Source organism: Mesocricetus auratus, unplaced genomic scaffold (assembly GCF_017639785.1).
Source record: "Mesocricetus auratus isolate SY011 unplaced genomic scaffold, BCM_Maur_2.0 Super-Scaffold_100676, whole genome shotgun sequence".
In the NCBI taxonomy this organism is placed as follows: domain Eukaryota; kingdom Metazoa; phylum Chordata; class Mammalia; order Rodentia; family Cricetidae; genus Mesocricetus; species Mesocricetus auratus.
In genome coordinates, this window is record NW_024429266.1 from 148,029,078 (window position 1) to 148,100,392 (window position 71,315).

The 71,315-nt window shown below is 45.2% G+C and overlaps 1 protein-coding gene and 2 long non-coding RNA genes across 17 annotated transcripts in view; 1 reads left to right on the forward strand and 2 right to left on the reverse strand.

Annotated features, from left to right (window-relative positions):
* The window catches only part of LOC121137213, a 5,424-nt gene extending 3,479 nt beyond the window's left edge, over window positions 1-1,945 (reverse strand). Inside the window, exon 1 of the long non-coding RNA XR_005874445.1 lies at window positions 1,371-1,945. This is a non-coding gene — a long non-coding RNA (uncharacterized LOC121137213). The remainder of the gene's footprint in view (window positions 1-1,370) is intronic.
* Window positions 1,946-22,654: 20,709 nt separating this feature from the next.
* On the reverse strand, window positions 22,655-24,220 carry Pcbp1 (poly(rC) binding protein 1). The gene has a single exon (XM_005071106.4). The coding sequence runs from the start codon at window positions 24,072-24,074 to the stop codon at window positions 23,004-23,006; it is 1,071 nt and encodes a 356-aa protein (XP_005071163.1). The 5' UTR covers window positions 24,075-24,220; the 3' UTR covers window positions 22,655-23,003.
* Window positions 24,221-24,434: 214 nt separating this feature from the next.
* LOC106022832 lies at window positions 24,435-57,330 on the forward strand. 15 transcript variants are annotated; one of them, XR_005873564.1, is made up of 6 exons: window positions 24,435-24,745; window positions 26,073-26,159; window positions 29,636-29,816; window positions 29,908-30,022; window positions 56,164-56,257; window positions 57,171-57,330. It is a non-coding gene; the product is annotated as an uncharacterized LOC106022832 (long non-coding RNA). The 15 variants fall into 15 exon arrangements; XR_005873560.1 differs by having other exon boundaries at window positions 24,435-24,734; XR_005873568.1 differs by having other exon boundaries at window positions 24,435-24,706.
* Window positions 57,331-71,315: the final 13,985 nt, after the last annotated feature.

The following is a 71,315-nucleotide window of genomic DNA, read 5'->3' on the forward strand; positions in this document are numbered from 1 at the left end:
TCCAGGACAGCCTCCAAAGCCACAGAGAAACCCTGTCAAAAAAACAAAACAAAACAAAAACCCACAAAGGCTTCATTAAATTGGACTAAGCCACTTTCTTATCTGAATTATTCATGACCATTCACCCAGTGTCATGGTGGGAATGTGAACTTGAGCTAAGTCTCACCTTTTCTCTTTACATGCACTCCTAGGATCGAACTAGGGTTCTCAGGCTTGTGCCTTCACCCAATTATTTATTTTCCATATTGGCAATTAAACCTAGGACCCCTGCTCTTATCACTCAACCATCTTTTTACTTTTTTGTTTGCCTTTTGAGGCAGGGTCTCATTGTAGCTGGTGCTGGCCTCCAAATTCCAGAGCAGGAATTTTTAACTCCAGACCTGCCCTCCCAAATGCTGGGATTCCCAGCCTGTATGCAACATCAGGTTTGCCACTGTGTGTGTGTGGGGGGGGGGTTGTTTTGTTTTTTGTTTTTTAAAGACAGGGTTTCTCTGCGTAGCTTTGTAGACCAGGCTGGCGTTGAACTCAGAGATCCGCCTAGCGTTGAACTCAGAGATCCGCCTGACTCGGCTTCCCTAGTGCTGGGTTTAAAGGCGTACACCACCACTGCCCAGCGCCACAGTATATTTTTTAAGAAAGTGTCTTATCAAATGTTACAACGTAGCTGAAACATTGAACTAAGTAAAATGAGCCTGAACAAGGGCAAGTATTGCAAGCTCCCACGTACACACGCTGTGCAGATAGTGCAAATTCCTAATAGTAGAAGCAAGAGCAAGGAAGTGGGTAACAAATGCTACGGAGGAGAGGAGGGGCTCAAGGCTCGGGGCGGGACCGGGAGGGCACAGCGCAGGCGCAGAGTGTCTGTATGCTCACAGGCGGAGTTTCTGCGTCCTGTGCTGCACCCAACATGTAGGTCTGGCTCTGTACCACCCAGTTTACTTCGGGAGCGTTGAGGATCCCACGGGCTCTTCCTCAGCCTCAACGGTCCTCCTGTGAGCACTCAGAGGACCTCACAGTAAACACGCAATGTCTGCACGGCCACACGACAGAATACACACAGAAACACTGTGTACAGAGCTAACCACACAACACATACAGCTACAACACCACCCAGTCTCATGCACCACACACATCACGAACACATGGTGTTATGCTTTAGTTTGCACTCTCAAGCAGGCATTCTGCCCCCTGCCTTTTGCTCTAAACTCTTACCAAGCAACCTGGTGAGCACAGGAGGCCCCTTTGTTTCCTGGTCTTGCATCACAGGTCTGCAAGATGTCTGCCTCCAACCCCCAGCACCCCGTAGTGCTACTTGGCCAGACAGGCTTCCTGGCAAGCTCTGGCCTCATTCATCCCGTCGTTCTCCTTACCCGAGCACCTGGACCACTTGCTGACCTGCTGAAGCCCTAACCCCAGTTCCTGCAGGTCCTTGATTAACTGAACCCTTCCCTCACACTTCCAATTTCATCCTCTTGAAGGTGCCCTGTGAGGAAAGAAGGCTCTCTGCGCTTCTCTTCCATCTGCTGCACAGTTTGACAATCCTTTGTAATTGCTTGGTTACTGTGTGCCCATACAAAGGGTTAGCCAGGAGGCCTGCCTGCTAGCAACCGGTTTCCCTCCCCAGGGACAGCCGCAGAAGAGCTACAGCTTGCTTGGCTGTGACTACAGCTTCTCAAAGGCACCTGCTCCCTCTGGCTGTCCTCTGCAGGCTCTGCCACCAAGCCACCTTGCCTAAGGGATCCTTGGGGCTCACTTGTCACCTTGTCAGGTCACAGCAGCATCCTGACTGTCCCTCAGAAGATCTTATATACCCCTTATCACACCAGTGGTTGTTGAGCCAGTCTTCACATAGCAAACAGCATTCCAGGGAGGGGCCCCTGAATCCAGGAGGTGGACTTGGTCTATTGCTCTGACCTAGGGGACTGGACCCTGCCCACGGTTTGTTTCTGGGTTTTCTGTTTTGTTTTGTTTCCATTTTTCCATCCTTCTATGTCTTGTTTGTTTGTTGTTGTTTGTTCTTTTTTTTTTTCAGACAGGGTTTCTTTGTGTAGCCTTGGTTGTCCTGGAACTCACTTTGTAGACCAGGCTAGCCTCAAACTCACAGACATCCACCTGCGTCTGCCTCCCAGCACTCGGGAGGCAGAGGCAGGTGGATGTCTCTGAGTTCGAGGCCGGGCTGGACCGACAGCCTCCAAAACAATACAGAGAAACCCTGTCTCTTAAAAACCAAAAAAAAAAAAAAAAAAAAAAAAAAAAACATGCACCACCACCACCTGGCTTCTCTCTCTTAAGATTCAAGACTTTTCCCACGTGCCCGGTTTGGCATTAAGCCCATAACGGCTCCCTCTATTAAGGTATCCCTTTCCTTGCTCTGCTTCTCTGTTCTTCCCCCAACTGGACCTTCCTGATCCCTCATATTCTCCTCCCGGCTCCCATTCCACACTCCTCTTTCTCTTCCCTCCATCCCCCCTCCTCCCATGCTCACAATTTACTCAGGAGATCTTGTCCCTCTCCCCTTCTTGGGGGGGGGTCCCAGGATGACCCCAACTAAGAATCTAAGCAATAGTGGAAGAGGCTGCCTTAAATACCCTTCCCTATAATACAATTAATGACTACCTTAAATGCCATCATAGAGCCTTCACCCAGTAGCTGATGGAAGCAGAAGCAGAGATTCACAGCTAAGTACTGAGCCAAACTCCTGGAATCCCGTTGTAGAGAGGGAGAAGTGATGAGCAAAGGGGTCAAGGCCATGCTGGGGAAACCCACAGAAACATCTGACCTGAGCAAGTGGTTGCTCACGGACCCCAATCTGGGAACCTGCATAGGACTGAACCAGGCCCCCTGAGCATGGGTGTCAGTTGGGAGGCTTGGCAGTCTATTGAGCCCACTGGCAGTGGAATCAGTATTTATCCCTAGTGCATGAATGAGCTTTTGGAGCCCATTCCCCATAGAGGGCTACTCTCTCAGCCTAGACACATGTGGGAGGGCCTAGGTCCTGCCCCAAATGATGTGACAGACTTTGATGATCCCCCATGGAAGGTCTCACCCTCTGGGTGGAGTAGATTGGGAGGGGGATGGGGAGACAGTGTGGGGCAATGGAAGGATGGGAGGGAGAAGAAACTGAGATTGGTATGTAAAATAAGATTGTTTTTAATTTAAACTAAAAAAATAATAAAAAAAAAAGATTCCAGCACTCCAGTGGATTTGTGAGTTCAAAACCAGCCTGGTCTACAGAGTGAGTTCCAGGACAGGCAAGGCTACACAGAGAAACCCTGTCTCAAAATAGAAGCTGGGCATTGGTGACACATGCCTTTAATCCCAGCACTTGGGAGGCAGAGGCAGGCGGATCTCTGTGAGTTCGAGGCCAGCTTGGTCTACAGAGTGAGTTCCAGGACAGCCTCCAAAACAATACAGAAAAACCCTGTCTCGAAAAAACCAGAAAAAAAAAGTTGTTGAGCTATTGGCTAGTAAATTTAGATAGTGTTGTGTGCCTGTGCTTTAACTCTACATAGACCCTTAGAGAAAAAAAATTCTGAGAGTCTTAAAAAAGCTTCCAAAACAACAAAACAAAACAAAAAGCTGGGCAGTGGTGGCGCATGCCTTTAGTCTCAACTTTTGGGAAGCAGAGGCAGGCGAATCTCTGTGAGTTCAAAGCCAGCCTGGGCTACAGAGTGAGCTTCAGACAGGCTCCAGAGAAATCCTGTCTGAAAAACCAAAAGTAAAGTAAAATAAAAATAGGTTTCTGAGCATCTGCCAACACCTCTGCTTTTTGCTCATTAGGACTGTCCCCATACATGTACAGTGAGATGTAAGACTTAACTCCACCAGGTCTAATGGTTTTGTTGTTTTGAATTGCATTCATTAGTTTGTGTGTATGGGAAATGGAAGGGTGTGCAGAACACTAAGTTGCAAGAGTTGGTTCTAATCCACTCCCTGAGTCCCAGGAATGAATCTGAGGTCCCTCAGGTTTTTGGCAAGCACCTTTACTCCCTAAGCTATCTCATTGATTCCCTGGAAACCCGGCAAGAGGTGCAAGCCCAGTCCTGAGCCTAACCTTGTCACTGGACCACGAGGGACACAATGTGATAGGCATTGCAGATTGGTCCGCCTTTTTTTTTTTTTTTTTTTTTTTTTGGTTTTTTTTCGAGACAGGGTTTCTCTGTGGCTTTGGAGGCTGTCCTGGAACTCGCTCGGTAGACCAGGCTGGTCTCGAACTCACAGAGATCCGCCTGTCTCTGCCTCCCGAGTGCTGGAATTAAAGGCATGCGCCACCAACGCCCGGCTTTGGTCCGCCTTTTGTAACTGCTGACCGTGATGAAACCGAATGGAACACCCTGAAGGCCAGGCTGAATTTATAGCTATGGCACTTCCATGCTCCTGAGTGACCGGGCACGCCTGATGACTTTTCCTTCCTTCTGCCGGAAAGTATCCCTACGGGGGGGAATGCCTTGCCCACAAAGGACTTCCCTTCAAAGTCTCAGGAGAGCACAGAGATCTGGACTGGGGGTGCAGCTCAGTGGTACAGTGCTTGCCCGGCCGGCCTGGCTTGCTTAGTTACACAGAAACTATGCTTAATGGGGCATGTCCGCCACCTCAGCTCCAGGCAGGTAGCGGTAGGAGGATCACAAGTTCATAAGTTAGAATGGCTAGAGGGAGGGAGGGAGAGACAGAAGGAGAGATAGAAGGGGGGGGGGGGGGGCAGGAGAGACAGGGTTGCAGACACCTGATCCAGGCGGACAACTCAGATTCTCACAGGAATTTGAAACCTGCCTGGGCCTGGCGGCCAGCGTAGCAACAGCTTCGGAGCCATGGTGTTTTGTAAAGGTCTGGGCTGCCCTGGATCCTGCCTGTCTGCCGCACTAGCTCTTCCTTCCGTCCTCGGTACCACCCCAGTGTCCTTCCAATAAGCTGCAGTTGGTCTTGGTGGGCCGAATCGTTTCCCAGTCCTGAAAATTAAACAAAACACCAAGCCCCAAACAAAGCAAGCCCGGTGAAACCACTCCAAATGTGCCTGGGAGGCGTGGCGTGGAGGAAGAAGGAACTTCGGACTTCTGGTTTTGTTTTAACTCTTTTCATACCCAAAGTAGTGTTTTCCATGGCTTGATTTTAGTTTTCTTTTTTGACTCAAGAGTCTGGCTTTATAACCCAGGCTGGCCCCTAGGTCGTGAGTGCAGGTCTTTCAGACACCATCCCCTCTCTGGAGAGCACCCACTCTCCCCCCCCCCACCCTCTCTCTCTCTCTCTCTCTCTCTCTCTCTCTCTCTCTCTCTCTCTCTCTCTCTCTCTCTCTGTCTCTGTCTCTCTGTCTCTGTCTCTGTCTCTCTGTCTCTGTCTCTCTCTCTGTCTCTCTGTCTCTCTCTGTCTCTCTGTCTCTCTCTGTCTCTCTGTCTCTCTCTGTCTCTCTGTCTCTCTGTCTCTCTGTCTCTCTCTCTCTCTCTCTCTCTCTCTCTCTCTCTCTCTCTCTCTCTCTCTTTCTGACAGGGACTCATGTAGCCCAGGCTGGGTGTGAACTGTGTAGGCAAAGATGACTTCGATTACACACACTCATGCACACACATGCACACACACACACACACACACACACACACTCATGCACACCTGTCCTGCTTCTACCTCCCATGGACTAGGATTCCAGGCATGGTCCACCATGCCTGCCCTCTTGGTTTTTTTTTGTTTTGTTTTGGTTTGGTTTTGTTTTTTTTGAGACAGGGTTTCTGTGAAACGTTGGCTGTCCTGGAACTCACTCTGTAGACCATGCTGTCGGTGAACTTGCAGAGATCCACCTGCATATTTTATTTATTTTTTTAAATACAGGGTCTCATGTAGGCCAAGCTGACCAAGAACTCCTTATGTAGCTAAGGCTGGCCTTGAACTCTTAACCCTCCTGCTTCCAACTGCTGGATGTTGCGCTGGGGTTACCAGGGTGCACCTCCATGGCAGGTGCCAAAGAAGTTTTAAATCATTGTTTTCAACTGCAAACTGTGTAAGTTTAGAAAAATTCTGCCATGAAATCTTAATTTCTTCAACTTTAACATGGGCGTTATTTGTGTTGTGTAACATGAAGTTGATTTGTGTTGGTTGTGTCTCAGTGGTTTTTTATTTGGTTTTGGTTTATTTTTGGCTGTGCTAGGGATGGAACTTATGGTCTTGGTAATATTAAGCCAGGTTTCACTATATTCTAGGTTACAACTCACTATGTAGCCCAGGCTGGCCTGAAACACATGCCAATCCTCCTGCCTCGGCCTCTAGAGTGTTGGGATAACAAGAATGAGCCACCATGCTGGGCTTCTTAGCTTTTTTCTTTTTTGTTTGGTTTTTTTTTTTTTTTCGGGAGGGTCTTACTTTGTAGACCAGACTGGCCTCAAATTCATAGACACCTACCTACCTCTGCCTCCTGAGTGCAGGGATTAAAGGCCTACACCACCACCCCTGACTTATTAATTAATTAATGCATTTATGCATTCAGTGCTATGGACAGAACCCAGGGCCTTATTGCTAGACAAATACTTTATCTCTAAGCATACCCTCAGGCCCTGTCAGAGATTTATTTAGGGCTGGAAAGATGACTCAGTGTTTAAGAACACTTGTTGCAGGCCTACATGGTGGTGCACACCTTTAGTCCTAGTGCTCAGGAGGATGAGGCAGTGGATCTCTAAGTTGAGGCTAGCCTGATCTACAGAGGAGTTCCAGGACAACCAGAGCTTCATAGAGAAACCCTGTCTCAAAGAAGAAACAAACAAACAAACAAAAAACCAGTTTGTTTTTTGTCAGTCTCATATATTCCCAGTTGTTCATGAACTCTGTAATCAAGGGTGACCTTGAGCTTCTGATCCTCCGACCTCTAAATCCTCAGTGCTGGAATTGCAGGTCTGAGGAAGAACCCAGGCGTCTAACTAGCTGCATCCGCAGCCCTAGGGTCCTTTTTCACTCACACAGTGAGGAAGGAGTAAGTGCCTGGCCCATTCCAGGCCTTTTCTAGGGTGGATGTTTCCAAACTCTGTCTTCTAGTCCCTTCCAAAGACCCCCTCCCTCCTGTTCATGCTCTTGCAGTTTCCGCTGCAGCCTTCCTGTGGGGAAGGCCCCACTTAGAAGACATGGCAGGAATGAAACTGCTAAAAAAATGTGAAGCATTCCTGAGCATGAGTTCACACCCCTCGGGCTTCACAGGCCTACCTTCCTGCCTTCCAGATAAAGAGATCAAAGTTCCCCAAGATCTGATTCCCCAGACTGGCTTATGTGAGGAGAGGAGAGGGGAGGAGGAAGGTAGGATGACCCACTGAGAGGATGGGATGGGAACTTCTGCCCACGAAGGCTGAGCCTCCATCCCAGCTAGCAGCCAAGGCTCTGCATTAGCAAAGAAGCTCATCTTTCTCTCCTGCAGAGTCAAATACAAGACCCAGACCAGTCCCATCCAAATCCTGTAGTGCCCAGCCTGCAAGGATTCCGAGGTAGGAGCTCTGCTGTGTGAATGGGAGACTAAGTCTAGAGACTGAGACTGTACAGTCCACAGTCTCTTGCTCTTTCACTGAGAGGGTGTGAGGGTGTGTGTGTGTGTGTGTGTGTGTGTGTGTGTGTGTGTGTGTTTATAAACAAGGAAAGTGGGAGAGGATTGTGATGAGCCAAGGGAGGTGATACCTCCAGTTTTCTGGTAATGTCTTCCCTGATGCTAAGAAGATACACTTGTAATTGGGTCCACAGCCCAAGATCACCAGCCCTGACTGCCGGCCTTGTCTGATGTCTTTGGCCCACACCATGAGTTCTAGACCAAACTGGCCAATTTTGCAAGACCTGTTTCAAAAATTAAAAAAGCTGGCTTCAAACTTAGAGAGATCCTCCTGCTTCTGCCTCCCAAGAGCTGGGATTAAAATCCCTTACCACAACATTGGGCCTTCTGTGCATTGTTTGAGATGTTTCTATTTTTCTTACTTTATCTTTTCTGTAGTTAGATGGTACTGGGACCTCAAAGTGTTAGGTGTGAGTGTGGCACCACCAAGCAGGATGCCCACCATGTGTGTGTTTGTCCAACTTTTTGTTGTTTTTGAGACAGGGTCTCTCTATGTAGACCAGGTTGACCTGGAACTCACAGAGATCGGTCTCCCAAGTGCTGGGATTAAAGGCTTTCGGAACAACATTTATTTACTCACTTTTGAGAGAGGGTGTCTGAAAGCCAAACTGGCCTCCAACTTGCAATGTAGCTGAGGACATCCGGCTTCTGCGATTGCTGGGATTATAGAGATGGCTGACACAGCTAGGGCTTCTTTGGCTATTCCATAATTAAAAGTGAAATCACCTTTGAGCTGTAATGAAAATTACTGGTGATTGAACCCAGGGCCTTCCACATGTCCAACATGTGCTCTGCCATTGAGGTACCTTCATGGTCCTTTGTATTTTTCCTTGAGCAAGATGATACTAGGTTTCTTAGGATAGCCTAGAAATTCTATCCTGCTCCAGCCTCCAGTGTGCTGGTCTTACAAATGTGCACTACCATGCCTGGCTTCAGGAGATTTTGCTGTTATTTCTTTGTTTTTCTGAAGCAGGGTCTTGCCTTGCAGACTCCATCTCTGAGCTCTGGGATTACAGGCCCGCACCACACCACACTCATCTTTGAAGATGACTTCTCTGGGTGTATGAAACAGGGTCTCATTCAATAGTTCCAATAATAGCCTGGTACTCATTGTGTTGACCATTCTTTTTTGTTTGTTTTTGTTTTTCGAGACAGGGTTTCTCTGTATTGTTTTGCAGGCTGTCCTGGAATTCGCTCTGTAGACCAGGCTGGCCTTGATCTCACAGAGATCTGCTTCCCAAGTGCTGGAATTAAAAGTATGGGCCACCGCACTCGGGAGGCAGAGGCAGGTGGATCTCTGTGAGTTCGAGACCAGCCTGGACTACCAAGTGAGTTCCAGGACAGCCTCCAAAGCCACAGAGAAACCCTGTCTCGAAAAACCAAAAAAAAAAAAAAAAAGTATGGGCCACCACCGCCTGGCTTGTGTTGACCATTCTTACCTTGACTTTTCTGCCATTCTCCTGCCTCTACTTCCTGAATGCTGGGTTTACAGACATGTCCCTCCAGATCCAGATAACACAGATGACTTTTGGTGATTCCTCCCATATCCTTGGGGAGAATGCAGGGGCTCTTTCTGAACAAGATGTTAACGTGTGATAGAGTATGAAGTGGTTGCACCCCTCACCAGAAGGCTGGAGATTTGGCTCACTGAATGGGTCTTCTGGCTTTGGCCAACAAAGTGGAGCCCAGTTGGTCTCTCTCTGTACACTGGGGTGAGACCAGCTTACACCCAAAATTTCAGCAAGGGATTCGGGAACCTAAGAAGTTTAAGCTTTGTTACAGAGAGGCTAACCCTTACGACCTATTTCTTTAGACAAGAGATGGTCTTAGAAAAAGAAGTTGACAGTATAACAGGATGTTCTTGCTAACCACAAACTTAACGACGGACTACAGCCCTTTTATCACCTTTTGAAGGATCCTTCCATTCAGTGCCTCCTACCATGCTCAAGGTCTTGATGGCATTAACCTGTAATCTCAGCATTTGGGAGGCCGAGGCAGGAGGATTGCTGAGAGTTTATGTCCAGTTTAAGCTACATAATGAGTTCCAGGCCAGTCAGTGCTTCTGAGGGAGACCTTTTCAAAACCAGCCAGACATGGAGTTTCATGTCTGTAATTCCCGCACTCAGGAAGTAGGGACAGTGACCCAGAGTTCATGGTAGCCCAGCCTATGCCTGTTATTTTAGCACTTGGTAGGATCAAGCAGGAGGGTTAGGAGTTCAAGGCCATCCTTAGATACATGGCAAATTGGAGGCTAGCTTGGGCCATAAGAGACACTCCCTCAAAAAAACAAAACAAGCAGGGCATTGATGGCACACGCCTTTAATCCCAGCACTCGGGAGGCAGAGGCAGGTGGATCTCTGTGAGTTCAAGGCCGGGCTGGTCTACAGAGCGAGTTCCAGGACAGCCTCCAAAACAATACAGAGAAACCCTGTCTCAGAAAAAAAAAAAAAAAAAACTCAAAATCAAAACAACAAAAAGCAGGTAAGATAGGTAGTCAGGTAATGGTGCTGGTCGTGCAAGCCTGAGGACCTGACTACGAATCTCTGGTACCTATATGAAATGTCAGTTGTGGTTCTAGACCTCTGTTACCCTGGCAATCCTACTTGAGAAGGGAGCAAAGACTGGAAGATCCCCCAGAAGCTCACAAGCCAGGAGTACAAGGTGCAGTGGCAAAAGCAAGAAAGACTATCATCCTCTGACCTTTCCATGCAGACCAACACTAACACATCACACACAGATCGCAAAGTGGGTTTTCGTGTGAGGTGACGGGACTCTGCATGGATACTTTGTTCATTTCAGATTCATTCCCCACATTCTTGATGGGCATCTTTGTTTGTTTACTTTTGAGACCAGGTCATTCTGTGTAGCCCTGGCTCATTTCCCACATTCTTAAGCACATTGAGGGTTGGCAGGTTAAAGCACACAAGCAAACCAATCACAGGGCAGCATATTACTTTCCATTTGATTAGTGGAAGGGAACGCAGAAATTACATGTCTCAGCAGTTTGTACTGAGAATTCAGCAAACGGCCTATGTCACCGAGAATATTTTTTAGATTTGTGTGACTTCTGAGTGCCACACTGAGTGTGGAGGTCAGATGACAGCCTGTGAAAGTTGGTTCTCTTCTAGTACGTGGGTTCCAGGAATCCACCTTGGGTCCCCAGGCTTGTGCAACCATCTTTTCTCACCAAGCCATCTTGCTGGCTCCTGTTCCATTATTTTTACTTCTATTTATTTATTTATTTTGTTTTTTGTTTTTCGAGACAGGGTTTCTCTGTGGCTTTGGAGGCTGTCCTGGCATTCCCTCTGTAGACCAGGCTGGTCTTGAACTCACAGAGATCTACCTGCCTCTGCCTCCTGAGTGCTGGGATTAAAGGCGTGCGCCACCACCGCCCAGCTCAGAATTAAATCTTAAAGACAATAATGATAAAAATCTTTACAAAGAAAATATTGCAGGTGTGGAAGTATACATCTGTAATCTCAGCTACATAACAAATTCCAACTCAGCCTGTGTGTGTGTGTGTGTGTGTGTGTGTGTGTGTGTGTGTGTGTGTTGAAGTCTTTTTGGACACAGAATGTCTGAGTGATTAGAGAGAGCCCTGGGTTCCTGAGATACTTTGCAGCATGTGAGGACAAAGATATTTTCACAAGAATGCTAGGGTTGGGCCTCACATGGTGGTACAGGCCTTTGCCTTTACTCCCAGCAAGGAGGCAGAGGCAGGCAGATCTGTGAGCATGTGGTGTGCATTTGTGTGGTGTGTTAGTCTCAGTGTGTGTGGTGTAGTCTGAGTTTGTGTGGTATATAAGTGTGTGTGCGTGTGTGTGTGTGCATCTGTGTGTGTGTGTAGTATAACTCTGTTTATACGTGGTATGTGTTATGTAAGTCTCTTTGTATGTGTGTGTGGTGTGTATGTGATATATAAGTCTGTGTGTGTGTATGTGTGTAGTGAGTATATAGTATGTAAGTCTGTGTGTGTGTATGGTGTGTGTGTGGTATGTAAGTCTATGTGTGTGTGTGTGTAGTGTATGTGGTATGTGAGTCTGTGTGTGTGTGTGTAAACGTAGATGTGCTACCTACTGAACTGAATATCAAAGTAGCCCTGAGTGTGGAGCTGATTTTAACAAGGGACATTATGACTCATGCTGCTGGGCTGGGAGGGCCATGGGATGGCAACAATCAAAGAAGGTGGGGCCCAGTGAGGACAGCTGGAGATGTGAAGATTTGCTGCAAGCTTCCCACCCTGCCCCAGGGCCAGCCTCCTTTAGGATCAACCAAATAGCTTCAGAAAATTAAAATAGAAAATGTAAAGTTTATTTATTAATTATGAATACAACATCCTGCCTCCATGTATGTCTGCACACCAGAAGAGGGCACCAGATCTCATTATGGATGATTGTGAGCCACCATGTGGTTGCTGGGAATTGAACTCAGGTCCTCTGGAAGAGCAGTCAGTGCTCTTAACCTCTGAGCCATCTCTCCAGCCCCTGGAACAAGTTTTTATTTTATTTATTTATTCTTTTAGTTTTTCGAGACAGGGTTTCTTTGTATTGTTTTGGAGGCTGTCCTGGAACTCGCTCTGTAGACCAGGCTGGCCTCAAACTCACAAGAGATCCACCTGCCTCTGCCTCCTGAGTGCTGGGATTAAAGGTGTGCGCCACCACCGCCTGGCTTGGAACAAGCTTTTAAAAGCCTGTATGTGTGCCGGGCGTTGGTGGCGCACGCCTTTAATTCCAGCACTCGGGAGGCAGAGACAGGTGGATCTCTGTGAGTTCGAGACCAGCCTGGTCTACAAGAGCTAGTTCCAGGACAGCCTCCAAAGCCACAGAGAAACCCTGTCTCGAACCCCCCCCTAAAAAAAAAAGCCTGTATGTGTGGTATACATATAACTCCAGTCCTGTGGAGGTGGGAGTAGGAAGATCAAGAGTTCAAGTCCAATCTTGAACTAAAACAGTACAGGCTAAGGGCATGACTATAAAAATATTTTAGTGTAGTGTTTGTGTGTGTGTGTGTGTGTGTGTGTGTGTGTGTGTGTGTGTGTGTAGTAGTAGGGTACCTTTGGAGGCCAGAAGAGGGCATTGTATCTTCTGGAGCTGGAGTTACAGGCACTGTTGTGGCTATTAAAAACTGAATGCAAGTACTCTGGTAGACAAGTAAACTCAATCACTGAGCCATTTCTCTAGCCTAGCATATAACCTTTTAAAAAATTCAGTCATAAAAAAATTCATTGCACAGCCAAGTAGTGGTGGCATATGCCTTTAATCCCAGCACTCAGGAGACAGAGGCAGGCAGATCTCTGTGAGTTGCAGGACAGTCAGGGCTGCACAGAGAAACCCTGTCCTCTGTCCCTCCTGTGTGGTTCCCCCCCAATAAAAGAAAAAGTTTATTACACAGTTTCACTTTTCTTTATTTCAGCGAATAGAAAATATGGGGCACCTCATGGATTCTCTTGAGCAGGCACCATGTTCATCTCTGTGTGGTTCAAGCTTTGGCATGTGTGCTGCCAAGGACAGCACACAATTGCATTTTTCTATACCTGGCTGGGTGTGGAAGTAGCCCCAGGCTGGGATGAGATTGGAGGTGAGCAGAACTCAGGCATGGCTGTGAGAAGGGGCCGGAAGAAACAGAACCAGCCAGAAGAGCACTGCACTTAAAAAAAAAAGCCTGGCAGTGGTAGCACACACCTTTATTCCCAGCACTCGGGAGGCAGAGGCAGGTGGATCTCTGTGAGTCTGAGGCCAGCCACTGTCATCTACAAAGTGAATGCCAGAAGAGCCAGGGCTGTTACAGAGAGAAAACCTTTCTTTGTTTTTTTTTTCCAATTATGTATTTTATTTATCACTGAAGAAAAAACACAGCAGCAAGTTCTGTGTTGGCTTCAATAAAACCAAATGAAAACCTTTCTTGATAAACCAAACACACAAAAGAACTTGAGGCCTGTGAAATGATTTGCCTCCCCTGGTAAAGGCACATGCCACCAAAACTCAACACCTAAATTCGTGTGTGCTGCATAACCTGACAGCATTTGGATCTGAGTCTATGCACCACAAAAAGGCAAGAGGCCCTGGATCCTTCCACAGCACGGATAAACCTTGAAATTATACACTACATGATAGGGGTCAGACAACCAAGGCAAGTCTGCAATACTACAGGTAAGAAATGTCCAATCGGCAAGTACCTAAGCATTTGCCAGGGAAGGCAGGCTGGGGGAGAGGGGCTGGAACGTGTAAGAATTTTTCCATGGGAGATGTGAACAAGTCTACCTTGACAAAGGTCCTAATGACAACCCAATATTTGATTCCACCAAAGTTCACCCTAGGGAACCAATGAGCTCTATTGGGCTTACTTAGCATGTGTGAAAGGGTACAGACAGGCACGTGAGTGACCTTGAAGCAGCCACACTGGAAGGTCTTCATCCAGCTTGGATGATGGTGTGCGTCCCCACCACTGAAGATGAAACTCACCCTTTTTTTTTTCCTTTCTGTTTTCGAGACAGGGTTTCTCTGTGGCTGTCCTGGAATTAGCTCTTGTAGACCTGGCTGGTCTTGAGTTTACAGAAATCCGCCTGCCTCTGCCTCCCTAGTGCTGGGATTAAAGGCGTGCACCACCACTGCCTGGCCCTGAAACTCCCTTTCTCTGACTTTCCAAGTCTGTATGCTCTAGCACCGTCTCAGGCCCAGAGGAATCTGCCTACAGTTAGGGCAGAATTGAACGCAAATGTCTGGAAGGAGTGGTTGTCCTCAGGTGAGGGTTCGGAGACCCTTCCCACTCCCTCCTCAAGTGAGCAAACATCAACATCAACCAGCTCAGCAGGGATGATCGTCTGCAAGCAGACACAGCTGTCTTATGAAGATGGTAGCTACTCTGGAGGACAGTGCCATTTAATGAGAGTAAAACAGAACAGGAAAGGGAGGGTAGAGTGGAGGGGAATGGAGGTGGGGTGGGGGATGGGGTGCCAGGAGGTTACTGGTGAGAATGTCTGGTACAAGCAGCGGAGATGACTTTCAGTTTTGAATACCGTAATACACTGCAAAGTGAGCAAAATACAAGTCAGCTCTAAGGGATCCTATCTTTCTCTTGGACTCAGGCATCCCCTCTACACAGAAGCACATACACTCATACAGATACACACATGCTAAAATAAATAAATATACAGATGCACACACACTAAAATAGATAAATAAATATACAGACACACACATGCTAAAATAAATAAATATACAAACACACATATAGGCTAACATAAATAAACAAACACAGATACACACACGCACACACAAACACAGACATACAACATAAATAGGCACAGTGATACAGGCCTTAATACCAGCATTCAGAAGACAGAAGCAGAATTGGGTTTGAAGCCAACCTGATGTACATAGTGAGTTCCAGGGCTACACAGTGAGACCTTGGTTAAAAAACATTAAATAAATCAATACAATGGTGAATACGGATTGTGGTAGTGATACAACTCTGTGGTAAGGGCTCAGTTCCTAGCATCCCCCCAAATAAGGGGCAAATAAATAAAATGGATTTTATGGTGTATCAATGTGATAAAAAGAAAAAACCTGCATAGTTGTATATCAAGTAGGTAGTTGGGGCATTAGCAGCACTGGGGGGCTTTTCATATGTACCCAACATTCATGTAGGGTGCTTGCCTAGCGTGTATGAGTTCCTGTGTTCCCTCTCCATCACCTCTCCACCCAAAAGTGGGTGTGGTGACACACACCTTTAATCTCAGCACTCAGGTGGCAGAAGCAGTTGGAACTCTGTGAGTTTGAGACCAGCCTGATCTACATGGTGGGTTCCAGGACAGCCAGGGTTACATAGGAAGACCTTGTCTAAAAAAAAGTTTTGAAAGCATTTTTAAAAGATATTTATTATTTAGAGCTTTTAAAATCTATTTTATTTATCTTTTTTTTTAATTTATATGTGTGAGGGCATGGGTACCTGTGTCCTCTTTCTGATGTCTCTCTCTAGCCCTTGCTACCTCATTCTTTTAGACAAGGTCTCTCCCTGCACTTACTGATTAGCCAGACTCCCCGGCCAAGAAGCCTTGTGATTCCTTCTGACTCTATCCCCCCAACCCAACTAAGGTTACAGGTATACAATACAGCTTTTATGTGGGTCCTAAAGTCTGGTCCTCATGCTTGTGTGCCCATCTCCACATCTCTAATGTTTGACAAGGGCTCCTTCCATCCAGGCTGGCCTGGAACTCACAATGGTCAAGCGTGTTTCATCCTCTTACATGTTGGAATGTGGGCTGAAATTGTAGGCATGAGACACCATGCCTGGCATGCTTTTTGTTTTTTTTAATTGAAAGTTGGGTAATAAAAGTTACTAAGTATAGTCAGACATGATGGTTCATGCTTGTAACCCTATCACTTGGGAGGCTGAGACAGGAGGATAACCCGTGGCCAGCCTGGGCTACATAGTTAGACCTGTTTTTGTTGAGACCTGTCCTGGAACTCGATCTATAGACCAGGTTGGCCTCAAACTCACGGAGATCTGCCCACCTCTGCCTCCTGAGTGCTGGGATCAAAGGTGTGTGCTACCACGGCCTAGCAAGACCCTGTTTTTTTTTTTTTTAACTTACTAGAAACAAAAGAAGATAATGTGCCTAAAGGTAGTTTTTCCAGCTTGATGAGACAGTCTAGCAGAGTGACTGAAAGTATAGCTTGGCGCTGTCTCTCTGGATCTAGACATCCCAACAGCTATGACCTGGTGGTCCCTTCAGGACTAGAGGAGGGAGCTCAGTTTTCTCACCAGTAAAATGGCATCAAAATTTCAATTGGGTTGGGAAGCACACACCTATAATCTCAGCACTTGGGAAGAAGTGGTTATAAGGTCCAAGAGGTCCCCAGAGAGGCAGAGACCTCTCAGAGCCCTCCTGTGAGGACAGGGGACAGAAGAAAGGAGAGGAGGGTGCCTTGGATGGATCTCTCTTTGGGGACCAACTGCTCCAGATAACCTACTCTATCTGGCATGTCTCTTTTTCTTTGTTCCATCTACTGTCCTCTGAAGTGAGCAGGCATGACCAACAATGTTAGAACAAATCTCCCTGGAATCATCTCCTTTCTTCTTTCTCTTCAATCAAGCACCTAGGAAGAGTTGCCCAAATGCCAAGCTGGTTGGGCATGGTGATGCCACCTATAATCCCAGTGCCTTTACTCCCGGCACTCTGAGAGGCAGAGGCAGATGGATCTCTGCGATTTTGAGACCAGCCTGAAACTCATGTAACTCATGAAGGCCAACTACACTATATAGGCCAACTACATAGTGAGTTCCAGGACAACTACTGGAGCTACATAATAAAGAGACCCTGTACCAAAGGAAAAAAGAAAAGAAAAGAAACTGGAGGCATGAGAATCAGGAGTTCAAGGTCAATTTCAGCTCCATAGTGATTTGGAGTCTACCTAGGATACACAAGATTCTTTCTCAAAAATCAAACAAACAAACAACAAACAAATAAGCCCACCGAATACCAAGCTGAAACTGGTTAATGACAGCTCTCTTTCTCTCTCCCACTCTTCTCCCTGGTGTTGACAGAAGGCTTGTATGCCAGAAGTCAGCCCAGTGTCAGCAGGCAGAGCAGAGATGGGAGCCACAAAGGCAGCATTATATTCCAAGGCACAGCACTATATTCTAAGGCAGCCAGAGAATGGTGGATATTATCTCATCCTGTCTTCCAGCTTGGAAGACTGAGCCCTAGAAAGCCAGAGCAACTTGTCCACGGTCACTGTAAGCAGCTGCCAGCGCCAGGACTGGAGTTGGGATCCGTCAGCTGAGTCAGGAGCCTCAGCAGAGTACAGAACCCTTATCAGAGAGAGCCCAACAGTCCCTGAAGATCAGGGGCTCTAGAAGCCCAGGCAGGTGTAGACGAAGCACCCAGCCAGGGACGCCCACATCCCTGTGCAAGGATGCCCAGCAGAAGGGGAACTACAGGGAGGACTGAAGGGACCCACAGCAACAGTCACTTTGATAGCAAGCTGGAAAGGAAGGAGAGTGGGGCACCTTCTTTTCTTCTTAGCCCAGGCTGGACTCTGTAGATTTTTGCTTTGGTGGGTAGGGATGGGATTTACTTTAAGTAGGAGAAAGATATAACCAGATTTCATTTTTTTTTCCGAACAATTGTAACTCAGTTGGTAGAGGGCTTGCCTAACACATAGGAAGCTCTAGGTTCCATTCCCCGAGCCCAAGAGAAACCAGATGTGGCAGTGAGTGCCTGCAGTGGCAGCACTAGGAGGGAAAAGCTGGAGGATCAGAAGATTGAGGCCAGCCTGGGCTAACGAGACCCTGTCCCCCAAACAAACAAACGGCTTTTAGGAACTCCATTTAGTGGTCAGGCAAAGTGAGCAGATGTGGAAAATTTCTCCTGCAATAGCTCATTCCTGACTGCCATCTTGTTCATGGGAGATACAAGCACAAAGAAGACACTGGACAGTCTGTGGGGCAGCAGAGAGCTGAGAGTGTAGGGGTGAGGTTGCTTCAACTCAGAGGCTCAGCTATCAGTACGTAGTGCTGGCAGGTGTGGGGGGTGGGTCACCGAGAGTCAGTGGAAGGTGGCAGCTCACTGTCCATACTGGGGATGGCCAAGGTTTTCCATGTGGCCGGAGTAGTAAGGGGTGACAAGTGAGAGAGGAGGCTGTGGTCTGGAGGGAGATGAACCTTGTGGTATGTGGTACAGCTCCTATGGCCATGACACAACAGTCATCTGCCAACCTGTCCAGGCTTCTCTGTTGAGTGGCTGTGGCCTAACAGTTGATGGCTGCAATAAGAAACACTGTAGGCTGGAGAGATGGCTTGGTGGTGAAGAGCATATACTGTTCCTGTAGAGGACCTGAGTTTGATTCCCGGCATCCACATCAGGCAGCTCACAACTGCCTGTATTTCCAAATTCCAGCTCAGGTGATCTGATGCCCCCTGACCTTCTACACACACACACACACACACACACACACACACACACACACACACACACACACACACACACACACACACACCACTTGAGATTTTAAAAAGTTTAAAATGGTAACAAGCCGGGCGGTGGTGGCGCATGCCTTTAATCCCAGCACTCAGGAGGCAGAGGCAGGCGGATCTCTGTGAGTTCGAGGCTGGGCTGGACCGACAGCCTCGGAAACAATACAGAGAAACCCTGTCTCATAAAAACAAAAAAAAAAAAAACAAAAAAAAAGAAAAGAAAAAAGAAAAAAATGGTTAAGAACAAAACTAAAAACATGTGGATGACACACACCTTTAATCCTAACACCAGGGAGGCAGAGGTAGGTGGATCTCTGAGTTCAAGGCAGGCCAGCCTAGTCTACAGAGTGAGTTCCAGGACAGGCTCCAAAGCTACACAGAGAAATCCTGTCTTGAAAAACCAACCAACCAACCAAACAAACAAACAAAAAACCTCAAAACAAAACTGTGTGTGTGTCTTTCTCAACAGGGTTTCCCTACGAAGCCCTGGCTGTCATTGAACGACTGTATACCAGGCTGACCTCAAAATCAGAGTGCCTCTGCTTTCAAAGTGCTGGGACCTCACATCATCATGCCTGGCTTTATTTTCTGTCTTGCACTGGTATTTTGCCTACATATATATTTGTGTGAGGATGCCAAGCTCCCTGGAACTGAAATTACAGACAGTTGTGAGTCACCATGTGTGTGCTGGGAATTGAACCCAGGTCCTCTGGAAGAGTAGCCAGTGCTCTTAACCTCTACACTATCCCTCCACCCCCTTGTTTTTGTCTTGGTAAACTATTCATGGTTTCTCTCTCAAGTGGTGACTCTCAAGATTCCCAGAAGGTGTGGGTCTGGCCCTCTTGCCTCTGTCTCCCGAGGGCTGGGATTACAGGTCTGCTCTGTTAGTGCTGACGGAACCTAGGTGTTCACAGTGCCAGGCAAACACTCCACCAGCCATGTCTTTGTTTTCATTGTGAGGATGTATTTATAGGAGCATGGGCACTTTACCAGTATCTACACCACTGAATAAAATGTCCTTCTCTCCCACAGCAACCACAAACTGTGTGAAAAATTCTCAGGGAGGGGTGGGACCTTGTAGCCCCCCTCTGAGGATCTCTTACAGCCCAAGTTGACTTTGAACCCCATATGTAGCTGAGGATGACCTTGAACTGCTCCTGCTTCTGTATTCATTGGAGTGCTAGAGTTAAAAGCAAGAACCATTACTCCTGGTTAAATGTACCTGTATTTTTTTGTGGGGGGAGTGTGAAGGTAAGAGTTTTTTTTTAAATTTAATTTTTTATTTTATGTGAATTGGTCTGAGGATGTCAGAGCCCCTGGAACTGAATGAAGTTACAGACAGTTGTGAGCTGCCACGTGAGTACTGGGAATTGAACGAGTCCTCTGTAAGAGCAACCAGTGCTCTTAACCGCTGACCCATCCGTCCAGTTTCTTTGATAGGTTCTTTCTATGCAGCCCTGGCTGGTCTGGGAACTCAATTTGTAGACCTGGCTGACCTTGATCTCAGAGAGATCTGCCTGCTTCAGCTTCCTGAGTGCCCAGATTTAAGGCTTGGCCACATGCCTGGCTGTTTTTGTCTTGTTATTGTTTTTTCGAGACAGGATTCCTGTCGTGGAACTAGCTCTGTAGACCAGGCTGGACTCAAACTCACTGAGATCTGACTGCCTCTGCCTCCCGAGTGCTGGGATTAAAGCGAAACCTCCACCCCTCCACCATTTCTTTTTGAGATGGGGGGGTCTCAGTATGGTCTTCAAACTGATGAGCTTCCTGAGGGCTAGGCCTGCCTATGCCATCACATCCCCTTTTTGTTTTTGTCTCTCTTCAGCTTTGCTGTCCTTCCATCAGCCTCAAAACTTTGGCTTTTCTCAAGGGCACTATCTAGCAAACTATCCTGGCTTTAACTATTTATTTATCTGTATGGTGCCAGGGACTGAACACAGGGCCTTGTGCATGCCATAGTTCCTCTTCTACTACACTACTTCTAGGCCTTGCTGGGTCAGGCAGTGACTGACAGGTACAGAGAGACACCAGCACCCAAGACTATTTAAGTCCCTCATCATCAAAATGACACATCCCCACCACTCAGCTTTTGGTCCATACTTACCTGCTGGCATGTAGCTGTGACTTTTCATTTCTAGTTACTGGTGGGATATTTCTGCCTGTGTACTATACTGTCACCATGCCCAGGATACACTGTTCTCCTTATGTCTGTTGTCAGCCTCCCCAGTGTGTATTCTGCTTGATACATCTCAGTCGGAAACCTCCTTTGTTAGAGACTTTTCAGTGGCTGCTCCTGCCTTTCATTTCTTCAAGGTGGGAGCCATCCTATGCTTTGCTGCCCAAATTATCTTAAAACTACTGGGCATGTTGAGCAGGGCTGAGAAAGTTCAACTGCTTTCCCACAGTGCATCTGAACAATTTCCCTCTTCCTGGAACACTACTGGCTTGTCTAAAGACTCAAGTTTGTTGTTCACTTGCCCCGAAATTAGTGCTCAGTTTCCAGAAGACACTGTTCTAGGTCCTCATTGGCCCCATGCCCCCCTGGTCAACTCAGCCAAGTTTAGTACACATCATTTTTCCCTTTTTCTGGCTTTTCAAGACAGTTTTTCTGTGTAGCCCTGGCTGTCCTGGAAGTCACTGTATATAGACCAGGCTAGCCTCAAACTTCAGAGTACTGGAGTTAAATGTGTGTGCCACCACCACATGGCACTTTTTTTTCCCTCCTGACACAAGGCCTCCATGTAGCCCTGGCTGGCCTGGAGTTTTCCTTGCCACTGCCTCCTACGTGCTGGGATTAAAGTTAGACACCCACCTGGCTAGTATACATAGTTTTGTCCTTATCTTTTAATCAGGCCTTCTCTGCCCTTGTAAGCTAGGCAATCCCTACTCCCAGAAATAGGCCATCTGCCATCTAGTTTATTGTGTTCTAAAACTGTTTTGTCCCAAGCTCAGGGAGTGTGTTCTTTTAACGCCTTCAACTTTCAATGCTTTGCTCAAGCCACAAGTGGCAGAACCTAACTCTCCTCTATAACCTGGACTCCTTCAGCATCTCCCAGAGCAATGCATGTAAGTTTCATCTACAGGGACTAACCAGGCCCAGGCCATGGTGCCCAGCAGAGAAGCTTCAACAAGCATTTATCGTGGATGACCCCTCCCACAGGGTTCCTTTGCTTGGTTTCGAACTGCCCACTCAGGCACCTTAACTGTCTTCCTGTTGTGTCTAGTGTTGCCGGTGTCCAGCCTGGACTCAGCCGATAGGGTCTTGGTGACTAACCCTTTGCCACAGCTGATCTTAATCTGAAGACGAACTCTTCAGAGATCTTTTAATGGGTGTTACAGATGCAGTTTTCTGTGTAGTGGGATTTGGGAATCTGCATTTTAACACCCTGGTCTACATTCCTGGTCCCACTTAGGCAGGATTATTTCCTGCGACAATTAGCTCAACTTTACACACAGCTGAGGAAAATCAGAAAAATGCCCTTTTGTTTCTGGCCCCCTTACTTGACAGGTGTAACACTGACAGGCTCCTTGCCACAGGTGCATGCTCCCCACGTGGTCCTGCTGGTGTCATCCCAGACTTGACCCAAGACCCTCCAACCCCCCCTGCAGCTGTGGCCCTCCCTTCCCACCCTGCTTTCCCCATTCCTCCTAGGCCCTGCCCACCCCCACAACCCTTCCCCAGAATATTTTATTGTTCTAAGTTTTCCCTGCGGGATGGGGGCAGGGGAACCACTGGCTAGACAGGATGCTCTCCATTCATCCTGTCCTACTGAATGTGCAATTTTTCCACCTGAGAAAACCCTGTATTTTCTACCAGAGAAATGGGCAGAGGCCTCTCTCTGAAACTTAGTTGGAGACATGTCACTCCCAGGAAGAGACCCCGTCTTTGTAAACATCCCAAAGCAGGCCCAACCTGCCATTTCTTTGTTGGAGCAGAGGGAATGGAATCTTGCCGATAAGGCAAGGAAAGCTTGCAAAGGGTAACAAGAGCGGCCCACCCTTATTCCTCTGGCCTCCACGAACCCCATACTTAAAGGGGAAGAGAAGGGGAGAAGAAAAGAACCAACAAAAGAGTTTAAGATAGTAATTCCCAGCTTTTTCAAATACGAAGCATTTTTAACCAATCCACTTTTTAATTCTTAAATTCTTGACATTACAGAACTAAACTGAAATTTATTAACATTCCACTCTTACATTGCTTATCGACAAACAGAAATAAAATCCATGAGCCAAAAAACCCAAACAAAACTAAAAACAGGGAAAAGCTTATAAAACTAAATATGGATCCCAGCATTAACAGCTGAACAGAGAATGTGATTTTCATTTTAAATTCTTAGCAGATGATAAAGTGTAGAAACTGAACACTTACAAATTATTTAAAACCTGGAATCACTGACCAGAAATTACACAGTTGGATCATGGGAAAACAGCAGAAGGGGGTTACGAGCGAACCTACACTGTTCTAGCTGCACCCCATGCCCTTCTCAGAGGAAAGCCTGGCATTGATTAGATACTGGGCCAGGCTAATACTGGCAGCCGAGCCAGTGATAGTGACCTGCCTTCCAGAAGAGCCTTCCACTGGGTTGGCAATTTTGATCTGGGCCCCGGACATCTGGCGGATCTCATTGATGTTGGCGCCTTGGCGCCCGATTATGCAGCCGATTAAGTTATTTGGAATGGTGAGTTCATGGGTGGTTTGAGTAGATGCATCCAAACTTGCCCAATAGCCTTTCACCTCTGGAGAGCTGGAGTCAATTCCGGCGAATCCCGTCCCGCCGTGCATCATGGCAAAGTGAGACTGTTGTCTTGCCACCTGGTTCAGCTTGGCCAGATCGAGCGGAGAAATGGTGTGTTGTCCTTGAATCGAGTAGGCGTCTAGAGGTGGTCCCTCCAGGTCGTGGGTGGCGTGGGGGTAGCCCGCCGCGTCGCTGCAGCGATCTTGGCCGCCCGCGCAGATGACTGGCGAGCTGGCCGGCATGGGCTGGTACGGGATGGTCATGACTCTCGCTTGCGGAGACTGGGAGAGCGTCTCCAGCATGACCAGGCAGATCTGCTTGACACACTCGGTGACCGACTGCGGCACGCCGGCGATAGTGATGGCCCGCTCGGTCGAGTTGGGCAGCATATCCCCCGCCACCTGGACCTGGGCCCCCGTGCTCTCGCGGATCTCCTTGATCTTGCAGCCGCCCTTGCCGATCAGAGAGCCGCACTGGGTGGCGGGCACCACCAGCCGAAGGGTGACCGGGGGCCTGCTGGCCGCCGTACTGTTGGTCATGGAGCTGTTGATATCTTCCTCCAGCTTGTCGATGATCATGGCGAAGGCCTTAAAGATGGCATTGGTGGGCCCGGTCAGCGTGATGATTCTCTCCGGGCAGTTCCCCTCCGAGATGTTGATCCGCGCGCCGCTCTCCTCGCGGATCCTCTTCACCGACTCCCCTTTCTTCCCGATGATGCTGCCTACTTCCTTTCCGTGCATCAGCAGCCGAATGGTGAGAGTCACGTTGAGTCCGCTTTCAGTCACACCGGCGTCCATGGCGAGCGGCGGGCGGCGTTCGGGAGTTGGGCTCGTTACGTGGTCAAGTCCTGGGCGGCTGGCGGGGGAGGGGAGGAGTAGGCCCGAACTGCCGGCGCGAGGCGAGCGGGGGCCGCGGGAGCGGGCGGGCGCGGGAGGGAGGCCGCGGCGGCGTCGCAAGGCGAGCGGCGGCAGCGGCGGGGGCGAGCGGGGCCGGGAACGGCGGACGGGCGGGTGGGCGAGGGCGCGGCGGTGGCGACTCCGGCGGCAGCCTCGGCGGTCTGGGCGGGGCGGGAAGCCCGCTTTCAACCCCGCGTACCCTCTGACCCCGGAAGTGCTTGCCGCGCAGGACCCCTAGAAAAAAAAAAAAAAAGAGGACCGGCTTTTTTAGGTCACAAGACTGCGCCAGCGCGCGCGCGGTACTTGAGAAAAGTAGCCCTGTGGCTCAGCGGGAGGCGAGGAAACGCACCGCGAGCGCGAACCTGGGGATCCGGCAGGGCTTGAGAGGGAGCACGTGTTTTATTAACTCTAGCGGCTCCGGCAGGGGGCTGGGGAAGTTACTGTTTTGTGACGGAGACAGACACCACTGGTCCTCTCCGCCGGAGGGCTCGAGCGCGGAGCGATACAGGCATCCGCGGAAGCCACTGCAGGCGGTAGCTGGGGAAGCCGCGGGTTTAAAACGTGCGCGCGAGGTGGACAGGGCGCATGCGCGGGAACGGGGGGGGCGGGTGAGGCCCACGGCGTCTTCCGGGGGGGGGAGGGGCGGCCGGGCGAGGCGCGGCCAGGCGGGCGTGCACGCGCTCTGGTGGGCACGTGGGGCCCCTTCGTCCCCGGCGTCCGGGCGCCTCTTACCAACCCCCACCTTGGCCTCAGTCCGGTGGCTGCGTCCGGTGCGCAGAGAGACTTGGGGCTCGCCCACCCCAGCATGCGCCGCTCGGGCGGGCGGCCGCTGTGGGGGTTTGGGGTTGTGTGGTGAACGCGGGCCGCCAGGAGAATGGCGTCCATTTACATAATGCTTTGTTTGCATTTTGTCGGTGTGTGTCAGTGAAGCCCTCAGAAGCCCCACCTCCTGCCCTTGTGCTGTCTCTCCCGCGGCAGCCGCGTTAGCCCCGAGAGCAGGGATGCGCCTTGAGAGGCGGCCGGCGTGGCCCCGCACGTCCGCGCTAGCTCGCGCGGCTCCTGGGCCACGCTCTCTGGAGGCGGCGCGGCCGCCATCTTGGGAGGTCTTCCTGACCGAGTTCCTCACGCCAGGAAATGGCCATCGAGACGCTGGAGAGCGAGTCCAATGGTTTTCTTTGCCTTCTCCCGGCTCCAGGGGTATAGCCAGACTAGAGGAGGTCGTGTGAGCGTGTTTAATACCTCAGAGACAGGACTAATCTGGCGCTCTTCCGCCCCCTTCTATCCCCACAGTGGGGAGGGCTGGCAGCCATGTTTCCTAACAAAATGGCGACACGTGTCGCCGACGAGAAATTGGGGTGGGTCCGAAAGCTCTAGAACGCGTGTCTGATGATTCTCAATCCTTCCCCAGGTCCCTTCAGCAGGAAATGGGCAGGCCACTTCGGAGTTTGTTGGCAGAAATATACGCCCTCCACCTCCCTTGTCGGGCACGTGAATAACTAAAACGCAGGCCTAACATTGATTTTTTTTTTAATTGAATAGCGACTGGCAGGTGTGTGTGTGTGTGTGTGTGTGTGTGTGCGCGCGTGCGCGCGCGTGCGTGCAGCACCTAGCCAAGCACCCAAGCATCTAGAAACCTGCTTTTCTAGACCTTGAACAGGTTGCGGTGTTAAGTGATTAAAGATTTTATAGCTAAGAAGCTATTAGAATACCAGTGACTATTCCACTGTCCAGTGACCCGCAAGTTCGCAGTTATGTCTACTTTTGTAGTCAAGAGGAACGGATGGTGGTTGTGGATCAATTCAGATTCCATTCTAAACATTTCACTACTTTTTTTTTTTAAATCACACTCACCTGACACGGAGTGGGCATTTATTTCTCTTTCTTTTTTTCCCCCAACAGAGTAAGACAAACTCAGAGAGATGAGTGACTGATTCAAGGTCACTCGATATGGCGGATGGACTCCATACCCTTCAGATCTCCTTACTGGTGAGCACCTGTTGCAGATTTTTATTTAAATCAGAGTATTTTTTTGCAGAGTGGAGATCAAACATAGGGTCTTAAACTTGCCAAACCCCACAGCTTCAGCTCTGTGTTTCTCAGTGCAAAATCACTATGTAGCCCAGCTCACCCTGAACTCAGGATCCTCCTGCCTCATCCTTTTAGATAATGGAATTATAGGCATATGCTACCCCTGACAGGATTATAGAATTTAAGCGTTGCAGGACATGATAACAAACAACTTTAATACTAGCACTGGGGAGTCAGAAACAGGTGGATTTCTGAGAGTTTAAGACCAGTCACGACTACATAGCTAGACCTTGTTTCAAAAAGAAAAAAAAATTTAAATGCTATTTTTGGTACATTAGATAAGCTTGTTTTTGTTTTGTTTGTTTGTTTGTTTTTCCAGATAGGATAGTCCTGTCTGTCCTGGAGCTTGCTCTTGTAGACCAGGGTGACCTTGAAGTCAGAGATCTGAAACTCTGCCTTCCAGTGCTGGGATTAAAGGCCTGTGCCACTACTGCTGGTGAGCATTTTGGTTTTTGAAGACAGGGTTTCTTTGTGTAGTCCTGGATGTCCTGGAACTACCTCTGTAGACCAGGCTGACCTAGAACTCACAGAGATCCTCCTACCTCTGCCTCCCAAGTGCTGGGAGTCTTAGGCCACTACTGCCTGGATTGCTGTATCGTTAGCCCTTCTTGTATGTTTAGTGCCTTCCAGTTTTTTTCTGGTGTTAGTGATGGCCTGCCCCTGTTACCTGGCAGAATGCACTCAGGCAGTACCTGGTCAGCCCAGGGTTCCATGATTGCATAGTCTGGTGCAAAGGACCCCTTTAAAACAAAGACCCCCACCTGAAGTTCCCATGGGGCAGATAGGACATTTCCTGTCTCCCTCTTCTGTCTTCTCTCTGTGTCTCCTTGCCTCTTTTCTCTTTCCTCCCCATCCCCTTCCCTTTCTAATAAAATTTATCACTAAGCTCTGTTTGTCTTGTCTGTAGTGGGGCAGGGCAACCTCCCCCTCCCTTTACCCTTGCCTGCCATGGTGCCCCACTCAAGCTTTATCCTAACGTTAGTGACACTTGTTTAGTCTCAGACATTGTTTAAGAAGCCTCTGGAAGTGGAAGTGATTCAGTCTTGTCCAAAGGGTCAAGTATCTGTTAGTCTGGCCTCCTCTGTGGTACATCTTCATCTGCCTGGCTTCAGGGGAGCAAGCAGTTTTCTGTATGACTGACTCCCTTTACTCGGTTATTCCTCTGGTGGTTTCTGGTTTCCCCATCCCAATACCTTAACAGATAAAATGCTATTTTGCCTGGCTCCAATCCTTCATTTTCTGCACATATTGACAAGAGTATGGTAGAGTGTTAGATAAATCATAATCTGTGGACTCTTCAGTGTAACAGGTAGTATGCCAAGCAACAAACATGCACCTAAGTGCCTTTGACTGCGTGGACATCAGAGAGGGAAGGGCTTTGTGTTTGGATTTACATTGAGATGATGTGTCAGACATTCTGGGTTAACATTATTTTACTTAATTGTGCTAACAGCTTTATAGGTACACAATATCAGCAATAATAGATAGCATGGATTATGTGCTAGGCATTATTAAAGCACCCAATAATGCTCGTAACAGCATTATTCAATGCATCTCACATTTTGAAAAGGAAAGCGTTGAAAAAAAATAAATTTCTTTTCTTTTTGTTTTTTTGACACAGGGTTTCTCTGTGTAGCTCTGACTGTCTTGGGATTTACTCTATAGTCTGTGCTGGCCTTGAACTCAGAGCTCTGTCTGCCTCTGCCTCGCTGAGCACTGGGATTAAAGGCATGTGCCACCACCGCCTGTTAAAGAAATTTATACCACTCACACATGTACACACATATATAAGAAAACTATTACAAAATGTCACTACTTGGAATATACTGGAAATTTCTGCTTGTTTCTTTATATACAAAGGAAACAAGAGTAATAACTAAAGTAATTATAAGTTCATAAGTAGGTTATGACAGATGCACATGTTTAATCTCACAGAACTTGGAGAGAGTGGTAATATTTCCATTTTACAGAAGTAAAGCAATTCAGTGTAGGCCATTTGAGTTCAGAAGCTATATGTTGAACCCCTAAACTACAAATGGATTTTACTGGTTGTCTCTTCTTGAATGGTGGCAGAGTAGATTAAAGGTATTTAAAATATTAATAAACACAAGTCAGGCAATAGAGGCAGGCTGGGTGGTCTACACCTTTAATCTCAGCACTCTGGAGGCAGAGGCAGGAGGATCTCTGAGTGTGAGGCCTTCCTGGCTTACATACTGAGTTCCAGGACAGTCATGGCTCTGTCTCAAAACAAACAAACCAAAATTGTGTAACAAAAGGATGAAATTAAATATAATGAGGGAGTGTCTTAATTGAGAAAATTCTGGTTCTGAATTTGTCAATTTTAAAGCTATTAGCTCAGGGTGGAGACATGGCTTAACAGTTAAGAGTTCCTCTTCCAGGGTCCCTGTGTTCAATTTCTGAACTCATGTGGTGGCTTAGTTTGTTAGCTCTAATTCTAGGGGATCTGACACCCACTCTTCTGGTGTCTAGAGGAACCAGGCATGCAAATGACACACAGGTGTACATTCAGACAAAAATACCCATATACATAAAATAAAAATTTATAAAAAGAGCTGGGCGGTGGTGGTGCATGCCTTTAGTTTCAGCACTGGGGAGGCAGAGGCAGTTGGATCTATGAATTTGAGGCCAGCCTGGTATAGAGAGTGAATTCCAGAACAGCCAGGGCTACACAGAAAAACCCTGTCTTGAAAAAAACAAAACAAACCCAATATATATTAAGACCACTGAGGCAGAAAAGACTTAAAATAGGTAGACTCAGGATAAAAAGCCTGATTTGGTTAAATTTTTTACTTGTACATTTGTATGTATTTTATACATGAATTAATTGTATATGTTTATAAATATATTTCTTTAATTTTTTATTTTTATATTTTGAAACAGGGTTTCTCTGTGGCTTTGGAGGCTGTCCTTGAACTAGTTTTTGTAGACCAGGCTGGTCTCGAACTCACAGAGATCTGCCTGCTTCTGCCTCCTGAGTGCTGGGATTAAAGGCATGCTCCACTACTGCCTGGCTATAAATATATTTCTAAATCAGGAAGTATTTCCTCTGTCTGTTTGTTTGCTTATTTATTTTTGGTTTGTTTGTTGTCGTCCCCCGTCCCCCCAACCCCCCCCACACACACTGGGTTTCTCTCCTGGAACTAACTCTGTAGACCAGGCTGGCTTCAAACTCACAGATCTGCTTGCCCCTGCCTCCCAAATGCTGGGACTAAGGCGTGCACCGCCGCCGCTGCCTCCACTGCTGCTGCTGCTACCACCACCACCACCACCACCACCACCACCACCACCACCACCACCACCACCACCACCACCACCAGGCTAATTTCATCTTTTTTTTGCCTACATGTATGTAGATGCACCCTGTTTGTGAAGTGCCTGCTGAGGCCAGAAGAGGATGTTGATTTCCCCAGATCTGTGTCCAACTCTGGAACCCACTAGCTGTGAGACTTGTATAACCCAGCTGTCTGGGCTTAAGTGCTCTCATCTATAAAACAAAAGGCCAACTAACCTCCAAGCTCTTTTCTGATTTTCCTGGTATGGTACTGTTTGATGACCTTGCTTGTTTAACCTTTTGGGAAAGGGGGAATTTATACCTAACATCGAGCAAATTCTTTATTCCCTTTAGACTCACATTCCATGTTCTGAGACACCACCTATGAAGCTACTGAGACAATAGAAAAATGAACTGGAAAGTTCCCTATTTCTCACCCATGATTCTTCTCGAATTCAAGTGATCACAGGTTGGTTAAGGGGCTTAATGAGTTTGGGAAAATGAGTTAGGCCTAGACTTTGTAAGTTGACCCACAGGATTTTTATGCTCCATTCAGAGGATGATTTTTTTTTTCCTCTTAGCTTATCTTGACATGCTGCATAAACCCTTTCACAGTGATTCTACATTATTAATATCACAGACAACCTTGCTATTCAAATGTTATTAAATGTGCACTTCAAAGAAGAGCTATCTGTAGGTGGGAAAAGACTTGCTGAAGATTAGACAGCTTTTGAGGACTTGAAGTAAGCTTCTGGGCTCCTGGTTGTAGATTGTTCCTTTTTGTTTATGTCTGTGGCTATGATTTTGACAGTAGAAAGTATCACTGTAAACTCAGAAGACTTCCCATCTGACTTACAGAGTGAGTAAAAGGACAGTCAAGGCTATACAGGAAAACCCTGTCTCAAATCCTCCCCCATGCCAAAATAATTAACGTGTGTGTGCACTCGCATGCTCGCGTTTGTTCCAGTACCTGTAGAAGAGACTAAACAGGGTGTCATATCTTCTGGATCTGGAGATAACAGTCTTTTATGAGCCTTTCAGGGTGGGTACTGGGATCTAAACTCTGGTCCTGTGATAGAGCAAAAGTGTTTTTAACCATGGAGCCATTTCTCTATCCTGTATTTTACTTAAAAAAAAATAACATTCATATATACATACCTGTCTACACACAGTTAAAATAAAATTACTCCTAAAAAGACTTTTTTTTTTGGTTTTGATTCTGTATACCTGTTAGTTTGTACACGAGTGTAGTGCTCACAGAGGCCAAAGTAAGTTATTGGATCCCTGGAAGCCAAAGTTATAGGCAGTTATGTACTCATTGATATGAGTTCTGGGCTTGAACTCAGGTATTCTGGAAGAATAATATATACTATTAACCACTGAGCCATCTCTATAGTCCCTAAAAAAGTTGAAAAATTTTATATTTTTGTGTGTATATGAATGCCTGTGTGCATACTGCACATGTTCAGTGCCTGCCAAAGCCAGATGGTATTGGGTTTCCTGGAACTAGAGTTACTAGAGTCTGTGAGCTGCATATTGTGGGTGCTGGGAACTGAACTCTGGTCCTCTGTAAGAGCAGAAAGTGCTCTTATTCCCTGAGCCCTTTCTCTAGCTTCTTTTTTTGTATTTTTTCAGAGAGGGTCATATTGTGCAGATCAGGCTGTCCTTGAACTAAGAGATCTGCCTACCTTTCTGCCTATGGAGTGCTGGAATTAAAGATGTGTGCTACTACATCTGGCCAAAAAGTAAAATAAAAATTATTAAGGTCTGAAGAGACGACTCAGCAGTTAATCATACTTGCTGACTGCCCTATCACCCATGGGCGTCTTACAACTGCCTGTAATTCCACCTCTAGGGGATCTGATACCCATTTCTGGCCTCCTCAGGCAACTGGGCACTTATGCATGTGGTATTTGCACATACAGATAACATGAATAAAATAATTATAGTAGGGCTGGGTCATATAGCTCAGTGGTGGAGCCCCTGCCTGATGTGCCATGGCCCTGGGTTTGATCCTTTCAACTCCCACCCAACCCCCAAATAAAGAAAATATAAACTGAGAAAGTACAGTCTAGAAACATGTCCTATCTATTTTGCAGAATGTAGTAGTTTGTCCTGTTGGCAAGAGAAATATGTCTTCTCTTAGGACATATTTGCTGATTCCCTGATAGACACAAGAAAGATGTTATTGTCATGCAGAAGTTATCAGGAAATACAGTAACATTCTTGGCCTAAGCTCTCCCTATTAGATAAAATGATGCTCACAGTATAACCAAATAGTAAGGCATGTGGATAGGTGTGTGAGGGAACTTAAAGGGAAAGATTCAGACACAATGTACGTACAAAACATAGAAAATAAGGAAGAGAAGGGAAGGAAAATGCTCAAATAAGGCAAGAAGAAGAAAACATGATTGCCCATGTATTTTCTATTAATAAGTGGTATAATATATACACTATTAACCACTGAGCCATCTCTGTAGTCCCTAAAAAATTGAAAAAATTTTATTATTATTACTTTTTGTGTGTATATGTATATGCCTGCTTATCTGTTGTATACATACCATGTGTGTACAGTGCCGCCAGAAGGTGTTGGATCTTCTTTTATAATAATGTATATTACTATATGGGAGTCTGTCAGTCTTCTAGTCAGTAAGTGTGGGCACCAAAGACAGGAGCTGGCATGACAACTCCTGGGTTAATTTTTTTTTTTTATTAGGGCCGACTGTGTGACTGTGATAGTACACATCTTTAATCCTGGCACTCAGGAAGCAGAGGTAGGCAGATCTTTGAGTTTAAGTTTAGCCTGATTTGTGGAGTTAGTTCCAAGACAACCAGGGCTACAGAAACCCTGTCTCAAAAGATTAAAAAATTAATTTTTATATGTTTGGATATTTTTGCCTACGTGTATGTCTATGTACTATACATATGTCTGTTGCCAATGGAGACCAGAAGAGGGCACCAATCACCTGAATTGTAGTTAGAGATGGTTGTGAGCTACCATATAGATACTGGGAACCTCGGTCCTCTGAAAGAGCAGCCAATGCTCCTAACCACTGAGCCACCTCTCTAGCAACCAATTCTCTATTCCCTTTAAAAGGTGGGGGATTTTTTTTTAAATTTTTGCTATCATCTGGAGATAGGTTTCCATCTCCATGCCAATAATTTTAATACTATCCTGAATTCAATTGGTTTATCAGGGAAAATATATTACAAAAGTCTCAGAAGAGAGCTGGGAATGGAATTTTATATCTGTATTCCTAGCACTGGGGAGAGAGAGGCAGGAGGATGAAGAGTTTGAGGCTAGTCTAGGCTACAGTGTGAAATCCTGTCTCAGAAAAACAAGGAAAAAAAGTCACAGAAGGTATTTTATCATAAAAGTCATCATATCCAGTCAGTATATAATCACTAAGAGCTTGATATATCCTACACACTGAAATCTGAGGAGTGAAGCCAGGTGGTGGTGGTGGTGGTGCACCCCTATAATTTCAATGAGAAACTGAGGTGAGTGCTACGTGTTGATGTAAGACTTTTTCTCAAACCAACCACCCCCCTATCCCTCTGTCATACACCCTCAAAAAAAATGAGATTTTTGTCTTTGCTTTCCAAACTATTTATGGTTCAGGGGAGGAAATAGACAAGCATTAAGTCTTAGGATATAAAGTAGCAGAGGGTACAGTAGGAATGTAGTGAAGGTCTTTTAATTTAGCTTTGGAATGAGTCTGAGAAAGAAAGATGACATTCAGAGTATCAAAGGTGAAGTGGGTGTCAGGGAAGGAGATTCTGGTTAAGAGTACAAACGCATAGAGAACACAGTCATGCCGGGCGTTGGTGGCGCACGCCTTTAATCCCAGCACTCGGGAGGCAGAGGCAGGAGGATCTCTGTGAGTTCGAGGCCAGCCTGGTCTACAGAGAGAGTTCCGGGACAGCCTCCAAAGCCACAGAGAAACCCTGTCTTGAAAAAAACCAAAAAAAAAAAAAAAAAAAGAACACAGTCATTCTGAAGCCAGCCATTTCTGGAAGGAATGGGTGGTGTTTGTCTTACCTAATTTTTTTTCTTTTGGATATAGGCTTTTTCTGTTTAGTGACCCTGGGTGTCCTGGGACTCACTCTGTAGAACAAACAGGCTGACCTTGAATTCACAGAGATCCATCTGTCTCCGCCTCTCTTGTGCAAGGATTAGGTGTGATCCACCAATGCCCCGATGTATTGCCTAATTTTTTTTTAGGATTTATTTATTATAGTTTTTGTTTGTTTGTTTGTTTTTTGAGACAGGGTTTCTTTGTATTGTTTTGGATGGAGACTGTCTTGGAACTCGTTCTGTAGACCAGGCTGGCCTTGAACTTACAGAGATCCATCTGCCTCTGCCTCCTGAGTGCTGGGTTTAAAAGGCTTGTGCCACCACCACCTGGCTCTATGTTACCTAATTTTATTTATTTATTTATTTATTTATTTATTTATTTATTTATTGCTTTTTCGAGACAGGGTTTCTCTGTATTGTTTTGGAGGCTGTCCTGGAACTCGCTCTGTAGACCAGGCTGGCCTCGAACTCCCAGAGATCCGCCTGCCTCTGCCTCCCGAGTGCTGGGATTAAAGGCGTGCGCCACCACTGCCCGGCATGTTACCTAATTTTTAATGATTGCTTTGCTTTTGTGCTTTTTCAGAAGCATGGTTTATTTTACTTATTTATTTATTTGGAGCCAGGAACGGCCAATCCCATTTATTTATTTATTTATTTATTTGTTTATTTATTTATTTATTTGTTTGTTTATTTATTTATTTATTGCCAAGATCTTCAGCCCCAAGCTGGCTTCAGACTGTGTAATGAAGGATTACCTTGAATTCCTGATTCTCCTTTACTTCCTGAGTGCTAGGATTACATGCATATGCCACCACACTTAGTTTATGTGTTTCTGGGATGCAGTTCAGGGCTTGTGCATTCTAGTAAGCACTTTGATCACTGAATCATATCCCTAGCCCTGGGTTATTGACATTTGAACTACCCTTGCCAGAGTGCAGAAAGAGAAAGTGCTTATTTTAGAGCAGTACTTAGTAAGAAGACAGACATTGGAATCTTTTGTTTTTGAAGCAGGGTTTCTCTGCATTTCCGAATGACCTTGAGCTCACAAAGATCTACCTGGCTTTGTCTCCAGAGTGCTAGAATTGAAGGTGTGTGCTACCATGCTGGGCTTGCTTTATGAAATTTTGAGACATAAATTTTGAGACTGTATAGTGCAGGATCACCTCACTGTATGGTTCAGACTATAGTCATTGTGTTGTACTATAGCAGGCTTTCTTGGACCACTAGCCCCACATCATGACACAGAGACTTATTATTAGTTATGAATACTTGGCCTTATCTTATGCTTGTCTCACTACCTCTTACTACTTTTTTTCCCCCCCGAGACAGGGTTTCTCTGTATTGTTTTGGAGGCTGTCCTGGAACTCACTCTGTAGACCAGGCTGGCCTCGAACTCACAGAGATCCGCCTGCCTCTGCCTCCCGAGTGCTGGGATTAAAGGCGTGTGCCACCAATGCCCTGCCTTATTACTTAATTTAACCTGTTTCTTTTCATCTGTGTTTTGCTTTGGGCCTTTTTACCTTTCATTCTGTGTGTCCTACTTTCCTGCCTCTTCGTGTCTGGCTACTCCTGGCTGGCTGGCTGATTGGATGTTGGCTGGTTCCCCTTTTCTCTCAGCCCTGCCTATTCCTCCTCTGCCTAGCTATTGGCTGTTCAGCTCTTTATTAGACTAATCAGGTGCCTTAAGTAGGCAAGGTGAAACAGCAACATATCTTTACCTAGCTAAAAAATGCAGCATAAACAAAAGTAACACACCTTTACATAGTTAAACAAATGTAGCATAAAAAATGAAACAGGTCTTTATGTAGCTAAACAATTATTCTGCAACACAAACAAATATAAACAAATATTCTACTCCATAACATTGTATAGACTGGTCTTACTGTGTAGTGCATGCTGACCTGGAACATGCTATATAGCCTATAATAATCTTGAATTCTTAGTCCTTCTATCTTAGCCTTTGAGTGCTGGAATTTATGGTTGTTGGTTTGAGTTTTGGTTTGTTCCTCGTTTTCTTTTTTGGGTTTTCGAGACAGTTTCTCTGTGGCTTTGGATGCTGTTCTGGAACTAGCTCTTGTAGACCAGGCTGGCCTTGAACTTACAGAGATCTGCCTGCCTCTGCCTCCCAAGTGCTGGAATTAGAGGCGTGCCCCACCATCGCTCGGCTTGTTCCTTGTTTTCTAAGTAAATGGGTCATTGCCTGCATGTAAGGGTGTGTACCATATGTGTCCAGTGCCAAAGTATTAGAAGAGGGATTTTCATCTAGAACTGGAATTACAGAAGGTTGTGAACTACCATATGGGTTTGAACCAGAGTCCTTTGCAAGAGCAAGTGCTGTTAATCACTGAGTCATCTCTCAGGTTTTGTTTTGAAGGAAGAATGTATGTGTAAACTTAGGGCTTTGTATAATTGGTGAGGACATTTGAGTTAGAAAGGAGGGAAAAGAATTCAAGAGAAATTGCTACTTTATTCAGAACAACATAAATATGTTTCACTAGGTCATTTCTCTGATCCCACCACCCACTGAGCACACAAATAAGATGCTGTCAGAGACTTGTTTTCAGAGACAGTTACTTCAACCAGACAAAGCTTTTGTTCAACATTATTGATTGTTAAAATGTGTTGTCTCCAGGGCTAGAGAGATGGCTCACTAGTTAAGGGCACTGACTATTTACCCAGAGAACTTGGGTTGGCTTCCCAGCAGCTACATGGCAGCTAATGGTCTGTAACTCCAGTTACAGGAGCTCTAAAGCCCTCTTCTGGTTTCCACTGGCATTACATAAGTGTGGTGTATAGACATACATGCAGGCAAAACACTCATATATATAAAAAAGTAAAATAAATGTAAGAAGAATTTCACAGACTGTATCAGCAGTAAGAGGGATGTCTCCTGCCACACAGTGGTAGCACATGCCTTTAATTCCAGCACTCGGGGAGGCAGAGGCAGGTGGATCTCTGTGAATTTGAGGGCAGCCTAGTCTACAAAGCGAGTTGCAAAACAACCCTCAAAGTAATACAGAGAAACCCTGTCTTGAAAAAACAAAAAGGTGTGCGTCACCACAGCCTAGCCTATCATGCCAACTTTAATTGTTATTTTTTGAGATATGCATTCACTGTAGCACAGGCTGATTTTGTACTCACTGTACGCACTATGGTCTTCCTGTCCCAATTCCTTTATTAATCACCTTCATTCTTTCTTTTCATTCATTCATTTATTTATTCTGAGACAGGGACTTGCTCTATATGTAGACAAGGCTGGCCTCAAACTTTATCTTTTTGATTCTGTTTTCTAGTACTGGGATTATAGATGGGAAGTTATTTTTCTGTTTTTTCTGTTGCCTAACCCTGTTGGTATCTTTTCCCAGGACTTTCTAAGCGGTCCTTATCTCCTTTTATGTCACTTATATTCTGTTATCCTCTCGTTCCCCCTATTATGACTTTTTTTTTTTTTTTTAGTTTTTTTGAGACAGGGTTTCTCTGTGACTTTGGAGGCTGTCCTGGAACTAGCTATTGTAGACCAGGCCGGTTTTGAACTCACAGAGATCCACCTGCCTCTGCCTCCTGAGTGCTGGGATTAAAGGTGTGCACTACCACAGTTGGCCACCCTCTTTTTCTTTTGGATTCAGGATCTTACTCTATTGTCTAGATGGGTCTCAAACTGATGAGTATAAAGTGATCTTCCTGTCTCAGCCTTGAATGTAACTAGAGAACAGCAGTGTGCCAACAACCCTAACTCATCTTGAGCCCCTTCTGACACTGCTGTCTCCTCCATCTTGGCCTCTCCTCAGGTCTAAACATTCTTGTCTAGTAGTCATAGACACTCACTCATTTGCTGTTGTAGTCTTGAGTCTCTTTGATGTCAGTCTCTATGTCTTTCAAATATAAATAATGGCAAATGAGACCCCTCTTCTTGTGAGGATTAAATGATGAATCTATCAGTTTTGAGAACACGATAATAAAAAGAGGGCGGGAGTAGAAATTATGTTTAGAAAATATATATCTCTGCCTTGTTTTGGAAAAATTGTTAAGTATAAGTATATTTTCTTTCTTTCTTTCTTTCTTTCTTTCTTTTTTTTTTTTTTTTTTTTTTTTTTTTTTTTTGAGACAGGGTTTCTCTGTGGCTTTGAAGGCTGTCCTGGAACTAACTCTTGTAGACCAGGCTGGTCTGGAACTCACAGAGATCCGCCTACCTCTGCCTCCTGAGTGCTGGGATTAAAGGCGTGCCCCATCATCACCTGGCTTAAGTATATTTTCTTATGAGAGTAATAAAAGGCTTTTTATTATAACTTGTAATAAGAGGTTTTGTTTTGAGACTGACTGGCTCTCATACAGCTCTCCTATAGGTTGGCATTGAGCTTGCTAGATGCCTATGAACTCTTGTTCCTTCTGTATCAACCTTCCAAGAGGCTTGTACCACCATGCCTAGTTTACTGTGTTTTCTTTTAAGACTTTTATTTTACATGTGTGTGCACGTGCAAATGTGCCATATTTCATATGGTGCCACAATACTTGTGGAGGTCAGAGCACAACTTGTGGGAATCAATAATGTCCCTCACCTTGTGGGTCCTAGAGATGAAACTCAGGTTGTTGGCCTTGGCAGCAAATGCCTTTACCTTCTGAACTATCAGTGGCTTTATATTTTTCAAAACAGGGTGTTGTATAACCTGGGCTGTTTTGAAGGCTCCATCTTTTTGCTTTCGCTTTCTGAATGCTAGGATTATGTGTGCCTCCATATGTCTACCTGGCTAACAATAATAAAGATTTTTTTTTTTAATTAAAAAGATTCTAAGGCCGGGTGGTGGTGCACGCCTTTAGTCCCAGCATTCGGGAGGCAGAGGCAGGTGGATCTCTATGAGTTCAAGACCAGCCTGGTCTACAAGAGCTAGTTCCAGGACAGCCTCCAAAGCCACAGAGAAACCCCGTCTCAAAAAACCAAAAAGAGATTCTAGTATACTGCTTTTTATGGAGTAGATTTTCTCTCTCTCTCTCTCTCTCTCTCTCTCTCTCTCTCTCTCTCTCTCTCTCTCTCTCTCTCTCTCTCTCTGTGTGTGTGTACATACCCATGCATACCTATGAGATGGAGTGGGAGGGGTATGAGTGCATGTGTGGTGTATGTGATGTTTGTGCATGTGTGTATGGAATATGTGTTCCTGTGCACATGTGTACACGGGCCAGAAAAGGGCTTAGATTTTTCTTCTTTATCATTTTCTGCCTTATTTCTTTGAGACAAGGTCTTTTCCTGAGCCTGGCGCTCATTTTGGCTAGGATGGCAGCTAGCTAGCATCAGTGATCTTCCTTCTGATCTTTTCCCCTCAGATTACTGAGTTTACAGGTCTGCATCAGACCGGGCCAAGCTTGTGCTATAGAGACTGGGATCTGAATTCAGATCCTCATGCATACACAGTAGCTCTGAACCACAGAACCATTTCCCCAGCTCCTGGAGTAGAGATTTGCTCTGTTTAAGCAATCCCTCTATTGTTTCTTTTTTAGGGGAGGAGGGTTTAGGCAGCATTTTTCGGTGGAGCCCTGGCTATCCTAGAACTCACTCTGTATACCAGGTTGGCTTCAAACTCACAGAGATCCACCTGTCTCTGCCTCCAGGGTGCTGGGACTAAAGGCTCTTGTATTGTAGATGAAGGAATAGAGTACCAAATCCCAAATACCTAGGTGGGTGTCCTGGTTAGTTTCATTTTCAATTTGACACAAGTAGAATCATCTGGGATGAGGGTACCACAGTTGAATCAGGTTGACCTGTGTCTGTGTCTGTGTCTGTGAGAGTGTGTCTTGATTGATGGGAGCGGGCCCAGCTCAGAGTGGGCAGTGTTATCCCTAGACAGGTGGACCTGAGCTGTATAAGAAAGCTAGCTGAGTATGAGCAAATGTATAAACAAGCACATTCCTCCATAGTTCTTCTGTAGCTCCTGCTTGAGTTCCTGCCCTGACTCTCCTAGATGATCGACTGTGATGTGGAAGTAGAAGCTAAATAAACTTTCTTCCTAATGTTTTTGTTCAGAGTGTTTGGTCAGAGCAAGAGAAGATCAAACTATCACTTTCTCTCAATGAAAGTGTGATTAACTAGCAGAGGCGATGATAGCTGCTGTCGTAAGAAAGGCTGACCAGACCTTGTAACTGACTACTTTATGGAATAGTTGCTTTTGTTTAAACATATAGCCACTTGCTGTTGGTACTTGGAGAGGCAAAGAAGTTGAAGACTGGGGGACCTAGGTTCTGGAAGCAAGCCTCTTATATAGATGGTTCAACTTTACCAGTAACTGTGTGGCCTTGATCTGTTCTGTAGAATGATGGTAATAGTACCTCCCTCTGCACGTTGTTGTGGCATGCAAATTGCATGACCAAGTACAGTGCACAAGCAATTAGTAATGATGAGAAGCAGAGCAATCATTGTGCACCCTGAGAACTCTGGTGTGAACTTTACATGGAATTATCTCCTTTAATCCTTAAGCCTTGTTTTTTATTTTTGAAGACAGTTAGGAAGCTCACTTAGAGCCATACATACTGTTAGTGGTAGAGCTGGGGTTTGAGCAAAGTGTTCTGGCTCCAGATCCCTGCACTTTGCTGCCTGCCCCCTTGGAAAGTGTAGTGCTCATTGAACACCCCATATCTGAAATGCTAAAGAGTAAAATATTTTTGGTTTCTTTTTTTCTTTTTAATCTTTTGTTTGTTTGTTTTTAGAGACAGGGTTTCTCTGTGTAGCTTTGGAGCCTATCCTGGTACTTGTTCTGTAGACCAGGCTGGCCACAAACTCACAGAGATCCGCCTGCCTCTGCCTCCCAAGTACTGGGAATAAAGGCCTTTGTCTCCACCCCACCACCCCCTTCCCCCCGACTTATTTTTGATTTCTTAGTTTTTTTCCCCAGTATTTACAAAGTTTCTTTTTCTTTTCTTTCTTCCTTTCATTGTTTAACGAGTTGAACATCTACCCTCCCCCTCCAAAAAAAACCAAAAATCTAAAATTAAAAAAAAAAATGTGCCAGGCGTTGGTGTCGTATGCCTTTAATCCCAGCACTTGGGAGGCAGAGGCAGGCGGATCTCTGTGAATCTACATATCGAGTTCCAGGACAGCCCCCAAAACAATACAGAGAAACCCCGTCTCGAAAAACCAAAAAAAAAAAAAAAAAAAAAAGGTTCTATGACTGTGTGATTTAAGAGGTAATAAGGAGTGGAGAGATGACTCAGTGGGTTAAAGTCACCATTTTTCTTTTCCTGAAAAATGAGAAAATTTTGGCCACCAGGAATAAGTGCTTATGACTATGCTTGACTTTACCCCAACTTATACATAAGATATTACTTTCTTTTAGCCTTCATACCCTCATGTATTAAGGAAAGTGTGGGTCTAGAGGGTCTCTGAGGTGCTTTTGAATGCTGACTTGCCATAAAAAGGAGGATAGCACTACTGGGCACCTGAATTTGGAGTGAGGCACTTGTAAGGCCAAAGGTAGCTGTCTCAGCGCACAGAAGAAGCCAACTTTCAGGGCAAGGGATGAGTACTCCATGAACACAGCAGCTCTGGCTCTTTCTTGAGGCCAGTTGCCAAGGGAACTCAGCCTCTGGTCAACAACAGCCAGGGACATTTTCGTTGAGGCTTGGGTAAGGTTGGCCTAAAGCAACCTTTTCTTTTCAAAATGTTGGTTTTGCACCTTTTCATGTGTGTGTGGAGTGCAGTTTTAAGTACCTACCTAGTGTCCTATAACTTCATAGTAATCTTATGAGAGTAGTGACTGCCAAACAAAATTTGCAGATAACAAAGCTGAGGAAAGCAGTTCAGTGATGTGTTCACATTTGCTAATATTGTAGTGTCAGGTCTGTGCCTCTAGCCGCTGGGTTATATTGCCTGGGGTATCTTGATAAACAAGCAGAAGAGAGAGTCTTTAGTATTGTCAGTGACTTTTTAGTTCGAGATGATGATAGTTTAGAGCTTGGAAGAACCTGTCCCTGATCTTCCGTCTGCTGCAGGCGTGCTTTCTACCCTCCCTTGACAGACGCCCATCCCCATTCTGTTCCAACACTCATAGGGAAGGGCATCACTTTACTACTTCTCCTAATTTTTATTTTTGAGATGGTTTTGCTATGTAGCTCAGGCTGGCTTGAAATTCTTACTCTTCCTGCCTCCGCCTCCATACATAGTCCTAGGATATTGAATATCCTGGTGATATTGTTGAATAGTTCTCACTAACAAAACATTATTTCTCTCTTTCTTTTTTTGAGACATGGTTGATCCTGCTGCTCAGCTTTTATAGTCTTGCCTCAGCATCCTGAGTACATGGGGTCACCGTGATGCCAGGCTTTATATTTTATTTTGAGTTGAAATTTAATTGAGACGTCTTACGAAATTTAGGGTAACCTGGAACCCCACAGGATTAGTCCATCTTCCACAGACAGCCTTAGCTTGCTTGTCTCTAGGCCCACTTGTAGTCTCCCCATAACCTTTTTTTTTTGTTTGTTTGTTTTGCTTTCACTTGGGTCAACCTGCACAAAAGCTCTTTTACCTCTAAGTACTTTACAGATGCAACCCAGTAGATTTATATCATTTCTTGTCATTATTTACTCCAAGGTAAAAAGCCTTTTTCACCTTGGAGAATGAGTTGGGAATATGTGCAGTCCTTCCTAGCTTGGAGAATGGATGGAGGTGAAGTCTTCAGTTTCACAGAAGCTAGGGAATTGTATTGAAGGCTCTCCTGTGAATTAGAGAAAATCACAAATGGCTGGAAGTTATTTGGACTCTTGGCAGGCTGCATTTACTTCACTAGGCCACTAGGTGTTGAGCAACTCACAGACCTGAGCAGCAGGGACTTCTGTGTCAGTGGCTGTCTGAAGACATAAGTTTACCTCACTGAAAGGTATTTTAGGTGCTGTGAAGAGATGTGTTCCTCATATGCTTTGTCTTTCTTAGCCTTGTTCTAGTTTTAAATGTTAGTTTGAAAAAGTTGTTGGAGTAGTTTTCTTAGAAGAGGGGAATAAGTGTATGTGACTTAATTTAAATGGAAGCCAGAAAGCTGGCTCAGAAAGGGATCCCTGGGACTCACATGGTCGCAAGGGAACTGGCTGTCCTTTGACCTTCATACACATTACATAGCATCCCCCCAATAAATAATAAAATTTAAATTAATTTTTAAACTGAAAAACAGAAATTAGATATATTTCTTGGGGGCGGTGTGATGTTTTCACATGTCTGTACATTGTGGATTGTTTAAATTAGGCTAAATAGGCCAGACGTTAGTGGCCCACGCCTTTAATCCCAGCACTCAGGAGGCAGAGGCAGGTGGATCTCTGTGAGTTCAAGACCAAGCCAGGTCTACCGAGCGAGTTCCAGGACAGGCTCCAAAACAATACAGAGAAACCCTGTCTCGAAAACAAAAAACAAACAAAAAAATTGGCTAAACAGCACCTATTCCATCAAACATTAATCCTTCCTTTGTGGTAAAAAAGCAACCAAAAAAGCCAGGTGTTGGTGGAGCACGCCTTTAATCCCAGCACTGAGGGTGTGGCAGAGGCAGGTGGAAGCTGGCCTGGTCTACAGAGCAAGTTCCAGAACAGGAGAGGCTCCAAAGCAATACAGAGAAACTCTGTCTTGAAAAAAACACACACACATAAATCCCTCCCCCCAAAAAAACAAAACCAGACTAGGCAGCAGTTTGTTGCCTTTAGTCCCAACACTCAGGAGGCAGAGGCAGGTGGTTCTCTGTGAGTTTGAGACCAGCCTGGTTTACAAAACTACACAGAGAAACTGTGTCTCAAAAAACCAACAAACAAACAAAAAACCCAAAACAAAACCTTAAAAAACATTCAAGCTCCATCTTTAAGCTTCTTGAATATATGACACATTATTACTGTTTGTAGCCTTCCTTTTTGACATAGCATGACCCAACTGCATATTCCTAATTGTAACCTCTCCACTCCTCTTCCTCCATCTCTCTCCAGTCTTTGACTACGATTACATTCTTGGCTGTCATGAGATCATTGTTCCTTATTTCCATGTATGAGGAGATTGTACAGTGCTTGCTTTCTGTGCCTACCTTGAATCACTTAACATGATGATCCCCTGCTTCAGTCCATGTTGTTGCAAACTTATTAAAAAGTTTACTTTTATTGACTGAATAGTATTTTGTAGTATGATTTATATTTTCTCCCCCTTTACCTCCTCACTATCCTATTTCCTTTCCTTTCCTTTTTTTTTTTTTTAACTTTAAAAAATTTTGTTTCTCTTTGAGCTAAGGATGGAACCCAGGTCCTCATGAATGGTAGGTCAGTATTCTACTAGAGAGCCCTAGCTTGCATTATGTAGTTATTGTTAATAATGCTAACATAGGGGCATTGATGTCTTTTTTTGTTTTGTTTCATTTGGTTTTGTTTTGTTTTTTGGAGGCAGGGTTTCTCTGTATTGTTTTGGAGGCTGTCCTGGAACTCCCTCTGTAGACCAGGCTCTTTTTTTTTTTTTTTAAGATTTATTTATTATGTATACAGTGTTCTGCCTGCCTGCATGCCTGCATGCCAGAAGAGGGACCAGATCTCAACCATGTTTGCTGGGAATTGGACTCAGACCCTCTGAAAGAGTAGCCAGTGCTCTTAGTCTCTGAGCATCTCTCCAAACCTTGATGTCTTTTTTTGAGTTGATTTTTTGTTTTCAACAGGGTTTCACTTGAGTAGTCTGGTCTCTCAGACCTTACATCTTCCTGCCTTAGCCTGTCAGGTGTTGGAATCATCTGCATATCTCACCATACTTGGCCCTGTGTGAATGGTGTCTTCACAGCATTCAGTATTCTTGACTTCTGATCACAGTCAGAAGCGTTTTGGCATCTTGGGTTTCTAGAGATGCAGATGAGGCATCCAGTACCAAGCAGCATGTGCCAGTAGACTGTGTTGGTCCTTCCTTAGTCCTTTGTAAACAGTAACTTGTTAACACCAGACCTTGTGAATTTTATCTACACCTTGAATTTTACCATAGTGCTGAGGTGTGCCTTTTAAGAGTAAACCTAATTTAAGAACATAAGCCTTTTCTTGGTGCTTTCCAGTCTCCTTATGTTTATCGGTAAGGAGACTGAAACTGAACCCAGAAAAGTGAAGTGATGTGCCTTGAGTCATAGTTAGCCACGATGAACCTCAAGCACATAATTTCTGCTGAGCTGTGCTCCAGTGCTCCAGTCACTCCACGGCAAGGGGTCATTAGGAATAAATTGAAAGGTTTTTACTGAGACACGAATTTTGCCAGCATTTCATGAGGAATCAAGAAGATTCAACTTTTTTAACTCAAGGTATGGCCCATGTGAAAGATTGAGGATTCCTGTGCTCTGGTGTGCCAGCTAATGGATCTACCTTATAATTCTCAAACTCAATAAAACCACATAATTGCTTTAGCTTTGAGAATAGAGGTTTTGAGTAGCCTGGAGCTGGATAAGTGTGATCATGTCTTGTTGTAAATACAGGACAACCTAATCAACTGCCAAAGCTTGGAGACAGACACCATAAACCGTGTCTTATCAGCGGTCTGGTTTCTGTTTGAGTTCCAGCCTGGGACTCTACTGATGGGAACCACCTGTTCCTGGTCTGTTGAGCTTTGGATTTCCCCAGGCCTTCAGTCCTTTCAGTTTTGAAATGAAACCTGCTCTACAGGGTGAGGTCAATTTCAAGAGGACTTTGACAGCTCACACCAGTTTGTTTTTTTCTAGAGCCAGCTGGTATGTGAGCTTGTGATGAGAGAGGTGATGAATCAGCTATTGAGTAAGATCTGGGTAGTGTCATTTCTTTGGGTAACCAGGAAAACACAACCAAATACATTATGTTTGTTGCTCAGGAAGCTGAAAGTTAAGAGTGCAGTCGCCAGAGGGCTGCACAACCTCAGCCTTGCTTTCCTGAGGACATCTCTCACCCCTAGTGCCCTACACCAATTTCTCTGTGTAGCTGGCCCAGACTAGCTTTGAATTGGAATTCTTTTTTTTTTTAATGCTTATTTTTATGTATATGAGTGCTCTGTCTTTATGCCCACCAGAAGAATCAGATCCCATTATAGATGGTTGTGAGCCACCGTGTAGTTGCTGGGAATTGAATTCAGGACCTCTGGATGGGCAGCTAGTGCCCTTAACTGCTGAGCCATCTCTTCATCCCCCATTGAACTCCTAATTCTCTCATCTCAGCCTTTAGTGCTAGGATTACAGGTGTACACCACCATGCTTTGCTACAAAAGGTTCTATTTCAACTTCTTGTCTCATCCACAGGACCGCCTCACCTCCTTTCTGTCCAAGTCTCTGGCCTCTCTCTGCCTCTCTGCTGTCCTTGCCCTTCACCATAAACCTCCCACCAGAGCATAGCATTTCACTTAACTCTTCTAGTAAGACTGGGTCACCACATGACCTCACTGGGTTGCCCCTGAATCATTTTCTAGCATTATAGAACTGCTTTTAGTCCATAGAATCTGTCTCTCCTTTGGGATTTTTGCTGGAACAGTGCCAACTGCTCCTTGTTCTGGATGCTGCATGTCTTCCCTTGTCTTCCACATTCAGTGACCCCAGTGGATGATTTTTAGTCAAGACTAGCCTGGGCCCAGAGATTCAGGAGAGAATATGGCCTTGGGAGGCTATGGTCAGATGTGGGGAAATGTGAACACATGCAACCATGAAGGTCAAGTTGGGTGGGAGGGATAGGAAGTGCAGTATTTGAAGCAGGTGTCCTTTGTAGCCTCTCCCCTGCTCATTCTCCTTGGGGATGGAGTACAGCTGAGTGGTGAAACACTTTATCCCCAGTACCACAAGTATCAGCATGCTTGGAATTCAGTAATTTACATGGATTATAGCAATCTTCCTTCTCCCATTTTAAGGATAAAAAAATCATCTTTAAATTTTATCTCCACAAATAATATAGATGCTATGTATCATTCTGATATTTCCTTTTTTGTCTCAAGAATGGCCCTTCAGATACTGTGGTGGAACCATATCTTTAATCCAAGCACTGATTGAGTTAGAGGCAGCTGGATCTCTCTAAGTTCAAGACCAATCTGATATGCATAGCAAGCTCTGGGTCAGGCAAGTCTACAAGGCTCAAAAGCAAAATAAAACAACAAAGAATGGGCATTGGCGGTATCCCATGTTAGTAAATAGTCGCTTATTCTTTTTGGCTATTGTATAGTTACTCATAATGGATAATGCTTTGTTTTATTTAACCACTTTCCTATTGAGAGACTTGAAGCTGTTTGTTCTAGATGACGATTATTGTAATTTAAGTGTTGGTTTTCTGTTCCTAGGCATTGATCTCAGTGTTTTCCAGTTGTTCACAGGGTGTTCTTAATGGTGAGTGTATGTGTGTTTCTGTTTCTTCAGTGCTAGGAATTGAACCCAGGGCCTCATGTATGCTAGGCAAGTGGTCTGCCATTGAGCTCCATCACCAGCCCAGATACCTTGCATTCATGATGAGCTTTCTGGTGCACTATCGTCTGATAACCAAGCCCTGCTGCTATTAGATATCCTTTCTTCAAATTCCTGGTTTGATCACTATCAAATACCAGAATGGGATCTCAGTATTCTTGGACCTAGATCTTGCCTTTTTTGTTGCCATTACCTTATGCTTTGGTTTTCTAATTTATCAGGTTAAACACTGTGTAATGTGCTTAGAGTGATGTGTGGTAGCGATGCAGTCACCTATAGTTGGCTTTGTCTTTGATTCCAGGCTTGACTTTCTGTTGTTTTGAGACTGCTCTGAGTCCTAGTGAGGTTCAGAGGCCCTCCTGGCATGGAAACCTGGAGTCTGAGAGAACTGGAGGGAAATACCATACTTCTGGTGCAGGCTAATTTTACTTTGTGTCAGGTGCAGGCTAAATTTACTTTGTGTATTTTGCATTGTCAAACTTTTTGATCTTATTTTGCATTTGAGGTTTTAAAAATTGAGTGTCCTTAAAAGAATATTGTACTTGGGGGGCTGGAGAGATGGCTTAGCTATTGAGAGCACTTAGAGCTCTTCCAGAGGACCCAGGTTCGATTCTCAGCACCCACATGGCAGCTCACAGTTGTCTGTAACTCCTCTTCCAGAGAATCTGATGCCTTAATGTAGACATACCTGCAGTCAAAGCACCAATGCATATAAAATAAAATGAAAAAAAATATTGTACTTAAAAGCAGGGCAGTGGTGGCACACATCTCTAATCCCAGCACTTGGGAGGCAGAGGTAGGCAGATCTACAAAGCCGGTTCCAGGATAGCCAAGGCTACACAGAGAAACCCTGTCTCAGGAAAAAGAAAAAGAAAACAACAACAACAACAAAAAAAGAATATTGTATCTGGAACTGTAACAAAGGAACTAGATATATGACTTAGTATTAAGAGTGTTTGCTGATTGTTCTTGCAGAGGACATGAGTTTGGTTCCTAGCATCTATTCTGGCTGCTTACAACCACTTGTAACTCCAGATCTAGGCTTCCCACACTAACTTGTGCATACACAGATAATGTAGCATGAGTTCTAATTGGGCTTAATCATAAAAACCCAGAGTCAGGTGTTAGTGGGTGAAAGCTGAAAAGAACAGAGAAGCAGAGTGGCCAGTCACTAGAGTTCCTTTTTTTTTTTTTTTTTTTTTTTTTTGGTTTTTCAAGACAGGGTTTCTCTGTATTGTTTTGGAGGCTGTCCTGGAACTCACTGAGATCCGCCTGCCTCTGCCTCCCATGTGCTGGGATTAAGCCACTAGAGTTCTTAAGTCTATGAAATCTCTAGAACAAAAAGGCTGAGCTCTGTCTCTTCCCATCTTATATTCTTCTCTCTGCCCAGCCGTATATCACTTACTGTCTGTCTATACAGACCTCTATGGCTAACCAGTGGCTAACTCTGCCCTCTGATCTTCAGGCAAGCTTTATTTGTTAGAGTATAAACAAATTATCACCACAACAGACACATGCACAACATTAAAAATTAAACAAACCTTTAGAAATTGTAATAAATTCTACTAGTGAACAGAAAGGGAGGAGTGACTATCAGAGCTTAGGTGCAATAGGGATGACTTCATATTTCATCGATTGAAGACCACATGTCTTAGACATACAGAGTGGCACAAGGAAAAGCTGCAATGGGCTATATGGAGACTATAAATGATATAGGAGTTCAGAGAGACAGATCCAAGGTATCATTTATGAATTAAGCAGTTTTTATTGAAGAGGCTTTTTGGTACCCCAAGAAGAGTAAATGTTTAAGAAATACAAAGTTCACTTAGTGCACACATTTAAAACTATTCTAACTATCCCATACCAAGTGCTTAAATAAATATAAAATATTGTGAAAATAAAAGAGCACTGGCTGCTCTTGCATACAACCTGGGTTCTGTTCCCAGCACCCACATGGTAGCTCACAACCGCCTGTAACTCTAGTTCTGGGGGATCTGATGCCCATTTCTGTCCACGTGGCCACTGTATGCACATGGTGCAAGGACATCATACACATAAAATAAAAAAAGGGGTGGCTCATGCCTTTAATCCCGGCATTCAGGAGGCAGAGGCAGAGTTTGAGGCCAGTCTGGTCTACAAAGGTAGTTCCATGATGGCCAGGGCTGTTACACAGAGAAACCCTATCTTGAAAAATCTAAAATGAAAGGATATCGGTGGTATTTCCATTGGCCATTTATAGTGTTAGTTAACTAAAAAACTTTCTCTTCGGTTTGTCTTCTTCCATTAAGAGCCCAGTTTTTAAGTCATCTCCTTAAAGACCTTCCTGACTACCTGAGGGTTCCATGAGTCACCATACACTTGTCTGTCTGTTACTTTATTTGTCCTTTTTAAACTTTGATTTAATAAGTTTTTTTCACATTTATTCATTCATTCAGTGTGTGTGTGTGTGTGTGTGTGTGTGTGTGTGTGTGTGTGTGTGTGGCGTGCATGTGTGCGCACCATTATAGCAGTATGTATAGACGTCAGAGGACAGCTTTCAGGATTTCTTCTTCCACTATTTGGGACGTAGGGATCGAACTCAGGTCATTTTGCTTGGAGGCAAGTAGCTTTACCATCTGTGCCATTTTGTTGGCTCCTCCTCCTCTTCTTTTTAAAAATGTTTTTATTTATGTGTATGAGTGTTTTGCTTATAGGTATGTTATAACACCATGTGCATGCAGTGTTCTTTCAGGCAAGAAGAGATACTGGATCCCCTGGAACTGGAGTTACAGTGAACTGCTGTGTGAGTGCTGGGAACCAAATCTGGGTCCTCAGTAAGAACAGCAAGTTCTTTTAATTGCTGAGTCATTTCTCTGCCCCATACTACCTTATTCTTTGCATAGCACTTGTCAGTACAAAGTATTTTCTGACTTATTTGCACATTTGCTTATAGTCTTTAATTAGAATTGGCCTTAGCTTATTGTCAATGTTATTTGATCACTTTTGGTAATTATGCTTACCAGGATGAGCCACCTAACTTGATTGTCTAGAGTCGCTGAATCATTTTCCTGAAACCATAGAAGGGTGGCAGGGGCTTGTCCTGGAGGTGGCGTGCATATAAGCTAGAGTGCTAGATGGGAGGGAACGTACACACCTCTGATCCCAGTACTTCAGCATTAGGGCTGGGGGATGGCTTTTAAGAGTACTGGCTGCTCTGCCAGAAGACCTAGATTAATTTCCAGAGGATCTACATAGTGACTTGCAATTGTCTGTAACTCCAGTCTCAGGGATCCAATCCCCCCCCCCTTTTTTTTGCCTCCTTAGGTACTGCATGGACATGATGTACAGGTATACAAGCAAGCAAAACATCTATGCACAAAAAAGAAAAACAAAAAATAACACAATCAGACAGCATGGCCCAACTCATTCAGAGACCATCATATCAGAGGGGTTGGGAAGATTGTAAGAGCCAAAGGTTGGGAGGGATCAAAGCAAAAAGTGTCTTTGTTGTCTTTAAGACACAGTCTATGTAGCCCTGACTGGGACTCTCTATATAGACCAGGCAGGCCTCAAACCCTCACAGAGATCTGCCTGCCTTTGCCTCACGAGTGCTGGGATTAAGAGTGTGCACCACCAGGGCTGGAGAGATGGCTCATCGGTTAAGAGCACTGACTGCTCTTCCAGAGGATCCAGGTTCAATTCCTAGCACCCACATGGCAGCTCACAATTGTCTGTAATTCCAGTTCCAGGGGATCCGATACCCTCACACAGAATATATACAGACAAAACATCAGTGCACATTAAATTAATAACTCTTAAAAAAAAGAATGTGCACCACCATTATTGGATTTTTTTAATGTTCCTTACAACATTCACTCATTTATTTATTTATTTATTATGCAATATTCTGCCAGCATGTCTGCCTGATCTCATTACAGATGGTTATGAGCCACCTTGTGGTCTCTGGGAATTGAACTCAGGACCTCTTGAAGAGCAGGCTGTGCTCTTAACTGCTGAGCCATCTCTGTAGTCTGGAAAGAATTCTTGAAGAAAGGAAGCTTCTCATGATTTTATCCTATAATAATGAACATGATATCTGCTTAGTGTGTACATTTTCAACAAAGACAGTAGAGGGGAGAGAAACTCTGCCAAAGAAGTGAATTGTGCCTGGTTTTTCTCTGATATCACCTTCTAACTCACATCCTGTCTCAGTAGCCGCTTTCTTCCAGCTGACTGTGTTGGAGGCCTGGTTGCATTGTTGTTGTCTGTCCCTACTGAAAGCCCACAGAAGGGAGCAGAAGTCACATAGGGCCGGAGGCCCTGGTCTAGAGCTACATAGAGACTTCTGTTTCACAGCCTGGGAGAATCTGGTTTCTCTTCCTAAATCAAGCCTGTGTAAATAATGGTCAGCAGAGTAGCTAGACCCTGATGAGCCTTGGGCTTTTAAGTTCAGTAAATAGCCTAGAGTAGAGTAGAGTGATTTTTGTCATTTTTCACAGTAGGTTTTTTTGTTTGTTTGTTTGTTTTTTGTTTTTTCAAGACAGGATGGCTTTGGAGGCTGTCCTGGAACTAGATCTTGTAGACCAGGCTGCTCTTGAACTCACAGAGATCTGTCTATCTCTGCCTCCCTAGTGCTGGGATTAAAGGCAAGCGCCACCAACTGCCCAGCCTCCCCAGTAGGTTTTATTGTTTGTTCTCTTCTCTTTCATTTCTTTTCTTTTTGGAGGCAGAGCCTTAGATAGCTCAGACTGGCCTTATACTCTTTGTGTACTTTGTTTAGCTGAAGATGACCCGAACTTCTGATCTTGTCTCCATTTTCCAAGCGCTGGAATTAACAAGTGACTACTGCCGGGCATTGGTGGTGAAGCCTTTAATCCCAGCAGAGGCAGGTGGATCTCTGTGAGTTTGAGGCCAGCCTGGTCTACAGAGAGAGTTCCAGGACAGCCTCCAAAACAATACAGAGAAACCCTTTCTGGAAAAAACAAAAACAAAACAAACAAAAGTGGCTGCTATTATGCCCACTTTTATGTGGTGCTGGGGATTGAATTCAAGGTTTCATGTATTCTAGGCAAGTACTTTACTGAGTTATATCCTTAATCTCATTTTTAAATAAAAAATTATTATTTGTGTATGTGTGTACACATGTGCGTGGAGGTCAGAGGACAACTTGTTTAGGTTCTCTCTTTTCATCATGTGGATTACAGTGATTGAAATTGAACTCAGGTTGGCAGGCTTGGTGATGTCTCACTAACCCCTTAACTTTTTTTTCACAATAGTGTCTGTATGTCTCTCTCTCCTCTTCCCTTCCTTCCTCTCTCCGTCCCCCCTTTTTGTATGGAGGAGGGGAAGATAGGAGCAGTTATGCTAGGCTTGATACTTGTGCTCACCACCACAGAGTTAGATACTTATGTGCTAGGGGAGGGGCTCTGGTCTGCTGTGGCCTGTTGCTGCTTCCTGTAGGCATCTGGAGCTCAGGAGGGGAAGAATAAGGAGCTAAATGGCAGGGCTTCAGACCCCAGGGATCTTCAGGGAGTTGTGCTTCCTGGGACCTGTTTTCCTCATCCTGTCCAGATTGCTTGATGGTTGCCTTCACCTTCCTCAGTTTCCTACTTCAATCTTCAGCAGCCTGACTTCTGGCAAGAGGAAGTAGTGTGGGGACTGTGAAATGACTTGAAGGCATTTACCTTTGCTGCCCTTAAGTCCCCTCTGGAACATGGTGGAGGTGGGAGGGCCACTGGCCTGGCATTCTGCCTAGACCTCTGTTAGATTTCTGCCTTTTTATGGATTTTCCTTTCTCCCAGCTATTAGTAGATTGTGAACACAGACCTGTCTGTGGTTTTGCGTGTTTTGAGACCAGGTTGTGCTGTGTAGCCCAGGCTGTCCTCAAACTTGAGATCCTCCTGCCTGGGCCACCTGATGGCTAGGATCACAGGCAAGTATCACCACTTCTAAATGGTTTTTATTTTTGTTTTTTGAGACGGGGTTTCTTTGTGTTGTCCTGAAATTCCTTCTGTAGACCAGGCTGTCCTGGGTCTCACAAAGATCTGCTTGCTTCTGTCCCCCAAGTGGTGCAATTTAAGGTGCGTGTATATGCCACTGCCACCCAGCTGTTTTATTTTTTTAGTTGAAAAAATTTTTTTCTCAGGCTGTGGTGGCTCATGCCTTTAATCCTAGCACGTGGGAGGCAGAGGCAGGTGGATCTCTGCGTTCAAGGACAGCCAGGGCTACACAGAGAAACTCTGTCTTGGGAACAAAAAAAGAAAATAAAAATACAGTGCTGGAGAGATGGTTTATCTCTGGCTAATCTTCAGAGGGCTCGGCTTCAATTCCAAGCACCTACATGACAGCTCACAACTGTTTGTATAGCTCCAGTTTCAGGTTATTTGACACTCTCACACAGAAACACATGCAGGTGAGACAACAGTGCACATAAAATAAAAATAAATCTTTTTTTTTTTTTCTTCCGAGACAGGGTTTCTCTGTGGCTTTGGAGGCTGTCCTGGAACTAGCTCTTGTAGACCCGGCTGGTCTCGAACTCATAAAGATCCGAAAAATAAATCTTAAAATACAATTCATACAATATATTTTGATCATGATTTCCCCTCCCCCAACTACTCCCAGGTCCTCCCCACATACCCAATGATAACAACAACAAACAACAGCCCAAACTAAGCAGTATGAAATGAAATGTCTAAAAAATACTTTGTTTTGTTTGCCATCTACTGCTGGGCATGAAGGCTCACCTGAAGTGTGGTTAATAAACTCAGTAGACTCCATTGGAGAAAACTAATTTTTCCTTTGCAAGCAGGTGTTGCAGGTAGCTTCTTGGTTAGGTGCGGAAGCCTATGTCCACTTCCCACTCTCAGCACTGGGACCTGTCTAGTTTGACAGCTGATCTTATTTAACTTGACTGTTAAAGATATCTTTTGAGCCTAGACGATGGCTCAGCCCTTAAAAGCACTTGTTGCTCTTCCCAAAGATGTAAGTTTCTATTTCCTATAGTACCTATAAGGTAGTTCAGAACTGGCTGCAGCTCCAGCTCCAGAAGATCCAGATATCATCTTCTAATCTTCTAGTGCACTGCACTATGTGGTACACAGACATGCATGCAGGCAAAATACCTATATACATAAAATAAAACAAAAAAATCTGTAAAAAAAAAATACACATTTTCATGCCTGGCATCATGGCACATGCCTTGAATACCAACACTCCTGAAGCAGAGGCAAGAGGATCTCTGTGAGTATCAAGACCAGCCTGGCCTATATAGCCAGTTTTAGGATATAGTCAGGGCTATGTAGAGAGAACCTGTTTTACAAATAATGAATAAATGTAAACAAAAAACAAACTTTCATGTAAACAAGTACAGAATAGATCATAAGGAGCCAGTAAAGTCCTGAGTGAATGTGTATTGCTGACATGGGCAAGGACCAAAGCATTGGACCCATGGGAAATTGGAAAGCCCTTCCTCATATGGGTCAGGCTCAGCATGGGTTTAGCCTTCCTCCTCTGGTCCAAGTACTAGAATGTTTACTAGTGATCAATGTGGGCAAAAACTAGCAACTGCAGCATCTTCCTTCCTGATGTTTACAGCTGAGACTGAGTCTTACAGACTCTTCCATCAAGATTAGTTTCTTCCCTCCTGCACTATACCAAATAAAGTCTCTGTGGTTTCAGGGCAACTCTATCAGAGAATGCGCAGCTTGCCTCACCCAGATTTTCTGTACATATATGTTCTTTCTTCATTCCTTAAGTGCCCCTGGTCAGGGTTCTGGGACCAAGCTTTGTGGGATGCAGCAATAGATGGCTGAAATATTTCACTGAGTGGTGCATCATGGTGCATTTATTTCATAATATTTAATCGATTCATTTCATGTTGTCAGCAGCACTTAATATTTTGAAAGTCCCTGTATCTCTTCCATCTTGCTTTTATCAGTAACATTTCATACTGTTTGATTCATTGCATACTGTTCTCTCTCTCTCTCCCTCTCTCTCTCTCTTTTTTTTTTTTTTTGGTTTTCCGAGACAGGGTTTCTCTGTATTGTTTTGGAGACTGTCCTGGAACTCACTCTGTAGACCAGGCTGGCCTCGAACTCACAGAGATCCGCCTGCCTCTGCCTCCCAAGTTCTGGGATTAAAGGCGTGCGCCGCCACTGTCCAGCTGCTTTTCTCATTTTTTATTACTTACCTCCTTCCAATAGAATTCAAGCTCCAGGCAAATAGTTTTTCTTCCCCATTTTAGGTATTTCTCAGCACCTGTTTGAAACAGTTCCTCATATGCACATGATGCTTAAGCATTGAGTGGTTAATGTGACTTTTATTTTCGATATTCTGTACACAGTGTGCATACACACACACACACACACACACACACACACACACACACACACACACACACACACCGGTATCTACTGTCACCTTAGAAATTCTAAGAAATGGAACAGCAGAGTTAAAGTGTATGCACATTTACCACACTAGTTTATGGAGCCAGCTTTCCACAAGAATGTAACTTTCAAGTGGCACATAGCTATAATCCTAGTAGTCAGGGCATGGAGATAGGAAGATCAAGAATTCTAGGTTAGCCTCTGCACACAGTAGGTTTAAGGCCTTCCTGGGCTACATGAGGTGATGTCTCAGAAACTGAAACAGAACAAACAGAAAATCCCAAACAAATGGAAGAAGATCAAGCTGAGTTAGCCTGGGGTGTACAGTGCCATTGAAGCCACTCTTTCTCCAATTAGTCTCAGACATACAAAACCATGCTGTGCTTTCTTTTTATTTGTGGTTTCTAGGTTTTATATATGTATATGTATATATATATAATCATATATGTATGTATGACATGTAAGGCTCTAATGAGAGTGGGGTAAGAAGTTGGAGGGTAGAAGTGGGGAATGTGCTCAGTATTCAGTGTACTTGTGTGAAAATGTCATATATAACACAGTATCATGTATGATAAATATGTGCACTCAAAGTTGTTGATTGTGAGGCGGGGTCTCACTGTATAGCCTTACTGGCCTGGAACTTACTAAGTAGACCAGATTGGCCTCCCATCTTCTAGAGATCTACCTGCTTCTGTCTCCTGAGTGCTTGAATTAAAGGTGTTCTGGTACCACTATGCCTGATGGTTTTCCTGTGGTTCTAAGAACACTGAATCTTGTGTTTCCATGTGTTCTCCAGGTGACAGTTGGAGACATGGTCTGGTAACACCATGCTTCAGAATGTGACTTGGAGCTAGCCTGCTAGACCTTCCTGTGTCCTTCAATTCTTCTTGGTAAGGGAGGGTAATAATGGTACCATTTGAAGGGGTTTTATTAAGGATCATCAGTTAGGCTAAGGAAAATGCTTAGACTAGTAATTGAAACAGTCACTCCAGTAGGACTGATTTATTTTTGTAGTGCTGGCATCCACCCGGGGCTTCACATGTACTGGTTTTCACTTCTTTGACAATAAAAAGTTGAATGGAGTTCTCATATTATCTGAACTTGCCTTAAACTAAAAGTTGAGGCTGCCTTGAATTGATCCTTTTGTATCAGCTCACAAGTGCTAGGATTATAGGCCTGCCCCACCATTTTTGTCTTAAAGTTGATCATCTTTGCCGGGCGTTGGTGGCGCATGCCTTTAATCCCAGCACTCGGGAGGCAGAGCCAGGCGGATCTCTGTGAGTTCGAGGCCAGCCTGGTCTACAGAGCGAGTTCCAGGACAGCCTCCAAAGCCACAGAGAAACCCTGTCTCGAAAAACCAAAAAAAAAAAAAAAAAAAAAGTTGATCATGCTACCACTGAGCCACATCCCAGCCTTCTGGTTGATTTGCTTATTAGCACACACAAACTATAAATTATCCCATTTGTCTTTTAGCATTGTTTATGCAGTTACCTTCTGCCTGTAGATTTTCATTTTTAGGCATTCAGATGTTTTCCCTTAGAGTCGTTTCTGCCATGAGACCAATGTTTAGGAAAAAGCATACTTTCCTATTTTGAAATTATAAAACATGACTTCTTGCTCTTTTGAGTACTATATGTATTTATTAATTTGAATATTTAAATTTCAACAACTTTTCAATCTAGAATTTAGATGTCAAGAGTGGTTAAGTCTTGAGTTTTGATCTCTCTCCTTTCTCTCCCCTTCCTCCCTCCCTCCTTCCCTCCCTCCCTCCCTCCCTCCCTCCCTCCCCCTCTTTCTTTCTAGGACTGGAGAATAGAGGAACAGAATTCAATTCCCAGCATCCATAACCAGTGGCTCCAAGGAATTCAACGCCTTTTTCTTAGCCTTCTCAAGTACCCACACATATCTGGCTTACAAACAAACACACACACACACATAAAAGTAAAAGAAGTATTAAAAACAATTGTTTATATTTTTGTTAGTGTTTGTGTGTGTATGCAGTTGTGTTCAACCTATACTCACTGGTGCCACCAGCATGTGTGTCTGTCATGAGGCTTGGTGGCAGGCACCTTTACCTGCTGAGCTCTCTCTCCACTTTTCCACCTCTTTCATTTGGGTAGCTGTTTAAATCTTCACTGAAGAAGAAGCAAAAATAGGATCCTTTTTTGATTGTTTTGAGACATAGTCTTCCTGTGAAGTCCTGGCTGGTTCCACACTCCTCACTCTATATTTCTTTCTCCAGCTGTCCAGGGCTAGGGTTAGAGGCATATGTAGATGTCCTCCTTCTCTTTGAAGAGCACATCCTCATAGATAGCAGATCTCTGTTTCAAAGAGTGGGCTTAATCTCTGAATGTGGTCAAGAGTATTATAGTTGCTGGCTTGTAATTAGTTGTATTGTGGACTGAGGTGAGGAGATTGCTATCCTTGGCTCCAGCCTTTGCAAGGCTCTGTAAACTTCCCATGCAGACCCTCACTCATAAAGTACTACTTTACAGGGCTCACCTACTCATGTGAATACAATATTCTACTTTGTTCATAAACAAATGACAAGCTCAGGGACATAGCTTGGCAGAAAGCACTAGTTTAGCATGTCAAGACCGTGGGCATGTGAAGACCCTGAGCTTCATCCCAGCATCACAGAAACAGCCCAGTGACTATAGCAGACTCTTTCTCCAGCCTGTGGATACTGTGGTGAAGGGGTATTGAATGATAATAACTCCACTGGGCTCCAATTCTGTCCTTAACACCTGGAATTCTAGTTACAGGAAGTTTCTTGCCTGGACTTAAAATGGAAGAAAAACCCAGATATAATTGTGTAATCTCTGTACAGCTGCTGCTGGCCACAAACAATGAAGGGAAGCTGACCTTGAAGTGAAACACTGTATGCAAGGTGCTGAGCACCAGATAAGTTCGGTCTTCTTGAACAAGTGCTCTGTCTGGGTTGAGTAGCATTCTTCAGACTCATGCATGTGATCAGAGCCTGTGAATGCAAATAGTAGATTTTAAAGTTTTTTTTTTCTTATTTTAAGATCATGGTGTGTGTGTGTGTGTGTGTGTGTGTGTGTGTGTGTGTGTGTGTGTATTTTCACATGAGTGCCAGCAGAGTCCAGATAGAGTGTTGGATCCCCTGGAGTTGAGGTTACAGGTGGTTGCAGGCTGGAATTGAACTCTAGTTCTTGGCAAGGGCAGTAAGTGCTCTTAATCACTGAGTCTTCTCTCCAACTAGGAAATACAGTTTGTGCAGTAAGTTAAGGTGAATATGGTGAGCTGGGAGGTGGTGGTGCATGCCTTTAATCCCAGCACTTGGGAGGCAGAGGCAGGCGGATCTCTGAGTTCGAGACCAGCCTAGTTTACAGAGCTAGTTCCAGGACAGGCTCCAAAACCACAGAGAAACCCTGTCTCGAACCGCTCCCCCCCCCCAAAAAAAAAGATGAATATGGTGGCAGCTCCTGATCCGGTGGTGTTCTATAAGACATCAATGGGGATGGAAGCAGACATTGGGGTTCTCCCTGCTTCCATTCACTACTCCAAGGACAACTAGCTATCACCAGGAACAAATTCTTCCCCTGCCTTTTCAAGTGTGGCCTTGCTGACACCTGATTGCTGTCTATAGTCTCCAGGCTGTGGGATCAGCTTCTGCTGTTTGAAGCTTGACAGTCTGTTAGAGTATCTCTAGAGACTAAAACACACACCACCACCTCTGAACTCTGATAAGGAAAACTGAGGCCCAAAGCCACCAAACACTGGCCATCTCTTTGGTCACTGCTCTACCGTCTGGCTCCTGTTCTTGCTTTTGCTGGCTGTGCACCTATACCATGTATACTGATCTATTGAAATGACTAATGTCAGGCCACTTCACCCTATTAAGTAGATGCTCTTCTTGTTAATACTAGGTCTCTTCACAGCTCCTTTTATTTTTATGTAAATGAGTGTTTTGTCTGCTTGTGTGTATGTTTACGATGTGCATCTAGTTCTGTGGAAGTCAGGAAATGCCAATGAATCCTCTGGAACTGGGGTTAAGGATGGGTGTGAGCTACCATATGGGTCCTGGGAAATGAACCCAGGTACTCTGCAAGGACAGCAAGTACTCTTATCACTAAACCATCTCTCTAGTTCCCATTGCTTTGTCCTTTTCCTTCCCATTCACTATCAGAGAAATGTGACAAGGTGATCCCCACGCCCCTCTTTCTAGAGGTTGGATTTTGTTTTTGTTTGTTTTGTTTTTACAAGACAGGGCTTCTCTGTATTGTTTTGGAGGCTATCGTCCATCCCGGCCTCGAACTCACAGAGATCCACCTGCCTCTGCCTCCCGAGTGCTGGGATTAAAGGAATGCACCACCAATGCCCGGCTTTGTTTTTTTGTTTTTTGTTTTTGTTTTGTTTTGTTTTGTTTTAATGCTACCCATTTTGGGCTACTGTGTTTTCTAGACTCCTGTCCCCATAGCACATGCCATGCATTCTTTGGAGCTTTCATGATGGTGCAGGTAGCCTGCAGCTCACAGCTCTAAATAGAGAAAACTGCTTTCTGGAAGCACTGTGTATACAGAGGTGGGAGAGTTGGGATACAGTGGCTCTGCTGCTGAAGGGAGTCAGCCCCTGCTCAGCTCCTCACTTGTTAGTGGCCCTTCTGGGAACTGTGGTTGGTAGTGACATCAAGGTTGTCCTTGGTCTAGACTTCCACCTTTGGATCCTGCTTTCATCACAATGGGAATTCTAGAAATGCTACACCCTTAAGAAATGTTTATTGAGGAGCTAGAGCAATGGCTCAGCAGTTAGGAGCATTGACTGCTCTTTTAGAGGACCCAGGTTTGGTTCCTAGTGCCCACATGGCAGATTACGACTATCTGTTACTTCAGTCCTAGAGATGGACACCCTTTTCTGACCCTCACAGATTCTGCATGCATATGGTGCACAGACATGTATACAAGCAAAACACCCATACATCTAACATTTAAAAATGGAACAAACAAAACAGAACAGTACCTTCTGCTGGGTAACTCCACCTGGATCTGGCCCTCTGATGCTTAGACGTTTTCCGTTCCTCTTTGTACCACTTGCTGAACTGTTAACTGGCCTTTTCCACTCCAAGATGCATCCATCTTCTGAGACTTCAGGCTGGGTCAATAACTCTGCCTCTCTGGGGGCATGCCAGCAAGGTGATACAGAACACAGGCATGGCTGCAAAATACCTCTTGTGTCACAGGTGAGTTGTGGTTTATAGTCAGTATAATACTGTTCAGTTGATTATGTCCAGGCCAATTTTGGCCATAATGACTTGCTTCCTGCAATCCTGTGTGTGGAAAGCCTAGAAACTCAACTGAGATGACTCTTCCTGGATCACTAAGAGTGGTCAAGATTCCTGCATACTGGGTCTCACAGAGATCATTCTGTGAAAACAATTTGATAGTGGAGGTGGGGCCCAGGCCTCCCAAAGACTTGTGCAAGACTCTGACTGCAGCCAGGTCCTGTTAGAGCTTTTGGTTGAAAAACTCCCAGGAAAACAGTACTACAGTACTCCGGGCTAGAGCAGTAGGGGCCACCTCCTGAGTTCACTCTGGACCTGTTGCTGAGTTGTGACAGCTAGCAGTCTGAGCTGACGTTCTATGACTTTGATTCTTTTCCTGCTCAGAGTCATGGAAACTTGGCTTGCAGAGAAGGAGGTGGCACTCATGTCTTCACCTTCTGGGAGAGCCTCACCAGTATACATCCTTTCTTTTATTTAAAATTTTAAACTTTTTAAAACGGTTTCTACTTGTGTGTTTTTGAGACAGGATCTTACATAGCCCAACCTGGCCTTGAGCTTGCTATGTAGGTGAAGATGGCTTTGAATTTCTGGTACTTCTACCTCTGTCTCCCAAATGCTGGAATTACAGCCATGTGCCACCATGCCCTGGTTTTGCAGTGTTGGGTATGGGTTTTGTGTATCCTAGACAAACGTCTACCAACTGAGCTCCTGCCTTTGTTAAATTCTGGAACTTCTTTGCAGAGTTAGTATTGGAACAAAAATGGTGTTCACTCCTGCAAGGGATAGGAAGAAACTTTAATAGGGGTTGCGAAAAGAACAAGAAAGTTTGTAGGGTACACAACTTGGCTTAGAGAATAGAGAGGTTGGGGTGCTAAGGTCTCTTGTGTCCTGTCACTTGACACCCTCAAGCTGTCCCCTCTGCTAGCCCAAGGCAAGGATGCTCTAGACAAGGAAGATGAGATGGGAAGAACCAGCTCATGGTCTTGTTGGCCAAGATTGTCCACATTCCTTTCAGGTACCATTGAGTTGTAATTCAAGCCATAGAGCAGTGGTTCTCAACCTTCCTAATGCTCAGCCCTTTAATACAGTTCCTCATTTGTGACCCCCAACATAAAATTATTTTGTTGCTACTTCCTAACTGTAAGTTTTCTAGTATTATGAATTATAATGTAAAATATGTGTGTTTTCTGATTGTCTTAGGCAACCCCTGTGAAAGGGTTGTTTGATCCCCAAAAAGGTTTCCACCCACAAGTTGAGAACCACTGCCTTAAGACTGTCCTGCTGTGTTGAGTGGGCTGAAAACAAAAGAATTGTGTGCCTTGCTCAAGGTCATGCAGCTAGCAAAGGCTAAGGTAGGTCTGGTTTCTTCTGGTTTGGCCAGCCCCAAAGCCCGAGCTGTTGCCCAGACCTTTGTCTCTGGTGAGATTCAAGAAGGGAGGCTGGGGAGCCATGGGAAGACGCCATCTTTCTCTATCACACAGTTTTGCTGGTAGCAACCTGTTTAGCCAGTGCATCTCCCTACTTCTGTGTAGCCCACAAGTGTTGAAATCCAACGGCTGACTGACTTATGGCTTAATGGCCCTGTTACGTCTCACTTGAAGTCTGTTGTGTCCTAGTGAGTAAGCCATGATGCACCAGAGAGGGTGTGGTGTGCCACACTGTCTGGGCTGGAGCCAGCCACACCTGTCCTGTGACTGTTACAGTGAATTGTTCCTGAGTAAACAAGGCTGGCGCTCCTTTGCCTTTCTGAGGAAGACCAGATGGTTGTGGATGATGGCACAGGTCCAAGGGATCCTAGCCCTGGGTCTGCAGAGGAGACAGCTAGAGGGTGTCAGGTGAAAGGATAAAAAGAAGTTGGTGTGACTTCAGAGGGATCAAAAATGTCCTGTTTCTGAAGACTTTCCTGGCTTTCCCTAGCCTTTTGTTAGTGCTTGGAATTCCACAGCTGAAAATTCTCGATTTAATTTGTGTCCACGTGTGTATATGTGTGTGTATGCATGTGCACTGGTATTTGTATCCCTAGGAGTATAGGAGATTGACCTAGGGTCACACCTGCTAGTCAAGCACTCCATCACTAAGCTACATGCTCAATCCTCTTTTTTTTTTTTTTTTGGTTTTTTTTTTTTTTCGAGATAGGGTTTCTCTGTGTAGTTTTGGAGACTGTCCTGGCACTCGCTCTGTAGACCAGGCTGGCCTCGAACTCACAGAGATCCGCCTGCCTCTGCCTCCCGAGTGCTGGGATTAAAGGCGTGCGCCACCAACGCCCGGCGCCCAATCCTCTTTTTACTTTTTGTTTTGATATAGTGTCCCATAAAGTTGCCCAGACTGGCCTTGAACTTGTGACCCTCCTTCCTCAGCTTTCCAAGTAGCTAGGTGTGTGCTTTCAGGTCTGGCTCTTGATTTAAATCTTTGGGAATCAATTGAAAATTAAAGCTGAGGAGAAAGAAAGGGAAGAAGAGGGAGGAAAAGGAAGGGAGGGAGCACCTCCTGGGCATGGGCTTGGAAATGAACAGATGAGATTGATCTCAGAACTAGACTTTGGAAGTGATAGAGAGGGGAACTGCATGCCGTGCCTTAGTGGTTGAGACAGGAGAGAGACTCCAGAGAGTCTGAGGTAAGACTCTACAAAGAAAAGCTGGGCCCTAAAGGAACACTTTTTGTGTTCTTCAGTTTTGCCTACAGAGAGAGAATTGTTGAGGACTGCTGAGGATTAAGGTTCTTGACCTAAGAGTGAATGCTGGCCTGGAGGTTCCATAGAGTGCTGGGATGCAGAGGTCTGGAGAGTGGCTGATGTCAAGACTACACCCAGGAGTCCACAATCTTTAGGCCTGTGGTTTGCTGTGACATCTTTATATTGTCACAGATCTCAGGAAGGGGAGGCTCAGCTTCCCAGAAATGATGCACAGTGATGGCGCAAAAGAGGCTGCTAGTGACAGCAAAGGCAGGGCACTTCCTCCATGCTGTCACAGACTTTCCCAGTGAGCTGTGCTGACAGAAGGGGCTTTGCAGGAAAGTAAATAAGCATGTGAGAAGCACCTCCGGCACCTACACACAGTCCCTTTGTCCGTGCCTTGATCTTTTGAACGGCCCTGAGAGTCAGACCCAAATCAGCCTGCCCTCCTCCAGAGTCTTTCTGGACCCCTGGCATGTGTTATGCTGCTTCCTGGCTCTACTTTCCTCCATCTTGCCTTTAGTGTGCTTTTTATAGTACCAAGCCCTGCTCACCATCCACCTTTCCTCTTGGACTCCTTACTCTTGTCTAGTAGCCCACTTGTAAGTCCCTCATCAGGAGCTGTGGCCAGACCTCACTGGGGAGAAAGTCTTGCCTGCTGTGCTGGCCATTTTGGATAGCCTGTTGCTTTGGGGGCTGACTGGATGTCATGTTGGTCTGTCTGCTCTTTTGGAGGAAGGTTCATGGCTTAACTGGGTTCTTGTCTTGGATTTTATGCTGTCCATGCCCTTGGTGCAGGGAGAGGTCAGGAAGCACTCTGAATCCTCAGAAAGGAAGCAGAGAAGGAAGTTATTTTTATTTATTTAATTTTTCTGTGTATGAGTGTTTGCTTACATGTATATATGTGCGCTGCATGCATGTCTGGTGCCCATGAAGGTTGTATGTCCTGAACTGGAGTTATGGATGATTGTGGGCTGCCATGTGGATGCTGGGAAGCAAACATTGGTCTTCTGCAAGAGCACCCAGTGCTCCTACCACTGAGCTAGTCCCAGAATGGTTATGAAACCTACTAGAACATGGTATTGATGGGATGCAGTTCTGGAAAGGTTTATCACAAAAGGACAGGCAAGTGAAGTCATGCCAAGAAACAGTAATGCCCTGACTCCCTGCTGAGAGAGAGCAGCTCCGAGCTAGAGTGGAGCTCCCGAAATCAGTTTTCTCCCTGAGACAGAGTGATGATGGGACTCCACCTTCTTGTCTCTAGGTGTCACCAGCTCCTGCTCTCAGGACCGTGGTTTCTCCTGTACCCTTTCCCCCCTGACCTCTCAGGATTTATGGGTATACTCTGCCTTCTTGTTGGGAGCTGTTTATCCCAAGATGAACTCAGGACTTCACTGCACAGGGTCATCAGTCTGGTAACTCATTTTTATGGAGCATATATAATGCTATAAAATTCCCACTTTCCCAATTAAATCTCCCTCCTTCTATAGGCTTCTTCAGTCCTTAGAGATAAGCAGTGACCTATGGGCAGAGCCATGCAAATCTGCAAGACAGGTGACCAAGAGTACTGGCATAGCTAGTGCCCAGAAGCCAGTCACAACCTTTGATCAAGGCCATTTCCTAAGAGTCCATCCCTTCTTTGTAGTATCTCTAGTGATGTCCTGCCTATGTCTTCAACTAACACAAATATATCATTTTATTTTATTTTTTTTCTGAAGCAGTGTCATTCCTCTGTCTCTGCTGGTCTAGAACTTGCTGTGTGGACCAGGCTGCTCTTGAACTTGTGGTAGTCTCCAGCTTCTGCCTCCTAACCAAGTGCGGGAATTGCAGGTATGCACCACCACATTTGGCTTATCAGGTGCTCTTGATTTTGTGTCTCCAGCCTGGATTTCTTTTCTGTGTTTGTCACTCACAATAGCCACACACTGTTGGCATGGTAACCTTGACAGCAATTAAGTATCTTAAACTCAGCATGTTCCATCCACATTTCCTGTTTCCTCTCAACCCATCTTCCTCCTCCAGACTGCTTTCTCTTCCACATTTGCTCTTCACTTAGAACATCATCATCAGGGCCCTTTGTAAACTGTGTTTCCATTGCTATTGTCCACTGTTCCCACTAGAAATAGAAATTATAAAATTCTCTCTCTCTCTCTCTCTCTCTCTCTCTCTCTCTCTCTCTCTGTGTGTGTGTGTGTGTGTGTGTGTGTGTGTGTGTGTGTGTGTGTGTGTGTGTGTGTGTGTGTGTGTTGATACAGGCCATGGTGTGCTTGTGGGGATCAGAGGACAACTTTTTAAGAGTTGGCTCTGTCCTTCACCACATTGAACTCAGGTGATCAGAAGTCCCTTTATCTATTGAGCTATCTCTCCAGCCATCCCAGAACTTTAATAACTCTAAAATGTGGTTATTTCCTCTTCCTTTTCTAGAGGTCTGCAAGGAATCTGTTGATGAATTCCATAGAAAAAGTAACATTAAAAGAGAAAAAGAAATCAAGCACCAGGAAAGGTGCTCATGTACCTGTGGGCAGTTGAACCAGTACAACCAGAATGGAGGGAAGGAAAAGTCCAGCACAGTGTCAGGATAAATGAAACAGGACTGGAAACTGGCTAACTCTTAAATTTAAAAGAGACCATTGAGAGCCGGGTGGGGGTGGCGCATGCCTTTGATCACAGTACTCGGGAGGCAGAGGCCAGCCTGGTCTACAGAGCGAGTTCCAGGACAGGTTCCAAAGCTACAGAGAAAGCCTGTCTCGAAACACCAAAACACCAACAGAAGAGATCATTGAGCTGGGCACAGTGGTACACACCTGTAGTCTCAGCACTGAGAGGTAAGGCCAGGAGGACCATGGTTACAAGGCCAGCTTGGGTTCATATTGAGGTTCTATTTTGAAAAACCTGACTATTTTTTTAAAAGAAACAAGATGACTGCGAGACTTTCACATCAAGCTTATAAAGCTGGGCATGGGAGGTCACACTTGTAATTTCAGCAGCACTGAGGAGGCTGAGGCAGGAGGATTGCCATGAATTCAAGGCCAACTTGGACTACCTGTGAGTTCTAGGACAACCTGGGATTCAGAGTGAGACTTTGTCTCAAAATCAGAGCAAAAATAACAAAGTAATGAATGTAGAAGAGAATTAGGGGGTTTTGTTTGTTTGTTTGCTTTTTGAGACTGGCTCACTGTAAATTTCTTAGTAGCCTGGAACCTGACATGTAGACCAGGCTGACCTTGGACTCAGAAATCCGCCTGAATCTGCCTCCTGTGCCACCACACCTGGTGATGATTAGGTTTTTAAAGAACAGATCTCTAACACATACACAGCTCTCACAAATCAGTAGGGAAAAGCCAGTACCTCTGAAAAAATTTGCCAAAGTTATAGAACAAATACAAATGAAGTACAAGAAAAAGGCTGTCTTACTCTCAATCTAGAAACCACAAACAAAAATGGAATGTTGGATTTCAATGTAGATCAACAACAATCATTAAAGAAGGGCTAGGGTGCATCTGGGGGGCGCAGCTGAGGGGAGCGTAGATGAGGGGGTGCATCTGGGGGGCGCAGCTGAGGGGGGCACAGCTGGGGGGAATGCAGAATAGCCGGTGATATAACTCAATGGGTAAAAGCGCTTACTGTGCAAGCTGCTCAGGGAGAGTAGCTGGGGAATTGGGGGGTGCATATGACTGAATAAGACTTAAGAATGTTTAAAGCGCAATGACTTTAGACCAGCTAGACTGTGTCTGAGAACTTTTGCCAAGGGCACGTCTGCAGATCTATGTCTAGTTTATCTATATATATAGACAGATATTTTGTTACATAGAGTTCAGATGCAACCAAAATGGACATGAATGACCAGGTCAGGTATGTCCATGCATTGATAAGTGAAGTAGATCAATACTTACATGGAAGTATCACTACAACATTATATATAAAATATGTAACATAGGAATCTCTTTTACTTGAAATAGCCATAGTTGGGTATGCATTTTCAAAATCAGAACCAGCAACATTACTCAGTGGGAACTTACTATGCAAGCCTGATCTAAGTTCAGTCTCTGTAACCTGCAGAGGAAGCAGAGTACTGACTCCTAACTCTGTATGTGCACACACAAATAAGAGTAAAAATTAGCCAGTTGATGTGGCACATGCCTTTAACTTGGAGGCAGAGGCAGGTGAATCTCTGTGAGTTTGAGGCCAGCTTCATCTAAAGAGCAAGTTCCAGGACAGCCAGGCTACACAGAGAAACCCTGTCTCAAAAACAGACAAAGAATAAAAATTAAAAATTGTATAATACACGTTTTCTGATTTGGAAAAAATGCTTCTAAAAAGTGGGATTCTAGCTGAGTGTAATGGTGCATGCCTACAATCCCAGGGCATAGAAGACAGAGGCAAGAGGGTCAGGGGTTTAAGGCCATATGAGCTATATGAGACTCTTGTCTCAAAAAAAAAGCAAGCCAGCAAAAATAAAAAAGGATTATGACTTGAGAGTGGCCTGACCAAATGTTTTACTCAGTGGGTGAGGCAATGAAGAGCCAGTATAGGCTCTTGAGCAGATGGCAGAGACAAAGCAGGAACCACGGAAGACTTCATGGTGTGGCATGTGAATGAATGAAGCGGAAAATGAGCTGCAGTAGAGGCACAGGTCTGGAGTTGGTAAGGCATCTGTTAGGCCAGGCATTGGGATTAAGACTGAGGATTGGTCCAGGAACAAAGAGTAAGAAGCCATAGAAATAACCTGGTGTGTGTCCACCCTGTGAAAAACAAGTTACCACCCATGACAGCAAGAAAGGTGAACACCCTTCTAGAAGGAGATGAGCTGTTCTATGACTGCAGATTTCCATTGGGAGAAGTTTCTCTAAAGCAGAGACAGCTCTCCTAGGAATCTGGCAGCCTTGGCAGGCAGGCAGGGAGGAATGTGACATCTCGGTTGTTCCTGCTGTAGGTAGTGAGTGATGCTGGGGAGGAAGGGAGCCATGTCTCAGTCAGAACCCTTGAGTGGGAGTCTCAGGAGAAGTGCAACTCCTCCAGCATGTTCAATGCCTCCAGACTGAAGAGCCCCACGGTGGACACACCCTGGACTAAAGGAGCCGTGTGCATCCAACATCTTTCCTTTGTATGAGCTGAGACTCGATAGAATTAGGGGAACCAGGAGTGTGATTCATGCCTGTAATTCCAGCACTCTGGAGGCTGAGGCAGGAGGGTTGCCATGAGCTCAGGCTTCATAATGAGACTGTGTCTCAGAAAACAAACAAACAAACAAACAAACAAAAAACCAGACACAAGCTGGGCGTTGGTGGAGTTCCAGGACAGCCTCCAAAACAATACAGAGAAACCCTGTCTCAAAAAAAAAAAAAAACCAAAAACCAGACATAAGTGGAACTAATATAGTATTTCCCTTTTCCATTTTTCTGTTTGTTGGAATGGATTTTCCAAGGAGAGAGAGAGATTAAAGCAAAACATGCAGCCGAAGTTAAGGGTGGTCAAGGGCAACAGGGCAAGGCTGCATGCTCATCACTGCCCTGTTAGATGTTAGACATTCCTAAACTGGAGAGAGAATATTGGATGTTCCATTGAATTCAAGTTGGGGGAAAGGCCTCACCTGTCCTTAAATAACCATTAGGTGTTTGGAAGTGAGGCTGCCCAGTGTGGTTGCAGCAGTTAGTGGTGGCTTAGTGGCTATTTCAGTTTATTCTGGCTTCATTCTTTAAAAATAATACAGTAAAAGTATATTGACTTAGACCAGGGAAGAAAAGACCTGTTGGAGTTAGAAGAAAACGCGAGAAGTCGTGATGCGTGTTTACTTCTACATTCCCATGCTATCTCTACTTGTGTGTTCACAAGTTGGTACAGATCCAAGATAAATCTCCTCTAAAGAGTAGATCAGGTCTCTCAAGTCACCTGGCCTGCCCAACAGTAGCCATCGTTACGGTGCTAAGTCTCACAGGATCCTCTTCCATCCTAGTTCTGAGCTCACAGGCTCAGCTTTAAGTAGCTTTTCCCATCACTGGACTGGTGTCTCAGCACTGCTATGTAAGACAACCTTGCAGTCCATTCTCTCCAGTTTGGGCAGTGACAGGTGAAGACCAACACCTGAGGCGTCCTTCCCCAGGTGCGTGAAGGTGTGGGACAACTTCCCATGCTTTGTGTGAAGTTTGAGGGTTGTTTTAGGACAAGCCTCAGCTTTTACAGTAGAGGGGAAAAAACCTACAAACCCCAGGAAAGTGTCTGTTCTGGGAGCAGGTGACTCCTCACACTTTTTCTAATTGACTCACTTGTGTCATTGTCCCCTCAGCAAAAGAGCAGTCCTCCTGGAAGATCTGTCTACTGAGAGTCACCAATGATAATGAGGAGGCCCAAGGGGATCAGCTGTCCACTGGCATCTAGATTTTTAGACAAGGTGGGTAGCTGTTACCCAGCCTGTGCAGGAGGCTCTACCTATCCTCCTGCTAGGTACTAAGCCAGGCCTTCTGCCTTGTCCCCGGCTCATGCTTACCTGGTCTGGCTGTTTTCTGGATGTATTCCAATGGTGATTTTTAGGTTGACTGGAAATGATACTACTCTCTACCAGGGTAAAGCAAACTTGGGAGGTGCTGGCTCTGGCTCCAGAGGGACTGGGGCCTGTCACCTGGCCCTGCCCTGTGTTTTCTGGCATGTATCCCTGGCCAGCCTTTTACCCTTGGCACACTTCCTCCAAGCCCGTAATTTTGCCTCTGTGTGGATTAGAGATATGCTTCTTCCAAGGAGAAGTGGGGGCAGGAGCATCAGTGCCATTCCTGTGGTAACCCCCATCTCACTGGCTCTTTTGTACCACTGTGGGGTGCTTGGGACATGGAGTGGTTTCACAATGGGGAAAGAGTTATACTGCCTTTGCTTCATAAGCTCTCTTTTATTTTTTATTTTATTTTGGTTTTTCGAGACAGGGTTTCTCTGTGGCTTTGGAAGCTGTTCTGGAACTAGCTCTTGTAGACCAGGCTGGTCTCTAACTCACAGAGATCCATCTGCCTCTGCTGGGACTAAAGGCATTATAGGAACTACGACATTATACTAACCCGCCCCCTGACAACCCGCGGGGACTCGCAGTGACATGGCTACTTGCAGTGACATGGCTACGTCATCACCACATCACTCGTCACGGGACTTAGTGCGCATGTGCAACTCCCTCTTTATAAGCTCCACGGTCAACCCCTCCCACCCCCAGCTCTGCACGGGTTGGTTACCTCTCACCCCTCTTCCTTTCTTGTCTACCAACTCTACGTGGGACCATTGACTCAAGATTTGTGTCTCATTACTGTGTAAATTTAGACATTTTAAGGTTTTTTTTTTCTGGTCTTTTTGAAACGGTTTCTCTGCATTGTTTTGGAGGCTGGCCTCGAACTCACAGAGATCCGCCTGCCTCTGCCTCCCAAGTGCTGGGATTAAAGGCGTGCCCCACCAACGCCCGAAATTTAGACATTTTAACAACAGACGTGGGCCACCATCACCCAGCTTTATTTATTATTTATTTATTTTATTTTTTGGGAGATAGGAGTTTACCATGTAGCCCAGGCTGATCTAGAACTTACTGTGGATCTTAGGCTGATCTGAAATATATGATATTCCAGTCCCAGCCTCTTGAGAGCTGGGATTATAGGCATGTCATTCCACCTGGCTACCACTGTGAATTGGAGGCCAGCCTGGTCTATCTACTGAGTTCCAGCCCAGCTAGAGCTGCATAGTGAACCCTGTCTCAAAAACAAAACAAGCAAAATCCCTAAAGCTGGATTTTTGCAATCTGAAACTTATCTTCCATCCTTACCCTCCTCTTTTTCATTGCTTTAATTGGGTAAGATTTAGCACTTGAGAAGAATTTAGGGCCCTCTCATCAACCCTGTCTTCTCAGAACTGGAAGGATTGCTGAGTAAGGCTGTCTGGCCATGAGGCCAGACACTGCATATTCTGCTGTGTTCATAGCCGGTAGTATAGAGCCTATCTGACACCTTCCTTCCAGAGAGGGAAGGGAGCTGGGGTAATCCAAGCACTTGGGATGACTGTGAAGTCATTT

Bases quoted from the DNA above. Each gene is read 5' to 3' on its own strand.
- Pcbp1 (XM_005071106.4), bottom strand. From the start codon at position 24,074: ATGGACGCCGGTGTGACTGAAAGCGGACTCAACGTGACTCTCACCATT.